General features: G+C 33.9%; 7 protein-coding genes, 4 non-coding genes and 1 pseudogene across 12 annotated transcripts; 5 read left to right on the top strand and 7 right to left on the bottom strand.

Moving 5' to 3' along the window:
* The first annotated feature begins 1,006 nt into the window (after positions 1 to 1,006).
* On the top strand, positions 1,007 to 6,980 carry LOC125876450 (uncharacterized). The gene is made up of 2 exons (XM_049557638.1): positions 1,007 to 1,842; positions 6,535 to 6,980. Exon 1 carries the CDS (start codon positions 1,134 to 1,136, stop codon positions 1,830 to 1,832), a length of 699 nt encoding a protein of 232 aa, XP_049413595.1. The 5' UTR covers positions 1,007 to 1,133; the 3' UTR covers positions 1,833 to 1,842; positions 6,535 to 6,980.
* Positions 6,981 to 7,163: 183 nt separating this feature from the next.
* On the top strand, positions 7,164 to 10,883 carry LOC125877731 (putative pentatricopeptide repeat-containing protein At3g08820). Of its 2 annotated transcripts, XM_049558957.1 has the most exons (3): positions 7,164 to 9,305; positions 9,446 to 9,603; positions 10,001 to 10,883. In XM_049558957.1, exon 1 carries the CDS (start codon positions 7,293 to 7,295, stop codon positions 9,171 to 9,173), a length of 1,881 nt encoding a protein of 626 aa, XP_049414914.1. In that variant the 5' UTR covers positions 7,164 to 7,292; the 3' UTR covers positions 9,174 to 9,305; positions 9,446 to 9,603; positions 10,001 to 10,883. The 2 variants fall into 2 exon arrangements, with proteins under 2 accessions (XP_049414914.1, XP_049414913.1); XM_049558956.1 differs by lacking the exon at positions 9,446 to 9,603.
* Positions 10,884 to 12,935: 2,052 nt separating this feature from the next.
* LOC125876660 (cytochrome P450 71A1-like) lies at positions 12,936 to 14,700 on the top strand (annotated as a pseudogene).
* Positions 14,701 to 17,447: 2,747 nt separating this feature from the next.
* LOC125877037 (uncharacterized) lies at positions 17,448 to 21,577 on the top strand. Its single transcript, XM_049558340.1, has 4 exons — positions 17,448 to 17,699; positions 18,721 to 18,855; positions 20,896 to 20,982; positions 21,087 to 21,577. The coding sequence occupies exons 1-4, from the start codon at positions 17,571 to 17,573 to the stop codon at positions 21,240 to 21,242; spliced, it is 507 nt and encodes a 168-aa protein (XP_049414297.1). The 5' UTR covers positions 17,448 to 17,570; the 3' UTR covers positions 21,243 to 21,577.
* A 480-nt stretch (positions 21,578 to 22,057) lies between these two features.
* On the bottom strand, positions 22,058 to 25,673 carry LOC125875859 (ras-related protein RABA1f). The gene is made up of 2 exons (XM_049556903.1): positions 25,207 to 25,673; positions 22,058 to 22,794 (listed from the first exon to the last, which is right to left on the bottom strand). The coding sequence occupies exons 1-2, from the start codon at positions 25,425 to 25,427 to the stop codon at positions 22,362 to 22,364; spliced, it is 654 nt and encodes a 217-aa protein (XP_049412860.1). The 5' UTR covers positions 25,428 to 25,673; the 3' UTR covers positions 22,058 to 22,361.
* Positions 25,674 to 26,660: 987 nt separating this feature from the next.
* LOC125875838 (uncharacterized) lies at positions 26,661 to 46,853 on the bottom strand. Its single transcript, XM_049556883.1, has 19 exons — positions 46,424 to 46,853; positions 42,338 to 42,412; positions 40,756 to 40,906; positions 40,609 to 40,677; positions 40,277 to 40,446; positions 35,968 to 36,105; positions 35,228 to 35,353; positions 34,235 to 34,333; positions 32,294 to 32,414; positions 32,062 to 32,125; positions 31,594 to 31,648; positions 31,382 to 31,506; positions 30,722 to 30,795; positions 29,195 to 29,244; positions 28,192 to 28,278; positions 27,769 to 27,819; positions 27,608 to 27,691; positions 27,182 to 27,232; positions 26,661 to 26,998 (listed from the first exon to the last, which is right to left on the bottom strand). The coding sequence occupies exons 1-19, from the start codon at positions 46,748 to 46,750 to the stop codon at positions 26,915 to 26,917; spliced, it is 2,001 nt and encodes a 666-aa protein (XP_049412840.1). The 5' UTR covers positions 46,751 to 46,853; the 3' UTR covers positions 26,661 to 26,914.
* Positions 43,849 to 43,942, bottom strand: LOC125878063 (small nucleolar RNA snoR113). Its single transcript, XR_007447686.1, has one exon. It is a non-coding gene; the product is annotated as a small nucleolar RNA snoR113 (small nucleolar RNA).
* Positions 44,315 to 44,409, bottom strand: LOC125878060 (small nucleolar RNA snoR113). Its single transcript, XR_007447683.1, has one exon. It is a non-coding gene; the product is annotated as a small nucleolar RNA snoR113 (small nucleolar RNA).
* Positions 44,735 to 44,829, bottom strand: LOC125878062 (small nucleolar RNA snoR113). Its single transcript, XR_007447685.1, has one exon. It is a non-coding gene; the product is annotated as a small nucleolar RNA snoR113 (small nucleolar RNA).
* On the bottom strand, positions 45,155 to 45,249 carry LOC125878061 (small nucleolar RNA snoR113). Its single transcript, XR_007447684.1, has one exon. It is a non-coding gene; the product is annotated as a small nucleolar RNA snoR113 (small nucleolar RNA).
* Positions 46,854 to 48,005: 1,152 nt separating the features above from the next.
* Positions 48,006 to 50,072, bottom strand: LOC125875850 (ervatamin-B). Its single transcript, XM_049556894.1, has 2 exons — positions 49,638 to 50,072; positions 48,006 to 48,666 (listed from the first exon to the last, which is right to left on the bottom strand). Exons 1-2 carry the CDS (start codon positions 50,059 to 50,061, stop codon positions 48,062 to 48,064), a joined length of 1,029 nt encoding a protein of 342 aa, XP_049412851.1. The 5' UTR covers positions 50,062 to 50,072; the 3' UTR covers positions 48,006 to 48,061.
* A 5,295-nt stretch (positions 50,073 to 55,367) lies between these two features.
* On the top strand, positions 55,368 to 58,778 carry LOC125875854 (basic leucine zipper 61-like). Its single transcript, XM_049556897.1, has 5 exons — positions 55,368 to 56,066; positions 56,546 to 56,636; positions 56,746 to 56,872; positions 57,312 to 57,486; positions 58,323 to 58,778. The coding sequence occupies exons 1-4, from the start codon at positions 55,519 to 55,521 to the stop codon at positions 57,470 to 57,472; spliced, it is 927 nt and encodes a 308-aa protein (XP_049412854.1). The 5' UTR covers positions 55,368 to 55,518; the 3' UTR covers positions 57,473 to 57,486; positions 58,323 to 58,778.
* Positions 58,779 to 60,948: the final 2,170 nt, after the last annotated feature.

Raw genomic sequence — 60,948 nt, 5'->3', positions numbered from 1 at the left:
CGTATGGAGGGTTGAAGAAGACCAATACCACTACTGGAAAAGACCAACTTACCCCTCTAGAGAAGCACACGTGATGGCGAAAAGCAGCTTCCTCTTAAACTCTTCTACATATGATTAATTAATATAAATGTTGAAATTGATAATTAGGTGCTGATTTTTTATTTAAAAAAATGATGACATGCACTTGTTTTGTTTAAGTGATATCTTTAATTTTTCTATGATAAGTAAACATTTAATCGTTAATTTGATTTTTTAATTGATTTTAACTTTTAAATAATTTCACTTTTACTAATTTATCAAATATATAAATAAATAAAAAATATCATACATTAATTTGATCAACTTAGAAACTTATCCAAACACTCTCCTAGCCATCATAGTCATATCAATATAAATGCCTAAAAGAACCTCGGCGAACGCTCTAGATAGAATTAAACATATACCTCAGTTTATTTGTTATTAAATATGAAATTGATACTGATAAAGTTATCTTATAGATTTTTATCCTATTATATATACATGGAATATATTCGCTCTCTCACCTGAACTAATTGAGAGCGACGAATTCACATCACATTTTTTATTCCTTAATATGATACAAATAATAGATAAATAATTTGGAATCTAACTAATACTAAAATCAAATGCAAAAAAAATATAATTGTATCTCAAAATTATTATTGCTTATTCCTCGTATCAAGTTCGTCATGAATCGTAACGAAAAGAACAAAGAAAAGTTGACTAAAACGAGATAAATGACTCCAAGTGTTCATTCGTAACCAAAATATGGTTTCTATTTTTTTATTTTTTATTTTTAAAAAAGAAGAGAAAAACAAAATTGCCACAAACACCTAAAAGTAAAAAAAAGAAAACGAAAAAATGACACGTGCCATAAGATCTAGATACTTCATCATAACCAATCAACATCAGTATTATTGCCACGTCACATATCGTCCTTAATAAGCAAAGTCCCACCGATATAACGTGCACATCCCTACACTTTATTCCTTCCTTCCTTTTTCTCTTCACAGATTCCAAAAAACGAGATCGTAAAAACCATTTCTTCTCTTTTCCCGATCACCGGAAGTTACATTTTCCTCTCCTTTTACGGCGGAACGCCGCGGCGGTGGTGGATGGCAAGAACCAATAAATATACCTCCCTTAACTTTAACGACATCTACGAGAAGAAAACTACTCCTAACTCCGCCACCTCTGGTAAATCAAACTCTTCTTCATCGTCGTCGTTCGATAGTCGTAACAAGACTATTATCTCCAACTCTCGTATCCATGGACATATGCTTGTTCTGAGTCGGCCTACTCCAAAGCCAATATCTATTCCACAAACCCAGCCTATTCCGATCCAGCAACAACCTAAGTTACAGAGCCCGAGCCCACCGGATCAAATCCGAGCTGGAGCTGAATCGGACTCTATTTCGCTTCGTCCACAAGGCCGTACTGGGGCCGGACCCACCACCACCCCCACACTTTCATCATCTCCTGTGAATCCGCCTTCACCTTTGCAATCGCCTTTGCCTAAGTCGAACCGGTTCGTGCCTCCACATCTTAGACCGGGATTTGTAGGCAGGGAGGAGAAACCGGTGCCGGATGTAGCGAAGGGTGGTCAGGGAGTGAGAGGTAGACCGGAGGTTGGGGCTGGGCATCATCATCATCAAGGATATCTTGGGTCGTCACCTAATAGGTACGGAGAGAACGGTAGGCCGAAATCGGGAGGTGGGTATGAACGAATGAGGAGGGGATTTAGCGAGGCTGATTCTGTGAACTTTGTGTACCGGCCTAGTTCTAGCGGGGCTCGGCCCAACTCTAGTGGATGATGACATCATGGTATGATTCCTCATCATTTGATATCTTACCTATTCGTATTTCATGCTGTTGGGAACTTTTTCTAGAAATATGGAGCAACTGATTGAACAATTTATTTCCTTTGTGTTTATCTCGTTTCAATTTGCCTAATTTTTTGTGAAGTAGTCCTTTTGGTGTTCATTTAGATCTGTTAATTACGTTTGAACTTGTTTCATGAGTGTGATTTTGTTTATTATGAGCTTGTTTGGTAGAGTGTATACACCTTACCCCTACCTCGTGGAGGTAGAGATGAGTAGTCATTAAGGTTGTTTTCCTTACCAAACATGAGAAAAAAGTTTCATTTGATATTATTTGGAGGGAAGAGTATATAGGTTTGAGTTGTCATTGTTTACTCATCTTTGGATTTATCTTTGTTATTGCCTTTGATTGGCAAGTAATAGTTCAATGCTTGCAAGGCCACGTACCTTATAGTATGCGAATTCAGGCTTTTGTCCTGATCGTAGATGCTTGTTATAAGATTTTGTGAGTCACTAATAATCAAATAAGTGCAACTTTTACTTTCCTATAATTGGTTACCACACACACACACACACACGAATATGATAAAAAACGGTCACCATGTTTTGAGATTAACAAAGTTCTGTCTCAATGTTCATAAGGGGACATTTACGGTCCCCTTTCTAATTCAGATTTTGTTAAGTCCTATGCTTGCTGTGTCAACTATCAGCGTACTTTTCTAATAGTATTTCGTTTTGTTCTCTACACTGAATATCTCTTGAAAATATGTCCGGGTGATTTGGTGATTTCCCCACTTTTTCTGTGCCATCAGCATTCGACCGTCTATCACGAATATTCTGTAGATGTTTCTTTGTGTTCCCTAAAAGGATAAGTAGTTAGCAAACGAATCATGTTTCCTTAACTCAAACATGCTTTTTCAATTTTGTTTATCTCAAAATGTTTTTTGGTGTTTCATTCCCTCTTTCTGCTGTGAAGAAAGTGTTCTAAAAAAGTTGTGATTCATTTCAAATTTAGCCTACTGGTTTTACCTTGGATAATTCTGAATAACCTTTGAAATCTTTTTTTATATACAAAAGAACTAGCCTAGCTGTAGCTTTGAAGTTCTGTTTATGTCAGTTGGAACTTGGAGGAGGCTTTTTGGTTGAAAAAGTGCGAGAAAGAACTTCACTCAGTTTCTTGAGAAAACTTTTAGGGATTTTGTTTGTGCAAATCTTTTTCAAAAAGTGAAGGTAATATTATTATTATTTGAAATGAGGTGTTCCGTTCAAAATTAATAAAGAAAATCACATATGTTTGAAGAACTTTGTGAAATTGATGAAATATTTAAAAACTATTGTTCACCAAAAAACTCTCTTCCCAATCATGAAACACTCACAAATCTTAAAATTGCAACAAGTCAGTACTCAAATTTTTAGTTTAGAGGCTTCATAGATAGATAGTAGTCAATCAAATAAGGCATGCATTCAGTTTATGTTTTGACTTTTATGTCTCGTCTTTACTACTATTGTCTTGCTACTTGTATTACCTTATCCTTAGATTTCTCTTTTCAAGAACAAGACCATAACTGTACTTTTATTTCAAAGAATCACCTAAAAGTGTCCCTCAAAACGAAATACTATTTATCCGTTAGGGTCGGGCTATATAGATATAAGTAACTCAAATACCAAAAGGTTTTCAAATAAAATTAACTTAAAAATGCAATCGCCAACCTCATTTTCACCTATTTCGGCCCTAGCTTAGAACGTCTAAATGGGATCAACTTATTTACATTCTTAGACCCTAGGATTAAACTATGCAAATAATTGAACACCCCTTTATTGAAACTTTATGCCTCGTCTTTTCTATTATTGTGTTGGGAGGATAGAGTGTACGCAAACCTTACCTCCTACCTTGTGGATGTAGAGAGACTGTTTTCAAAAGATGTTCAACTCAAGTAAGTAATAAAAAGGAAAATGAAAACCTTAAACACTAGACAGAAAAAAGAGAAGTCAGGGAGCTAGCAAATGTATTGATTACATAGTACAACAATATAATGCCGAATTTCATTCATCACTATTGTTAGTCTAACAATAGGGAATTAACAAATATATTAATTACAAAAATACGACAAAATATGGCCTTTACAACAAAAATGACAAGGCCATTCATAAAATTAGGGAATTAGCAATCCTATTAATTACAAAATATGACTTTTACAATAGAACTTGAAACGCCATTCATGACTACAGTAAGTTTAGTTAAATTTAACAACTCTATTAATTACAAAGTACATACTTTAATCAAATTTATCTACTTCTCAGCATCAAACCGGAAGCACTTCAGTCCCCCTCGTTTCGTCGAGACAGGTGGCGCTCCAGATAGCTGTGTAGGGTTCCATGGAGTATGAACTATGGAGGTTATGTTGACAAATGCTATTATATCGCCGTAAATAGCAAAAAGTTAAATGGCAAAAGTATCCATAACAACACTATTGGACAAAGAAAAGAAAAGAAATATTATTTATTAGATGCCATGTCATCTTTGTAAGGGGGCTAATGAATCTATTAACCATTTAATATACACTTTTGGGTGATTCTATGAAATAAATACTTCTAGATCTCGCCCCTTTACAAAGCTGACATCTAATAAACTATTTTTCTTTACTTTTTTTTTGTCCAATAGTATTGTTATGAATACTTCTGCAATTTTACTTTTTGCTATTTACGGTGTTATAATAACATTTGTCAACATAGCCTCCATACTCCATGAAACCCTGACTGCTATCTAGAGCGCTGTCTGTCTTGACGAAATGAGGGGACTGAAGTACTTTCGGTTTGATACCGGAAGTAGTTAAATTTGATTAAAGTATGTTTGAAGATCTGAGGTATTTGTTTTCCATTTGGATAATTCTGAAAAACCTTTGAAATACTTCTTTTTGTATACAAAAGAACTTGCATAGCTGTAGCTTTGAAGTTCTGTTTTTGTTAGTTGGAGGAGGCTTTTTGGTTGGAAAAGTGCGACAAAGAACTTCACCTAGTTTTTTGAGGAAAACTTTTAGGGCTCTTGTTTGTACAAATCTTTTGCAAAAAGTGAACGTATTATTATTATTTTGAAATAAGGTGTTCCCTTCAAATTAATAAAGAAAATCACAGGAGTTGGAAGAACTTTTTGAAGTTGAAGAAATATTTGAAAATTATTGTTCACCAAAAAACTCTTCTTTCAATCATGGAACACGCAAATCTTAAGAACTGCAACAATTCCAAATACATCTTCAACTTCCACCAGCCTTTTCTACAACTATCCAACTGAAATAGACAGAGGGATGGATCAAAATAATGTTGCTTAATTTTGGCTAGTAGAAAGGCAAGGAAATATAGATAGTATATCATGTTCCATCAATGGATTGTGGGACACATCCAATGTAAGATGGACCACAATCTACATTTCTATTTGCAACGAATTTTCTGGGAGTGTGAGGTAGGCCGATATTTCTTTTGGCAACTTGTGTATCCAAGTCTATGATGAGTACCTCTTTACTGAGTTAAATTACTATAGCTTTTCTGAATTCTGCACTCTGTCGTGGGTAAGGGTGCTAGAATTTTCCTCAGATATGTTCTGAGTTCATTCAAGATGTACACTTGAAGTGAAGAAGAGGGATATAAGCTTTTAGAAAGTTTGTTAAGTCTTTCCTAGGCCTTGAAAAAATCTGTCAGACGTCTTTGCCATCCAGCACACAGGAAAGGGGTTTGTACTGCAGTTCACATAGAATTCACTCTATTGTGCATTGGATCAGTCAACCCCACGATGGAGGTCATATGCTTAATTTCCAACCTTCCTTCCAGCCATACCTATACGGAGCATGACTTCATGTGAAGTGCAGCTATTACTCATGTATGTTGCAGGCAGGTCCAATTATAGAATCTGTTTGTTTATCCGGTGCTTGAGACAAAACACTGGTCCATAAATGTGGAAAATAAGATGTTTGTTCATAATAAGAAAGCTAAGATTTTCTTTTTCTTTTGAACTACTTGAAAGGCTTCTGAATGATATTTACATTGATGGTGCCAACCATTGGGGTTGTGCTTCTTCCTGCTATCTTTCACGTTCTTTTTTTTTTTTTGGGTGGGTAGCTGTGTTGCAGTTGGTTCAATTGTATTTTTCGATATCAGTGGTGTTCGTGTCAGTTTGCGCACACCTCGATTGTTCTACTGGTTGTGTTGCAGTCAGTTCATGTGCGTCATCACTAAAGAGTATAATGTTCTATTTTACTGTTTGCATTCTGCAACTTCTTGAAGTGCTGCTTTGACTACAATTTGATGCTGGTCGTTCATGAGCATCAGTATGAGGAAAGTGTAGTGTTTTATTCTGCAATTGCTACGAGTGTCAAGTTTTAATTTTTCAGCATCTTGTAATATGATGTGTCATATGACATGCTTTATCATTCTGTTTGTTAGGAGTGCAAATTAAACATGACTTATGCATTAAACCATTAAGCTAAAGACATTCATCGGGAGCCCAAATCCTTGAGGTTTAGGGACCACAATCTTGCAACTCCAGTTGTCATCCATAGTTGATTTGCATGTTGTAAGTTAGACATTGTTAAACATAAAGTGTGCTGGACATTGTCAAACATAAAGTATAATGATGACCCTCTTCCCTGGCACTGTTAAGAGAAGAGACTGTGTTTCTGATCCACATTTTTATTTTGGTTGACAGATCCTGATGGAGCTTAGCTCCCCCCTTTGCCGATGAGGATGGAGAGGTCTTTTCTGAGGCAATTAGGCTTTTGCAAGATCAGCTGTGGATGGATGTTAATGTTTATTGAAGTCATGGAAGTTGGATTATGACCAGGTTGCTCCTTTTGTCTGCAGTAATCCCAGTAACCAAATCAGGAGTTGCTGGTGTTAAACGAAGACGTTCAAGGATCAAATTGTTTCTTTCATTTGTCACCTTCTAATTTTCTTTGCTTTCGTGTCTACCTTCTCTGCTCTCTCCAGAAGAGAGAAGGCTTAGATGAAATTTAGTGTATTGTATGTTTTACTCTGTTATACTGTGCAACTACCATAAATTGGTGTATTCTGATGATCTGCTACCACCATCACCATATTGTACTTTCAGACTATCTGTACCAACAGTGCATATGAATTTGTTTCTGTTTTCAAGGTTTCTTTCTCTTTCCCCACTTAGTTTTGTTACATGATATATAACTAATTTCTGCTATTTTATAGTAATATACAAGCATAATATATAGAGCACTATTTTAAAAATTTATCAAAATCTTTTAATCTAACTTTACATCAACAGAAATGAAAAGAGATAAAGAATCTCGCTTGAATAATGAAGAACTAGACTCGAACCATTTTGTTGTGCGATTGCAATCGTACTAAATCCATCGCCTTCACCGGAATTTGTGAGAAACCGGTACCGGATTCTGCAAAGGGTGGTCAGTGAATTCGAGCTAGACCGATAATAACATGCAGAGTCTCCTCTATCGTACTGAATCCATCAAATCCAACTCCATAGCTCATTATTGCCTCAGTTTCACCCACTCATTCTCTTCAACTTCTCATCTCCATTCTTCATCTCTCTCCAACCTCTTAAAAGGTCGCATTTCCCGTAATCACCTTCAACAAATCCATGCTCGGGTTTTCCGTATTGGTGCTCACCAAGACAACCTCATAGCTACTCGCCTTATTGGTCAGTATCCATCAAATATTTCCCTTCGTATACTTCATCACTTAAAAAGACCCAACCTTTTCCCCTTTAACGCTATTATAAGAATATTTAGTGAGGAAGGAATTTTTACTGATGCTTTCTTGGTATTTAACAAGTTGAGGGATCAGTCCCTTTTGCCTAATGAATTGACCTTTTCTTTTCTTCTTAAAGCTTGTTCTCGTTCTGGGAATTCATATTATGTTCAACAGGTTCATACCCTTGTTTTGAAATTGGGATTTGGTGAGGACCCATCTCTCTGTAATGGGTTGTTAAGTGTTTATGCTAGGGGTTTGAAAGAGTTACATTCTGCGCGTAAAGTGTTTGATGAAATGCCTGACAAGGGTGTTGTTTGTTGGACTTCTTTGATTTCTGGATATGCTAAGTTTGGTTTGTCTGAAGAAGCTTTGGGTTTGTTTTTATGTATGGTAAAGAAGAGCTTGATCCCTGAAAATGATACTATGATTAATGTTTTATCTGCATGTTCAAAACTTGATATGTTAAATATTGAGAAATGGATTGGGAATTTTTGGTATTCAATTCAGCAGTATGATTTGGGATGTTCTGGATGTGACTCAGTTAATACTGTTCTTGTTTACTTATATGGGAAGTGGGGAAAGGTTGATAAGAGTAGGGAAATATTTGAACAGATTTCTGGTGATGGGAAGAGAAGTTTGCTTCCTTGGAATGCTATGATAGGCGCGTACATACAGAACGGCTGTGCTCTGGATGGTTTATGTCTTTTCCGGTTAATGATGGAGTTTAATTGTTGTTGCCCCAATCATGTGACAATGGTTAGCGTGCTCTCAGCTTGTACTCAAGTTGGTGATTTGTACCTTGGTATGTGGGTTCATGAGTACATGAAAGGTAGTAGGCAAAAAAGCTTTTTACTTTCAAATGCAAATCTTGCCACTGCTTTGATAGATATGTACTCTAAATGCGGGAGTTTAGAGAGAGCAGGGGATGTTTTTGACCAATTGGTTGTAAAAGATGTTGTTTCATTCAATGCGATGATCATGGGTCTCGCAGTAAATGGCAAAGGTAAGGAGGCGTTAAAACTTTTCTCACAAATGCTAGACCTCAATTTGCGTCCAAATGCTGGGACGTTCCTTGGTTTGCTATGTGCCTGCAGTCACACTGGGCTGGCAGCAGAAGGCCGTCAAATATTTAAGGAAATGAGCCAATGTTTTAGAATTGCTCCTAGATTGGAACATTATGCTAGCTATATTGACCTCCTTGCTCGAGTAGGTTATGTTGAGGAAGCACTTCAAGTTGCTACCTCAATGCCTTTTAAACCCAATAATTTTGTATGGGGAGCTTTACTTGGTGGCTGTGTGCTGCATAACAGATTGGAATTGGCCCGAGTTATTTCCTCCATTCTTGTTGAGGTGGACCCTAACAATTCTGCTGGCTATGTGATGTTGTCCAATACATATGCCATTGATCATCACTGGGGTGCTATTTCACGGCTGAGGTTGTCTATGAAGGAAAAAGGAGTAGTAAAGCAGCCAGGATGTAGCTGGATCAACGTTGATGGAGTAGTGCATGAATTTCTGGCTGGGTCCTCGTCGCATCCTCAGAATGAACGCCTGCATAGTGAATTGCAGGTCTTACTGAAGGAGATGAAGCTAGCAAGTATTTAGACAACTCACAAGCATATTCTGGTTAGGAGTTGCTTTGAGTAGCATCCTCTTTCTACCATAAAGATTTTTTCCAGAATTAAGAATGGGCTCCGTGGGATAGAGCTGCATCGAAGATCTCTGTTGTTTTGAAAGGTATGCAGACTCTCTAGAGAGCACTAGGCTAATGGATACTGTTTCTTGGTTTTACTTTAAAGCTATCTATTTACAGCCTTAGCTGCCACAAATACTTTCTTGGAAATAACTCTTCAATTACATTGTTGCATCTTTTTTAGAAGCAACTAGTCCCAAGGAATGTCTTTGAGCCTTTGTCTACAGTCAATGCATGAATCATGCTGCTGCTGTGATCCTTAGTTTGTTGCCTTGATACAACGATGGAGTTATTTCTGGACTTTCATTGGCCGTTATTCAATTTTTAGGCTACTAATATCAGGTATATGTTTCAGTTTAATTTCCAACTTTGACTTGTTATCAACGTCAAGTGAACCTTTATTTGTATGAGAAGCATTTTAAAACTGTGCCTCTCTGGATGAATTTCGTGAAGCATTTTTATTAGACCTATCTGGTACAAAAATGATGATGTGAGTTGATATTCATCAGACTCATTCTATAATATATAAGTTTCAAGTTTGGTCTGTAATGTAGGGATGTTAGTGGTACAAAAATGAGAACTACTACTTCTAATATTTATATTTGGCTTACTAAGCTTTATGATGATCGGGGTTCAAACTTCTGTCTTTTTCATCAATTAAATGCACCTACTGTGCAAACTCTTCTCCTTTCTTGTATCAAGTCAATTTGATCTCCTAGCTAATTTTTTTGATTTCTAGTTTGGCAGTCTCAATAATTGGCGAGGTAGGATGTTTGACTTGTTTGAATGATAACCAGAACTATGTGAGGAATGGCCTAAATAGGATTGTTAGTGCAGAAACTATTTGCCTTCAGCTGACTGTCAAATACTACAAGAAGACAATCCTCTCTTGCCATGCAGATGTTCTGGACTCACTTGGCAGAGATACTCGGAAAAATTCTCTTCCTCTTAAAATTTGTTCTTTTTAATTGGTGGGACAGCTTCTCTGAAAGCTAGCTTGACTTAAAAATAACATCCTAACAAGGGCAAAGAGATTGGCAAGCTAGTATTATCTTTGCGAAAACACTATTGATACTCTAAACCTACACTCTGAGTTGGTTCAATGTTTGTGGCACATGCCTTTCATTATTCAAAATATCTAGTGCATGGAGCTTGGTTCTGTCATAGTCCAAGATCGTTTGCCTGACTGGCATGGAGTCAAGATTGGTAAAACCAAATGGATTATTTATAATGCATCCTTCCGTTTATTTATAAACCAAATGGATTATTTATAAGTCAAGATTGGACTTCAGAATTATTTTTGTTGGTAAACAAGAGTGAATAGAAGATATGTTTCAGTTATTAAATTCTCAGCACTATCATTATTAAAATTGCTAATATCTCTAGTGGCAGTTTAAATGCTAGCACCCGCTTGTGGGCTTTCCTTTGGAGAAATGGGCAAACTAGTGTTTGGGAAGTGAGAATGATACTACCAGACCCAGTGTTTAAGCTAGGGATATTTTCATATTCACACCGAGCCTAGCTAAGGAGTTGAAGGACTGGACTTCCAGTCGCCACCTCAAAGGCGAAGAGGGTGCTCGGAATGAAGGGATTAACAACATGATAACATGGAAGCACAAGGCTCTACCCGGAGCTGAAAAGAGGTTGGGGGAAGAGGCAATCACGACCGGAATGGAGCCAAGCCCAGTCGTTGGAGGTCACATATGGCCCATACCAGGGACCGTACTCAGTAGAAAAGGAAAGCTGAAACACTGCCAGGCCCAGTCATGCATCCACTATGCCACATACATACAGTGTATGCTATAACGGACAGTCTATCCGGAGTCAACTCGGTGTTGTGCATCCTGTCAGTATTGCAGACGGACCAAGTATGCCACGTGTTGTCTGAATGCGAACTACCGGCAGAATGCTTTGTTTGCTCCATTTTGCATTACTTTTAGATGCCAGTTTGTAATAGACCTTTTCGGTCTCCTAACACTAAATAGTTGGGAGTACCCCATTTTAACGTTTTTTGGAGATTACTTTGATATGAGGTTATTGAGAATACTCTTGAGAGAGTTGAGGCCATAGTTGCTTTTAGATTTTGATGGGATTGCTTTCTTGAGGAATCATTCTTCTTATAGATTTGGTGCTTGTTTTTTGGATTCATAATAGAAGGTGTTAGCTTTAATGTAGTCATTATTTCCTTTACTTATGTCTATCTTCTAACCCTAATCTTTTGTTTTCTTTCATCTTCCGCATATCCTTGCACATATTACACTTGCCCTGAAAGCTTTCTGCAAAGAAGGAGGTGAGGCCAGCGTCAACCCCAGGTATTCCTAACTTTTATCATCAACATTGCCAGCACCCTTACTGATCTTCAATTTGAATCTTTGAGGTATCTCTAAAAAACCATTACCTCTCACCATCTTACTGATCTCCACAAACATGTCTTTGTATCCACATATATGCATGATTGTTTGCTACATTATCCAAATACCACTAGCTTTTGGAATTCATCTTCTTCTTGTCTGGTTATTTGAGAAAGTTTTGAAGTTAGTTTATGTGTACATGTATAACAATTGACATTGAGCAGAAGTTTATACATGACATTCGTGTAGAGGTGTAACTCAACTTTATAATTTGCTTATTCTAGCTTGGTTTAATAATTTCTAAAACATCTTTATAATATAACAAATATGAATTGGTGTTTGGGTGAGGGGTATTTTACTTAGTTGGATCTTGGGTCGGGTTAACTGCGGGGAACGAGTTTTAGTTTATTGAATGAGAATCTTCATTGGAGAGAATTTTGTAAAATATCTGAGGTGGTTGCATCTTCATTTGCAAATACACCACAAAAATGGGCCCAGTGGCCCTTTGTCAAGAATATGATCTTTAATTGGCTAGTGATAACATTATTAATTTTACCAAATTACTCTAATATGATTGTTGTAGCATCTTAGTGTCTTTATACTATGAAAAAGAAATGAAAAAAATATATGATTCTCTCTCAACTTGTCCAACATGTTATATCTTCACTTAGATTGAGCAACAACAATAATAACATATTCAGTAAAATTTTATAAGTGAAATGTGAAAAGAAAAAAAAAAGTGTATGTAAGCTTTATTCTTACCTTGAAGAAATTGTTTCCGGAGAAATACAGATCGCATGTTTACTTATTAGAATTTTAGGAGGGACTAAATCAAGAATGCACCGTTAAATTTAATATCTACTTTCTTGTTAGACGAAACACCTAAGTTCCAAAAATAAATACTTACTTATATCATGTGTTTTACGTGGAATTCCGACTCATCCATGGGTGGGGGACCATAACTCTTTTTGAATTCAAAAATGAAAAAATCATTTATTTAGTCTTAAAAAAAAACAATTTGAATATGGCTTATACTTTTCCATACATTTGAGTTGGATAAACAAACGAGTAAAACGTTACATGTATTTCTAAATTAATGTACAATAGTATAAACTCTTTAATCGAAAAATTAAATTTGAAAAAGGAAACTTTTAACCCAAAATCCATTTATATACAAGGCAATAGTCTTTACAATTCTTAGTAGCTCTTCCTATTATTCTCATTTTGCTTTTTCACAAAACCAAAATGAGCAGAAATACCATTTTGCCACCAGGTCCTTCAGGTTTACCAATCATTGGAAATTTGCATCAATATGATAATTCAACCCCTCATCTCTATTTTTGGAAACTTTCCAAAAAATATGGAGAAATTTTCTCATTGAAACTTGGTTCTACTCCAATGTTTGTAATTTCTTCAGCAAAATTAGCAAAAGAAATAATGAAGAAACAAGATTTAGCATTTTGTAGTAGATCTTCTCTTCTTGGTCAGCAAAAATTGTCTTACAATGGTCATGATATTGGCTTTGCACCTTATGATGACTATTGAAGGGAAATGAGAAAAGTTTTTGTTATTCATTTATTTAGTCTCAAGAAAGTGCGATCGTTTAGTCCAATTCGTGTGGATGAAGTTTCAAGAATGATTAAGAAAATAACTCAAAAAGCTACCACTTCACAAATCACCAATTTGAGCAATATATTGATTTCATTAACGAGTACAATTATTTGTAGAGTTGCTTTTGGTATTAGGTATGATGAAGAAGCACATGAAAAGAGAGGTTTGATGAAGTTTTAGCTGAGGCTGAAGCACTGTTGGGTAGCTTCTTTGTCTCGGATTTTTTTCCTTCTTTAAATTGGATTGATAAACTCACTGGATTGAAAGATAGACTCGATAAGAATTTCAAAGATTTGGATGAGTTTTATAAAGAACTCATTGAGCAACATCTCAATCCCAATAGGCCAAAATCTATGGAAGGGGACATTATTGATCTTTTGCTCCATTTGAAGAAAGAGAAATCAACACCAATTGACCTTACTTTGGAGGATATAAAAGCACTTGACATGGTAATCTCTTATATCTTAAACCTACCTACAAACAAATGAGACTTAAAGAAGATTCATCCTAATTAATTAAACTAATTTTATATTTGTTTTCAACTTTTCATAACCCTCCTCCATTATCCAGCTTAGACAACACTTTGAGTAAGTTCATGCTACTTGCTAGTACACATCCTCTAAGTCCAATGTTTGCTAAGAGTTTTGAATTTTATAAGTCGATAGAAAATATGAGAGTACTGAATAACTTAGTAGTCATTTAACTATAACAAATTTCTTACTATTAAACTCACTTTTCATATCTCTGACTACTTAAGTTGGATATGTCTTGAGTCATGCTAATTAAAAAGTTAAATTTAATGTGACTTTTTCATGATTAATTAATTGATGATTGTCAACTATTTTTTTGTAGAATGTATTAGTAGCTGGATCAGACACTAGTGCATCTACAATAGTATGGGCAATGACAGCTTTGATGAAGAATCCAAAAGCCATGAAGAAAGTTCAATCAGAAATTAGAACATTAGTTGGAAAAAAAGGCTTTGTGAATGAAGATGACATCCAAAATATGCCTTTATCTCAAAGCAGTAATAAAGGAGACATTAAGATTGTATCCACCAACTCCTCTTCTATTGCCAAGAAAATCAATTGAAAAGTCCACACTAGAAGGGTATGAAATTCAACCCGGAGCCATAATTCATGTTAATATTTGGGCTATAGGAAGAGATTCTAAAATATGGGAAAATTCAGAAGAATTTATTCCTAAGAGATTTCTAAATAACAATATTGATTTTAAGGGACAAGACTTTGAGTTAATTCCATTTGGAGCAGGAAGAAGAGGGTGTCCGGGGATTACACTTGGGGTTGCAATTGCGGAACTTGCATTGTCAAATCTTCTTTATGCATTTGATTGGGAACTGTGGGATGAAAAAAGAGGATATTGATACAAATGGTAAGCCTGGAATTGTAATGCATAAGAAGATTGATCTTCGCCTTATCCCTGCTAATCATATATAGATACAATATACTTACACTTTGTTTAGATGGTTGTTACGTATTGCTTCATAATGTACGTATTGTATTGTATAGTATTGTATCGTATCATATTGTATTGTTTTAATGAATATAATGTTTGGATAGAATATATCGTTCTCGTTACATAATGCCACACACCTATAATTTGAGTGATAAACCTACAAGAAAAGTAGGATATAGAGTAGAATTTTTATGAAAAGGTAAGATAAAAGATGAAATATGATTTTTTAAACAATAATAAAGATAAAATGAGAAGAAAATATTAAGGTAACGATGCGAACACATCAAACTTGACCGTTACATAAAATGAATCTTTTCGTCATTACCGATATGTATCTGCGAAATGATATGTACTCACCATAGCTTAAGTTCTCAAAAGTCTTATACCCTCACTTTAGATTCAACATAAAAGATTGAATTATTCACTAAAAAAAAATATTTTTGCTTTTCCTCAAACAAGCACAAGTCATATCATAATTTCATATGATTGATATTCTTTAATATTGTTACTTTTAATACAATATTATTAGGTTACATTTGATTTGAATTGAAAGGTAATTCTTTTTAAAATTTAAGTTTAAATATTAAAGTTCTAAAAAGATACAATTTTCGAAGTTGGATTAAAATATAAAATCTGTTTAAACATAGATTTCTAAATTTTAGGCAATGTGACATGTGCTAAAAAAATTTAAATTACTTAATTATATTTCTATTTTAACATGCTTTTTTAAAAAAAGTTTAATTCTTTTTATAAGTAGGCGTTGGCCATGCGATACCATATCACGATATGGTATCGTGAGATGGAATCAGTGTTTGGATATGCGATTTTACGCTGATTCCATATCATGATTTGAGATATTTTAATACAAAAATTGATCCACAAATTTATAGTTTGTTAAAACAACCCCACATTTATATCTGCTAACCATTTTTTCATATATGTAAATAAAATTTATAATCACATCATTACTTTTTAAAATTTATTATTTTCACCGACATAAAATTTATTATTCTCACCAACATATAGTCACTTTAACTCACACCAACCGATTGTTGAGTAATAAATTTGTTCTGTTTATTTACTGCAACACTTAATTTATTACTTCTATTGTTTGGTGCGATTGATGAAACATATATAGAAGGAGAGGTTTCTAAAGCGGTGCAACAAGCATATCGTAATCGCAAAGAAAGAACATCACAAAATGTCTTATGTGCTTGTGATTTTGATATGTGATTTACCTTTGTTGTTGCTGCTTGGGAAGGTACTGCACATGATAGTAAAGTACTTGAGAATGCACTTGTTGAACCAACGTCACAATTTCCATTTCCGCCACATGGTAACTTTAAATTACATCCTTAGAATAAATATTATTTATTTACACAAAGCTATCTCATTTACGTCACATATGCTTTTAGTAATTCTTTATAAAATGTTTGTTGGTAGATAAATATTATGTTGTTGATGCTGGTTTCCGAAACACATAAAGGATTTTTAGCTACATACAAAGGGTTACGCTATCATTTGCAAGATTACCGAGGAAGTGAAAGAGAGCCTCAAAATGCCAAAGAACTGTTTAATTATAGGCATTCATCTTTGCGCAATGTGAGTTAACGGACTTTTGGAGTTTGGAAAACTAGATTTAGAATACTGAAACAAGACATGAACCATTATGATATTGATACACAAGTGAAAATTGTCATAGCTTGTGGAGTGTTATATAATTATTTGCGAGAATACCAAAGTACTGATGAAATATGTACGGTCTATGAGCATGAAAATATAGTTGCGGATGATATTGACCAACAAATGGCTCAAAGTAACAATGTTGGTTCGTCTTCTCAGTCACATGATCGAGATATGCAAGTTCAACATTAAGGAAATTGTCCGTACTATGTGGGAGGTTTATATTAAAGACTAGTACACTACAATTTATGTTCAATTTTTTTCATTGAATTAAAGTTTGATGAAATAGTTACTTAAGTGAGAAACAAATAGCTTTGTAATAATTTATTATGCGATTTTATAATTTTTTATTTATTTGGTAAGATTGAATAAACAATTGGGGCTATTTTAAAAGTTTTACAACTTATAAGATTTTTATGAGTATGAGAAAATATATAACACAAAAATTTCATATAGCATGTCCAAACAAAACTTCAATTTCATCTCATGATTCCATATTATGATATCATGTCATAATTCCATATAAAATAGGGATAAGGGTTTGAAAAATACCCCAACTTTGGTCGGATTTGTTGTTTAGATACTAAACTTTCGTGAGGACATATTGCCTCCCTAGACTATTTAATACCGTATTTTTTACCCCATGAACTATTTAATAGTGCATTTTAAAGGTATATATGTGTTCACGTGGACACATTACTATTTATAATTTTGCATTATTTTTTATGTCCACGTGGGCAAATATATATGTATAAAATACGGTATTAAATAATTTAGGGAGGTAATAAGTCCTCATGAAAGTTTAGTATCGCAACAACAAATTCGATCAAAATTGGAGTATTTTTCAGACTCTTATCTCTATAAAATATATAAACCTTATTCCATTCGTTACAATTTATATGGCATGATTAAAATTTCGAACGTAATCACATTTTTTTAATCATAATTTCTTTATATACTTTTTCAATTGTTAATGAGTATTTTAGGTAGTATAAAAATTTAAAAATTTGAATTTCTAAATTTAGAAGTTTCTAAAACATATTTTATCTCAATCACACACTTTATTTCTTTTCAGAGAGACTCTCATGATTGAGAGCTTCAGAGTGATCAAAACCCTTTTGTGTTTTCTTCAATACTTTTTTTTAACTCTCTAAAAATTTCTCTGTTTGTTTTGGGAAGTGAGATCTGATGATATTACCTGTGTTTAAGCTTGGCACACTTGCCCTCAAATCTTTCTGTAAACCTATCGGTAATCGAATCAAGAAAGAGGCTGGATACCACCCCAGGTTCCGAAATTTCATCATCAACATTGCCCAGGTTCAGTTTTGCCCTAAAAATCATTTTTGATTTGTGGGTTTTTGTTTGCGTATCTGTTGTATGAGTTTTAGCTAGTGGTAATTTGTGATGATATGAAAAAAGATGGGGGTTTTGTGGTATATAAAGAGATGGAATTTTTTTTTTGTGAAATTAAATGTGAAATGTTAAACAACCTTTATGAATTTAGTGAGATCCTCTAAGTTTGTGCTTGGCTGAGCTCAGTACCTGAATTTGAAGTTTTTTTTTTGGGGGTGGGTGGGTCAGGGGAAATGGGGAGGAGATTATAAAATGGGTAATCGAACCCTCACCACCAACAAGGTGATAGTTTAAGTAGTTAATCAACTGAGCTACAAAGATTATAGGTAGATGAATAGTTGATATCTTATCAAAAAAAAAAGAAGATGAATAGTTGATTATCCTGATGGAATTACCTAATGGTGTGGGATATTTAAAAAAAATATTTTGATGGTAAAAAGTCGCAAAGATCAAAGGATTCTAAGTGTATTTAGTTGATTATGGAAACTAAGATGCAAATAAATACGTTTTTTAAATCATGTTTGACTAGGGAAGACTATTGAAGTAGTGAATGAGAAGTTGTGATTCTATGGGAAATTGACCACGTTGAAGTAAGTTATGGCTTACAAATTTGAAGATGACGAAATAAGTGCAAAGACTAATTCATTCTTGTAGGTTAAACTTATAGTTGTGCTGGGGCAGAGCTGTATGCTGGAAGGAATAAAAAAACAATTATTGCGACTGCTTTATTTGAGCTACTTTTGTTTGCTGTGTGCTTCAATGCATTTATATTGACGCGGCTTATTGACATCCATATACTAGTTACCACACTCAATATTGGTCATGTCCATGGCACTTTAGTGTGTTTCAGTGTTGCATTATCTTTCTGAATGTGTGATCTCAGTTGATGATTCTTTCTCTTGGGCATTGAAACTGAAGATCATCAGAATTGGAAATTAATAGACAATGAACATATTTGATTTCTTTCTTCTTCTTTTTTCCGCAGGCAAACCATAGATTGTCAACTAAACTGCAAAGACGTATATATGGTCATGCAACTGATGTGGCAATTCGCCCATTAAATGAAGATAAAGCCGTTCAAGCTGCTGCTGATCTTCTAGGTGAACTCTTTGTGTTCTCGGTAATGTTGTCTCTAGGTCCTTTATTTGTTCTGTTACACAAATATTTCATATCAAATTTATTTTCATTTGGGATAATTATTATGTATCATCATGGTGATGTTTTGCGAAATGCTGATTTGTTTATTAATGAGAACACCCTTTTTATGTCCTATTCCACTTGTGATAGAGCTCACGATTCTATTCATATGTTCATAGCAAACCATAGCAGGAAGGTCAGTAATCCTGAACTTAGTCTGGTATTCTAGATGCAATGAGAAGGCATGGCATGTTATGCTTCAGAATAGGGGCTTGTTCTTGTTCAACCCACTAGTTTCTAGAAGTGCTATCTGAATACTGAAGGCTGTCTGAAATTAGTTTTGCTCCAACTACATACCAATGTAATCCCTGAAATGGGCTTCTGGGAAGAGTTGGATGTGCGCAGACCTTACCTCCACTTTTGTCGGGTAGATCGGCTGCTTCTGATAGATCCCCCGCTCAAGTTTCACAAAATAATATAAATCACTTAATTCGTAAGTACTTCAAATAATCTTAATTTGTGGTACTGCCTAATTGTCTTCTTTATGTATGTGCACTAAAATGTGAAAGACGTTGACTTAATGTGTCTAATATTGTTATGTTATTGGTAATGTAAGTGTTTTAATTAGGTTGAGTACATGGACTCCCTTCAAACTTACCCAGAAAATTGAGATACCTCTTCGAAGGGTTCAACCTATTGAACACCTGATCTCGGTTCAAAATGTGCCTATCGTTACAGTGGCCTTTAAAGTTTATTCTCAAATTAATATATCTATAGTTGTGGCAATATGGGCATGATCTGGTAATATGCCAATTTGATCACTATTTGTAGATAAAACAGGTTTTCCTCTTCTGAGTCCAAATAATTTGATTAGGGGTCAGTACACTAAAAAAATATTGCTTACATGGCAGTGTATGGTAGTAACCAAAATTTTGAGCGTGTTCAGGTTAGCTTGTAAGCACCTTGATTATTTTGCCAGGTACCAACTCTTTCACCCCTACATGTAAAGAGTAGCTCTGATCACTGATGTTTTGGCTGATAGGAAGAAATCGCCTATATTTTTGCTTCTACTGGGATTTGAACCTTGTTCTCTTATGGTCTTAATTCCAGCTTCACTATCCTCTAGGCCACACCAGGGGTACTCATCTAATCCACCATTTTGCTGCACAAATTAATAGGATGACCTCACTTGTTTCTTAACAGATATCAAGTTGTTCATATTTCGATTTTAATTTAATAGTTGTGCCAAATGAAAACTAAACAAAAAAATTGGGATGAAGGAAGTGATATCTAATGATTAGAAACCTTTACAATGTTCAAGTTTGAAAGCATTTGACGTGGTATTGGATGATTTTATGTTTCTGTTATCAAACTTGTCTAGTTGGGTTATCAAATGGCCCCCAAGTATGAATACAAAAATCTACACATTCTATTTTTATCAGTAAAAAATAGTATTGTAGATTGCCAGCATTAAGAAGATGCTGAGTAGTATGTGCAACTAGCAACAATTATATATTTTGTAACGTGCTAAAAAGATCAAGCACAGCTCTGCATCACTAATTGAAGCCATGTTGCACTTAAAAGTAAGGAGATACATCTTTATTTAACTACAAATACAGATTTACTATTGCTCTAAAAGAAATCCTAGATGGCAATTGATGCATTCAATTCCAACTGCTCAAGATGACTTGTTGAGTTGAGTGAAGTTAGCATCATGAAGGGCTGTTGTGGCATCATCTTTGTTATTCCTTCTCCTTTTTGTTCGCTACACATTTGCTATTTGAAGACTAATTGCCTTAGCCTAACCGGATACAGGATTGAAAAGTGCAGTGCTGATTTAATTAATCTACAGCAGAATATTGTAGATGCTCCTCTTAACCTGATCTATTCTTTCAGTGCATCACACACCAATTATCTAGTCATGTATAGTGTGGAGATTTGCATGAATTACTTTGTTCAGTCTTCTCTTTTTTTCCACCAAGGCAGAACACCATCAATATGCTTTTGTTATCTGTTTATTCAGGTGGCTGGAGTGGCCGTTATCTTTGAGGTGCAAAGAAGTTCCAGATCTGAAGCTAGAAAGGAGGAAGTTCGGAGGAAGGAACTAGAGGTGCATATCGACATTCATAATAATGATTTTCTTGTGCTGAAATCATAGAGCGCCATGTTCTGTTTCCATGCAAAACTCAATCATAATTTGTTTTGCTTTCATAGGCATTGAAGCAGCGAGACGATGAGCTGAGTAGAGAGCTTGAGTTCCTTAAGAACAGAATTGATGAACTGGAGCGACATTCCAAAACACGAGGAATAAGTAGTATTTTTAGCATCAGTCATGCAGAAAGTACTAAGGATAAAGTAAAAGCTGGTTGATCCTCTGCTAGTGTGTGCTAACATACACAATGTAAGACCCCTCTACAGTTGAGCAACTTAACGAATCAATGTCTGTTTTTCTCTACTTATTTCTACTATTTTGACTTCTGGAGGTAAACAAACTTAAAGCAACTCCGACAAAAGGATGATGTTCGGAACATGTAAGGTTAACAGGTCAAAGCCTTTAGAATATTACTAACCAAAATGGATTATCCATTGTTTGCAGCCTTTGGTCTATGAATAGAAGGCAACATTTCATATTGTAACAGAATTGCATATTTTGGTGAATTTTTGCACCTAGCCATTGAGGCAATATTGATGACAATTTTACTTGTGTGGCTTTCAGTAACAAGAGTTATTATTAAGAGTTCAGGTGTCTCCAATTTGTTAAATGTGCTTCATTGTGCGTTCTCCTCGGGAATCTCCTCTTAATATAAGAGGACTATGAATGAATGCCTATGTTGCTCGGACTCTCTAAAATGTTGGTAAGCGCATCAGATCCTAAAAAACTGCATGGCATTCGAAGGATTTGACACACACCTGGTGGTATTTTTGAATGATCCGAGCAGCATAGGTGAATCTGATTCAAGTGTTCTCTATTATGATTGCTACTAAAGTTTACTCTCTAGCCTGACCTCCATCGAAGTACCTGTGGCCTCTTATTATGTTAGCTCTTGGATCCATGTTGCACCTAAGACTATGTTCGTCTATGAAACCAAATATATATAACTATAGATAAATGTGAAATGATAGATGGAAAATAACATCTTTAAAAAGAACATATGATTGATTTTGATAAATCTAGTGGGACAGCATCTGTTCAAACATGTCTCAGTTCAACCTTTGCAATCAAAATTCACTCTATCCAAGAGATTCATAAGAAGCTATACTACAATCATACACTAAGCTAAGATAAATATAGAAACAAGGATAAAGAATGCTGAGGAACTCAAGGGAGAGCTCAAATTCAAACTTGAGCATCTGTAAACTAGAGCGCTCACGGCTAACGATTCATGTGGTCAATTCATTGTACAGATAGGAGAATTACCACTGCCACATGAAAATTTGAACTCAAAAGTTGGAATAGAACTTCTTCCAACATCCAGATTAGTCCTTGTTTTAAGAAGAACAGCACCCAACTTTCTTTACTGCTGAAACGTCATCCTTGCTTCCGACATTAATGGTCTGTCCCTTGGGCAATGCTGCTGGGTCATCTCCTGCTTCAAGAGCTTTCTTGCTCACGACACGGTATATTTGTGTGAGAACTTCTGTGAAGGCGTTTTCCACATTCATGGATTCCAGAGCAGATGTTTCCATGAAAAAAGTACTCTCCTTCTCAGCAAATGCCTTAGCATCCTCAGTGGATACAGCCCGCAAGTGACGCAAATCGGCCTTATTTCCCACAAGCATTATGACAATGTTTGAGTCAGTATGATCTCTGAGCTCCTTCAACCATCTCTCCACATTCTCGAAAGTCACATGACGAGTGACATCATAAACCAGCAATGCACCAACAGCTCCTCGATAGTAAGCACTCGTGATTGCTCGATATCTTCAAGAAAAGAGCACATCAGTAAAGATTATGATACATGAACTCATAACATTTCCATACAGGAAACTAAAATATTAAAATTGTCCCACGTAAAGAAGATTACTACACAATATATGGGTCTACTGGACACAAAGAAGTTCAGATACAAGCCAACAAAGTGCAACTTATATTTTTTAAATGAATTTACTTTACATCTCATATCAACTTAGAGGTCGTTTGGTGGGACAAGGATAATAATCCCGGGATATCCCATGGGATTTTTTTATCCTATGTTTGATAGTGTGTATTATTTAGTCCAACCATTTTGTGGGATAAGTTATGCCATATGGAAGATGAGAAAAATTAATTAACGACCCCTAAAAAGTTTAAAATGTAGAATTCATGGGCAAAAAGAGAGTAGAAAAAAAACAGACGGCTGGGGAAGCAGTATCTGCCTAATATTCTTTGGGTTACTCGTGTATTAGCTACATCATACTCATAAAAAGTTTACTGCCCAAACAAAATTGTAAGTTCACGTCACTGGCTTTAAAAAAAAAGAACCATCCAGTCGCATTTATCTGAAATATTCAAAGTCTAAGACTTGCAATTCAGACAAACATGCCTCAAGTTCCCCGAATTACAATTGTTTTGATCATCATTATTAATGAAAAAAATAAAAACACCAACAAATATATAGAAAGACAAAACTTCATTAATTACTAAAATATAAATACGTACAAAATTATCCTATACTTTGAGAATCCTAGATAAGAAAAAAAAAGATCATATACTATGAAGATCATTCATAAAAAAATTATTTAATAAAACTCCAGCTTCTTGGTGTTGGAGGATTCTCCATTTAGGCCCTTCTAAAGGTGGAGGAGGGGAGGGTGAACTAGGAGAAGTGTATTTATCCGGTGGCTCATTCCTGCAGACCCACCACGTGCTTGTGTCTAAGTAGGCTAGGCCACGACATGGAATCACCTCGCCTATTATTTTTATTTTGTGATCAGCTATATCAGGAATAAATTTATTACAATGGTGGAAATGAAAGGGGGATCTTAGATCTGATGAAAATAGGAAAGAAATGGAGTTTTTAATATTTATGGAAAAGGCTACCCTCCCCAGACCCCCAATTTGTGGGAATACACGGAGTATGTTGTTGTTGTTACTGCTCTATAAGCATAAGACACCTTTGTAATTTCCTTGAAAGTGTCACGCTGTCCATGACCCTTCAAGTCTGTAAAAGCCGACTATCTCAGCTCAAATTAGTGCAAAGAAAGCACATTTTTCATATTCTTGGGATTTTAAAATATTCATTGAAGATGTGTTACAATGGATGACCCTTTCACATATTTTGGCATAAACTGAAGACTCATCGTTCATAGGGCACCTTCCGTGCAAACACACTTCACGAACGTCTGTTTTTGGATGTCAAAGATGCTCCACAGCCAATGTGCTCTCACCATTTTGGTCTTGAAAATTCTGACAGACCCATTTATTGGATTTGTCACTCAACACACACCATTTCAATTAAAAATTCCTATATCAGAAATCTGATGATACCACACCCTGAGAAGATCAAATGTATTCCTAGGGGGTCGTTTGGTTGGGAACAGGTTATCCCAGAATTAATTATCCTGGGATAACTTATCCGATCACTATGGTATAAATAGTGGGATAAGTTATCCCAAACATGACAACCAAATATTATCCCATGACTATTTATTCATATCCCTCACACCAAATGACCCCTTAGTACTTGTCCTCATCTACAGGGCTTTGACCTACCAGCTGGTGGTTGAGGTGCTCTATCACCAGTGCAAGATGGTTACAGATCATAATTAGTTCGGGTCCCTTTTAAACTAGTAAAGATATGAATTGGACAAGTTGTTGAGCTTGCCTAAAATCAGGAGCACTTAAAGATCAAGACTAAAAGTTTTGAACTTTATTATTCTCATCTCATCAGACCATTCTTTATCAGTTTACCCCTCCACTAATTACGATTCAGCTCACAAAAAGCATCTCAGCCTAGTACTGAATGTAGCTACCAAAGGCAAAATCAACCACGCTAATAACCACGGCAGCCACAAGTATGGAATAGCCAGTATGTTCATATGCATTTGCCTTTGACTCATCTTTGTATATATGTAGCAAAAAAAATTCAAAAAAAAAAACACACAAATTTGTACCAAGTTAGCACGAATTATCACAGAGAAACTAACTAAACTACTGGATCTACATCCGTCAATACTTTAAATGGCTTCCAATCCCTCCTATACTAACGATCTTACACTTAGCTCTCTGATCTAACTTAGCAGAAAATGATAATCATCCACAAGTACAAAGCAGCACAGTAGATCTCAAATTTCAATTTTCCAAGTAGTGATAAACATATATATCGTAATGAGCAGGGAAAAGAGTAGGATATACCGTTCCTGACCAGCAGTATCCCAAATCTGAGCTTTAACAACCTTATCCTCAACATGAATGCTTCGAGTAGCGAACTCAACACCGATGGTGGACTTAGACTCAAGGCTGAACTCATTACGACTGAATCTGGAGAGAAGATTAGATTTTCCAACACCGGAATCACCAATCAACACCACCTTGAACAAGTAATCATAATCGTCGTCGGCTCTGTATGCCCCCATTTTTTCAGAAAGGATTTTTTTTTGGAGGCACGGAGTACGATAGAAGAAAAACAGAGATCTGAAAGAGGCACCGCTTGCTTTTTAATTTTTAAAAAGAGAGAGAGAGAGAGAGAGAGGGAGATTTATTCAAAAATATTTTATTTTTTTCTTAAACCCCTCCTTAAGTCTCTTGACTTTCTGCTTTTCTACAAGTTCAAAATAGGCACAATTTGAGTTTTCATTGGGTGTAAAAAAATATTTACTATTTTCTAGGAATAAAATATTATTATTAGAATATTTAATGTAAGCACAGTTATAACTATATATGTAATAATTTTAAATTATTATAGAAACTTGTAAACTTGGTAGATTTAGATATAACTAAATAAAAAAAGTGGTTACACTAATAGAATGTGGATCAATATTTATTTTGACACGGATATATTCTGATTGTCTGACATCGACGGCAACTGCCCACTAATTTATTTAAATTATATAAGTAATAAACTGAAACAGTACCTTAAGTTGGGTATTATTGCATTTTATTATTATATGGAGTAATACATAGGTGTGTTTGGTAGGGAAAAAATGCATCCCACTTTTTTTTATATCTGGATAGTTAAAATTTAGAAAGTTTTTTTTTCTTTAAACGATAAGTTCCTAAAAAATGAGGAACAGAATATTCTTACTAAAAATAGAAAAAATAAATTTTACAAATGACATTTTACGATGACAGTATTTTCATCCTCAATACGCCTCATCTTAATTCCAGCCCTCTTTCCCCAAATCCCCCAACCCACTACTCTACCCTCCACCCCACTGAAGGCGGAATCGAAGTACCGTATAATAAATGTTGAATCCCTTTAGATTTGGTGAAGAAATCAAAGGTTTTTTTGCATTCAAGTGGTAAATGGGTAGGTGAAAACAAAGTTTTTTAATTCAACTAGGAGCACCGAGTACCACGTTAATTTAAATTTTTCTATTAGTGTGAAACAGAAATACTCAAAATGTGTGCTAGGAACATAATAACGACAAATAAAAAAGCAACATAACTAATCAATGGTCACGGATACTTGTCTTTGGCAGCTTGCTATGAGTTGTAAAACATTAGTACTAGAAAGGGGACGTGCACACAAGTAAAAATCTAGAAATAGATTAAACCAAAATATGAATGTATAGTACTAAGTAATACAATTAACAATAACATACTCAGTATAATTAGTTCACGTCGATGAGAAAGGGGAGAGAGGGGTCAAAGTTGGACAAAATTTTATTGTATTCAAGCATTTTATTTTCGGTAACTCTGCTTTTAATAAGCTGTTACACTGAAATACATTCCCGATTGAGTGCTTGAAAAAGAATATTTATGTGATACAATTTTTTTCCCTATCTATATAATTGTAAAGATGTGTATAAAGGAGGAACATTAAAGTAGAGGTGAAGATAATTAAATTTCATGTATACAAAATGTGAGGCTAAATCTTTGACCAGTATAGAGGAAAAATACTTCAATCCTTGGGCCTCTTGCTCATTGATTTTCTCTTGTTCACTTCCAAGTATCTCTTTCTTAGCCTAATGGCTTTTGGTGTAACCTGCACATTTTTAATAGCATAGGTTTATTTCCTTGGTTTAACGAAAAATAATACCAAATTAGTTTTATTTTCCATTCTGATCACCAATTTACACTAATGTAGAGAAACAACCAATTATTCGAAAGAAGTATTATAGAAAGTGTTATCTGTAATGCAAAGTCATTATCCAAATAATAAAGATACCTCAATAAGCTCATCGGAAGCAACATATCCTATGGCTTCTTCGAGAGACATCTGAAACAAAACCATCGAATGTCAGACTATCAATAACTGGAAGGAGCAGAGCTTACAACAACAACAACATACCCAGTGAAATCCCACTAGGTGGGGTCTGGGGAGGATAGAGTGTACGCAGACCTTGCCACTACCTCGTGGAGGTAGAGAGGCTGTTTCCGAAGGAAGGAGCAGAGCTTAAACACTACAAAATCCTTTAGCTAAGAGATTTTTGAAGATGGACAATCTAGTGATGTTCTAAATTTCTCAAACTTCTTTGAATGCTTCACATTAGGAAATATGATAAAGTACAAGGTTTTTTTTTTCCTGAGAAAGGTAAAAGTAACAGCACAAAGTTTTGCAATTGGATGAAGTACAAGCTAAGTAGAAACTCACAAGGCGAGGTGGAGTTAACTTGACATTCTCATCCTTGCTTGCACACCTTATATTGTTGAGTTCTTTTGCCTTAACCGGGTTGACCTGTTTCATGCAATCACCCAAGAGTCACAAATGCACATGACAAACACACTGTAAGAAATGAAATAACAGCTCCTTACGTCAAGATCTGTATCTCGAGAATGTTCTCCAATAATCATGCCATCATATGTCTGCATATTATCCAAGACAAAGTAAGATAACAATATTTTTATATTCTTCAAAAGAGCATGTGATAGACAACGCTATCAAGATCCCCGATAGTATACACATTTTGTTTTCTATCTTACTTCAATACTTAGAATTTTATAAGCCCTCAGATTGCGAGGACTCTGGTCCTGTAATATATTATACATTCCACAAATAAAATATCTCCTAATCACCCCTTTTAAGTGATCACAACTGGAATGGCATCAGCATCAAAGCTATCAGTACCAGGTCATGCATATTTGAGATCACAAAAATGTTTGGTAGTTGACAAAGGTTGATACTCTTTTTACTACTTCTAAGGAAAGAAATTAGGACAAAAAGTTCAGTTGAACCACCTCCATCGCAGGTGCCACAAAGAGAACTCCACGAGCTTCTAAACCCATCAATGCATGAGCAGTGATTAACCCACGGCCCATTGATACCTGATCAACCAATAGAATGAGGTACAGTTATCCACAGATTGAAACAAGAGATATATATATCCTTTGTCGAAAAACAGAAGATATTATATCAAATACAAGTGCGATATGAGGATTTTCCAGACATATGTTCAAATCTGAGCAAAACTGCATCAAAAGGCTAATGGGAAGCGGTATTTGATGTACTCATAACAAATATACTAGACAATTGGGAAGAGAACATAAAATTCAAGGGAATTTTGGGATCAATTAAAGATGTTTTGAGAGAAAAATGATAGATTTATTCAGACCTAGATCCCGTTTGGATTGGCTTAAAAAAAAGCAGCTTTTAAGTCAAAAAAATAAAAAGTCAAACTTAAATGACTTTTAAGTCGAAATAAAAACCAGGGGAGACCTACTTTTGGTTTTTAACTTTTTTTAAGTTATTTTTAACCTTGTCAAGCACTTACAAAAGTTAAAAATGACTTGAAAGTAGGTTTGACCAACTTTTAATCCAATCCAAACAGGCTCCTAGTATCTTAAACATGGTAGGAATGTAAAAAGATCTCAAGAACACCATTCTGGAGAGTACTGGAATACAAGCTCCGGTACACCAGCTAGGCAGCTACACATTGTAAGGCATGAAAATGAGAAATGGTACTATTAACCATGAAAGTCACAAGTTGTAACAGGCCAACAGACAGAAAGTACTGAATTGTTGGGGACACATGTTTATGCAGCGGTGACAATATTTAAAGTAGAAATTGGCTGAACATACTTTAAGATGAGTAGAATAGGAGATGAAAGACATCCCTGGCAGAACTGAGGGACGCACGCTATTTGTACTTCACAATTATGAAACAATAGCATCTTGAAGATGGCAAGAGGAATAAAGAAAGAAATCTCAAACGTGTCTTTACAGGGTAGTAAGGATGCTTACTAGAACTCCTTTCCTGACATTTCCAAGAGGACCACGATATTTTTCATAAGCTGCACCAAGGAGAAAGAAGCTAAGAATAATGAAAAGTTAAAACCATATAGCAGCCATTCAAACATGCATTAGATATAATTAAAATAGACAGAAAAAAGGTTAAAGAATAACTCCAAAAGAACTAGAGCTTTGGCATTTGCTGAATGAAAATTTGTTCTCTATATATGTATTCGTGAATTGATTGTGTTTATTCACAGATAACCCTTGCATCAATACTTAAAAGTTAAAATGGGAAATAACTTATTTTGAAGTGCCTATTCAGAAATCAGTATGACAAGTCAAGCTTTTCTTTACTCTTGACTGTCGATTAAAATCAGGGGTAGTAACACTGTTGTTTTTTTTTTGAGAATTGGTAATTTTGTATTCCTTCAGTATTAGGACATGCTGGCTACCTTCAAAATTCATCACAAAAATTACAAATTTCCTATCAACTCTATAATTTGATCTACATCCACTATACATAATTGTTCACACCAAAAAAATAAAGATACTAAACAATTCCATTTTACTTTGTGAATGGAATTGGATCTATCTCAAAACATTTTCCATTCCTTCCTCTCCACACAGACCACCATATACATGATGATATCAACTTCCCCCTCTCAGTTATTAGTAAACTCTAATTTTGGTCCTTGTGATATATGACTAAAAGCATATTTAAAATTCAAAGAATAGATGTCCTTCCATATAGGGAATATGGTACATTTAAACTATTTTTAGAACTATATTACCCTCATAATACATGGATATTAAATTATGTAAGAATTAACAATTTGAATGTGGTGACTCCACAAGGAGAGGGTTTCAAAATGCATATTTCAATTATTGAAGGTTAAATGTGGTTATCACAAGGACCAAAATCAGAATATGTTGATATTTGAGGGACTAAGAGTTATATTAACTGTTACATAATTTAATATCCATTTATTTATGAGGGTAATATAGTTCTAAAATAGTGTAAATGTAACATATTCCCTATATAGAAGGGACCCGAAGGACACATTAATTGAATGTTAAATATGCTTAGTCATATATCACAAGGACCAAAATCAGAATGTCAACATTTGAGGGACTAAGAATGCAAATTCCCTGCTCCCTGTCAAAGATAAAACTGGCTCATGAAGAACCTCAGCCGACCAAAAGCACAGAGGATAAATTTAAGAAAGAAAAAGGGGGATGGTTTACCCAAGGTGGATTCAAAGAAAGAACAGGGATATAAAGAGGGGTACATTTGTAACACCCATATAATTTCTGGAACCATCTAATACCAGACAAGAATGTGTTGTTACAAAGTTCAACTGAGCTGACACGCTCACATCCACATATTGCTAGCACATACTTACCTTTTTCTTTTGCAGTTTTGCTATCATTATATAAATAGGCATGGAGATCCTACTGTGACGTGCACAGCACGAAATTGGAGAAATTGTCAGATAAACTTGTCAGAAAAGTAGTAAGATAAGTTGAAAAGCATACTCAGAAAAGCCCGATGCATAAATCCAGAGCCACGGGTGTCACTGCTGAACACACTTCTATAGCCCACTAGCCCTCTGCAATAGGTCAGGGGAAATTAAAATTAGGACAAACTAAACAATGAAATTAATCATCAAAGATTGAGAACATGCTGAATACAAACGAGGTGTGAAATGTGAATACATAAAGGTAGCATGAATCTGAAATCTACAGATCTGTTAGTTGCCTCTAATACGATCTTTGAAGAAAATGCATTGATTAATCATTTCAACAAATTGGCAATTAGCTTTGTCATTCTGTTAACCAAAGAATAATCTAGTCATATTTTAATCCCATACTTCTGGGTCGATAGGTATACCTTGAAAAACAAAGACAAGATAAAAGGAGGATAGAGAACAAATAATATGCCCAGATAATACTCATAAATGTAGCTATTTAGAACTTTACCTTACTCAAAAAATGCTCAGATAACTAACCTTCCGGTATATATTAAAAGATAAATCAGTATCATAATGTATCCAGGAAATGCAAGGAGGGATGAACAGAATACTATCCCGAAAGGCAGAGATAAAGAGTGAGAGGGAGGTAAAACCAATCTTCTAATTACGTATCATCATGCTCTATACAGTAATAAAACCTGCAAAGAACAACTGAAAAAAATACCTTGAAGGACATGTCAGACACATTCTAGTCCTTCCCATGCTGCCAGGAACAGGGCCCATGTCAGTAACTTCACCCCGCCTGTGAGAAAGTGCTTCCATGACCAAACCTACGTGCTCGTCATCAACCTGGAAACAGAAGATGGTCCCAAGAGGTTTGGTATAAATTCTGAATAAGTAAAAGACAATACTGTAGGTTTATGCAGACTTGTGCACCTCAATAGTCACTTCTTCAATTGGCTCAAGCTTAGTACCTTTCTCTACTTTGTACCTAAACATACAGACATTGCAAATGCAATATTAGCAGTTTATCACCAAGGTTACTGGTGAATAATAGATACCAATGGCACAGATATCATTAGGCCATTCAAGACACCAAAAAAATACTGTTTTAAATGATGCTATACATGTCTTGTCAACCATAGATATGTAAATATGTGCATATACTGGATTATGTGACTAGACGTGTATGTCTAGTTCTGGTAAGCTTTCATCAAAAGACCATTCCATGATAGGAAATAATTATCTGGTCCTTTTTGCTATATGCTTTGTATCTCCTGAATTATTATATAATCATAACAACATTTACCAATTCACAAGTTAACAGTACAGAGTAAGAGTATGCAGGCATATCAAGATGTGATTCCTAGCAAACCAGTCTAGAATAAGGACAAAGAAGCTCACATGACTTTAGGTGGGGAGACAGAGAGCTCAAATCCTTCACGTCTCATGTTCTCAATTAAGATACCTATTATGAACAAGAAAAAACAGAAAGAAAGAGTTAGGTGGTATGTAAAACTCTAGAGAGAGAATTCAGTGGACTGCTTGATCCGGTTTAATTTTGTTCCTTGTGCACATATGAGACGAGCACAAATACTGACAACATTGTTAGAGGTTGTTACACCACACAACTCACCTAATTGAAGTTCACCTCTACCCTGCACTTCAAATGATTCTGACGTACTGGGGAGAACATTTATGGCAAGATTGGTTTCTGATTCAGCTAGCAGCCGGTCACCAATTTTCCCTCCAGTCAACTATAAAAAGTACAGAACATTTTAGACAGTCATCAGAAGAAAGAACCAGTAGTTTCACCAATCACATTTGCCCAGGCAGTTAAAAATAAGGACTCATGCTTTCTGAAATTTTTCGGAAGTCCGAATGGACTCATCTCTCTTCTTCTTTCAGGCCAAAACTAATCTCTGCTCAAAAATTCAATAAATGTGTTGATCCAATGGACACTGGTTCCAGAATGCTATATTTCAAAAATGGTAGCAGTCTTCTAAGTGAGTGCTTGTTGATTAGAAGAAACAATCTATGAGTTTACTACATCTCCCACATATTTTGATAACCTATATAAGTTTAATACTTCTCACACGTATCAAATAAAAAGCCAGTAGAGGCATTTGAAAGGACAAAATGAGGATTTACAGAGCCGACCCCAACTAATTTGGAACTGAGGCTTAGCTGTTGTTGGACATCTGAAAGCCCATCAATTACTCTGCATACAGACCACCCTATCCTATACATCTTCATTCTCCATTCCCAATTATATGCTTGATGTTTTCCAGAAAATGTTTTTAAAACTGTAGTACAATTAACCCTTCAATAACAATAACTGCAGTCAATTTCAGTTTCTGCTACAGGAAGTAAGGAAGAAATAATAGGCAGTCTTTGTTATAGTGAAGCATACAATTACGGTAAGTTATAAGAGAAATCAATGTACTAGTGCTGGCAAATGGGTGGGTCGGATCAGATATGAGCAGGTTGAAACAGTTTAGACAAAATGGATAAATTATGCAACCATCCATAACTACGACAGATAAAAATCGGATTTATATGAATATCTACATTAACCATTGCTTGGTGTAGGCTGTAGAAGACCTGAAACGGCAGCAAAACTTCAAAAACAAAGAACCGATATACATATGATAGATATCTCCACCACCACCCACCCACCCACCCCCCCTTTTTTCTCCTCCTATCTTGAAGTATCGCATTTTGGAACTGGAACCAGCTGCCCAATTTTGCGGCTGAGAATTAGCCTTGGCTTATGAAATATAAAATAAAAACTCAGTGACTCACTGTATCAATTTTTCTATGCTCTATATGACACAAGTGTTGCTCATGTTTTGTTGATGAAGGTGGTCAGCTATAATGTTTAAGCTAAAGAACAGTTCAGGAGGACTGACGATGAAGTAAAAGTTTCCCACCTTTCACGCAGCTAGATTCTTCACATTCAAAGTGAGTTGCACTATCGATATCCATATTTTATGGTTGGTTACATGGATATGATCCAGTTTAAACAAATCAATTATCCAACCCGTATTTAACAGGGCATGTTGGAGGGATACCTGCATCTTTTATCCATTTTCCAGCACTACTTTTGTACTGCCAAATTACAGACTACAGAGGCTGTCAATTATCATAGTATCCCCAAAAAATCAACATCCTAGCTTCAGTTATTCTCCCTTTGACTGATACATCTGCCAACAAATCCATCTTAAGTTTGTCTCAAACTACCATTTGATCTCTTTCTTTAAAGATAGAGACCTCACCTCCATGTCCTTGCTCAAAAGTCAAAACTATAGATTATCAACCTCAATCAAAAGAATGATCAAATAAAAAATAAGGAAAAAATATTCTAATTAAGATCAAAATTTACAAAGAACATTAGATGCTTTGACACAAAAATAATGCATGAGTTGGGTGTCTCTTTCGGAGACATTCTCACAGAATTACAGGGGAAAAAGACCATCAACTATGACCCTCCACAGAATATGCAGCTGGAAAGCAGAAGCAACTAGACACAAAGATCTCACAAATAGGAAATGAGCGGGGAAAATTATATACTTACATGAATACCATCAGAACCAGCTAAGGGAGAATCATTGACACCGAAAGTCATGGAGATGGTAGGGGGGTCAAGCACAACTGTGGGCAACGCTGTCGTAACCTATCAAATTTCAGAGAAGTTGCAGAAAAGGTTAAGAAATTTAGCTCACAAAGAATTCAGTGTCAGTGACATGTTACAAGATCAAGAACCACATACCACGTGGACATCAAATAGGAAACACAAACAGGAAAATATTATTAAACAAGTACTAAAATGTATCATCTAATGAAATTAATAAAGACTAGTCAAATTTAGGAAAAGGAAGTAAAACAGTGGTAACAATAACGACTTAGATATCAACTATTCCTTGGTCTTAACTCTGAATCAATTGACCAAAATGTACATTAAATTAAACAGTCGGTAGTAGCTAATTAGACTTCCACAATCAAGTGAATCTCTGTACATTGATTTTAGTTTTAAGCATGTACGACTTAAGGAATAAAAGATGACACCTAGCCCATTTAATAATTATTACTTAAACCATCATATTGCACTTAAACGACTTCATATTGCAATTAATTTACCTACAGCAAAAAAAATAAGAACGGCCTCAATAGTATAACGTTAGACAGTATAAGTTGGTCTGAAGGCATGAAAAGGTTGGTTTCCACATTCAAAATACAATGCTCTCGATGTTTATCTAGGAGAAGTTGTGACTACAATTTCTTCAGAGGTCATAGGATTTTTTATTTTTTTTTTGAAACTGGTAACTTTCAGAGGTCATAGGATTTCATGTTAGGAACTCTTGTGTATGCTACTGAAGTGCTTTTTCCTATTGTGCACAGCATTTTCCCTTCTTTGATGTGAAACTTATCTTATATGAAATAATGCCAGCAGAATTTCCACCCACACAGTGACGAGATTCCCAGATCAAAAAGAGCAATAGAACAAATAACACGACTTAGAAACAAATAGAATTGAGTTGGATCGTTAAATGAAGAAGAAGTCGCATACCTCTGCATTCGCAACTGTGTGTCCAATTGTCGGACTTGACAAACCTGCCATGGACACTATGTCACCTGCACCAGCACTATCAACTGGATCTGCTCTCATACCCTTCTTTTTCATCAGCTTTACAACCTATAAAAGTTTTGACCAGTAAACAAGAAAGGAACAGAAATGAAAATTAGATGACAATTTCAAAGAATGGCACTAGCCCAGGGGTTAGAATTCCAATAATAAGTAAATAAATAACTAAATAATAGATCCTGAATATAGTCCTAAACATTCAAGCTTGAAATAAGTCGTTTTGAGTGCTAAAATACCTTCATCCGAATCTACATGAGCTATCAATAACCATAGCTTTCCTCTAAAAAAATTACTTACTGACACATAATAAAGTTGCCTGTGACAGCCATGGAAGTTACAATCAACACCTCATAAAATAGATTATTTAAGTTATTAATCTCCTATGTTAATCAAAGTACCACAGAAACATATCACATGATAAAAATTCTGTTACACCTAATTCTCTGATGCATGGTTCTGACTATTTGACACCATAAAGTTACCCATGTTGTGGAGTTCAATTTAGTTTGATTACCTCAAATTTTGCCAAAATTGGAAAATTGATTTGATGACTATACACACAACAATTTACTAGATTTTCAAATATCCCTCTAGCATCTTAAAACATACTTAAGTTACAAAAATGGTACAGAGAAGATTTTCCCTTAGTTTTGGAGACAACAGACCTTTCCTTCTTCAATTTTTACAGTTCCATTGTCTGTGTTCTTCAGCCCTTGTACTTTATCACCAACACGAACAACTCCACAAGTTACACGACCCGTCAAAACACGACCAAGATAAGGATCTTTCTCCATCATGGAAACCTGAAAGCAACTATTAAGCATAGCATCTTCTCAAGGCACATAAAACACAGAAGTATAAAGATTCTGAAAGGATCAAGAATAGAAAATCATCAAACGAATGTGAACCCCAAAAAAATAAAGAAAGTTATCCAATATGAACAACAAATCAAAGCGGTCCTTCAATGGTGCAGTACATCTAATTAGGGCCCCAGACGTAAAAAGTTGATCCAATGAGTCAAACAAAGATGGAGGAGCTTATTTCTCAAGTTGCAGACTACCTTTCAAAGAGGACAGAAGATAACCTAGCCACTAGGCAAGGTCTAAAATCACCTCCTCTGTTGTATTTGATAACAAGTGGTCAGAGGAATCTTTTGATTAGATTCTTCGAAAGGAACGTATGGATCAGATAAGTAGTCAGAGGAATCTTTCAGCTCTTTTGTACAAATCCTAAATCTTGAGCACCTTACCACCCCCACTCTTCGTCCATTTGAATTGACTTCACACATATTGGTAAATTCTTTCTTTCCTGACTTTATTGTAACACCCCGAAAATTTCTAAGTTAAGGCCTGAACCATTCTTCATTTGTGTATAAGATCTATCGAGTGATTCTTAAATTGTTCTTAGGTGTCAATTATTTAGTGCTGGAATGGATTTGGATATGAATTAAAGTCACTAGAATCCCCTAGCATAAAGTTGAGTTGAAAGCTTCCTTATCGATTGAGTTTTGATATAAGATTCTACTTTGATCAACTTCAAATGATCATATCTTTTAGAATATGAAGAGTTAGGTGTCCCATAACCTATCAAATTAAAGGTATTTGAGTCTTCTTTCTAACGCCATCAAGTTTGCATCATTTGAAATAGAGAGTTATGACCATTTTTTACTGATTTGATGCATGCAGTGACGTTTTTGACCGACGGGAAAACACTAAAAAGGGTCCTTTTTGTCCCTAAGAAAACCCTAAACGAATTTATTGACTAATAAAAGGCCCAAAACAATCCGATTTTCATCTCTTAATCCCACATTCTCTTCTCTCTCAAACCCTAAAGAAAATCAAAGCATAAGACTTCCAAGCAAGATTCTTTCAAATCTTTTTCAAGATTATTCTTCAAGCTAACTCCTTCTCCAAGAATTTCATTATTTCCAAGTCAAATTCCTTTATACAATTATGAATCATTAATGAAAATCTTAATTCTTGGTCATAGGATTTTCAAGAAACTAATTCAAGAATCTCAAGAAAGGTTTTCTTAATCATTCTCCTTCAAGCTAGGATTTCAAGTCTTCCAATCAAGTTCTTCTTCAAACTTCTTCAAGAACTTTGTTCTTCCGGGTATGTAAAAGTTATTCATAGTGTTAGACTAGTTCGTCCTTACGCCCTACATCTAAATTCAGTCAGCAAAAGTTATGTTTAGGGTTTTACCCTAAAAGTCACATGAACCATATTGCTGACTAAACATAACTTTTGCTGGCTGAATTTAGATTTAAGGCATGAGGATGAACAAGTCCAACACTATGAATAGTCTTGAAAACCCTATAGCCAACAATTAAACGAAGTTCTTGAAGAAGTTTGAAAAAGAACTTGATTGGAAGACTTGAAATCCTGCCTTCAGGAGAACGATCAAGAAAACTTTTGTTGAGATACTTGTATTAGTTTCTTGAAAACTCTACGGCCAACAATTAAGATTTCCATTAATGATTCATAATCGTATGAAGGAATTTGAGTTGAAACTTGGAAATAATGAAATTCTTGAAGAGGACTTACCTTGAAAAAGATTTGAAAGAATCTTGTTTGGAAGTTTTATGCTTTGATTTTGGTTTTGCCTTGGGGTTTGAGAGAGAAGAAATTGGGGGATTAAGAGATGAAAATCTGATTGTTTTGGGCCTTTTATTAGTCAAGAAATCTGTTTAGGATTTTCTTAGGGGTACAAAGACAAAAAAGGACCCTTTTTAGTGTTTTCCCGTCGGCCAAATTGATTATAATTCTCTACTCCAAACTCTGAATGATGCAAACTTGGTGGTGTTGGAAAGAAGACTCAAATACCTTTAATTTGATAAGATTACGGGTCACCTAACTCTTCATATTCTAAAAGATATGATCATTTGAAGTTGACTTAAGTAGAATCTTATATCAAAACTCAATCGATAAGGAAGCCTTCAACTCAACTTTATGCTAGAGAATTACAGTGACCTTAATTCATATCCAAATCCATTCACACGTTAAATAATTGACCTTAACCCTTAAAAATAATTTAAGAATCACTCGATACGGCCTTATACACAAATGAAGAATGGTTCGGGCCTTAGCTTAGAAATTTTTGAGGTGTTACAATATCTCCCCTTGGAATCATTCGTCCTCGAATGATGGCTGAACTAAGCATGGGAGGGAAAGGAATTACTCTTACTATCCTAAGGGAAATCTCATCCAAAGAATTCTACTCCTTATCACCGTATTCAACAAAACTTCGAGTCCTAATCAAGAAGCACCTAATGCATCATGCATTCATCCACATGTTATCAACACCACATTTAAGCCTAGAACTATAACCACATTCAAGCCTAGAACTATAACCACTCCATGGACTCCTACTAGCCAATCCATCTAAGAATTCCTCGTTCTCTCATCACCTCTACCAACTAAAATTTCACGTGTTACTACCAAGAAACCGCCTAATTACTCTCATCTAACTATTATTTATCGTAAAACCTCATTCCCTTCTTCCTCCACATTTATAACCTTTGATGGAATAAGCACACCATCACTACCACAATAAGAAACATCAACCCTCTCTTATCTATCATCACACAACTACTATCAACATCACTATCAAAACTAAAAAAGATCACTGAAGAGCTTTAGGGAGAAAGATCATAAGCACAACTCATTCAAGAATTCTGATATAAGAGTATGAATGACGTAACATTATGTTGTTGAGCCAAGTAACATTGGCTTGTAACCAAGTGGGGCATTAAAGTGGTTGAATATTAGATAAATTCCCCAATAATATGTAGAGTATGATGGACCTCTCGAGAGGCCCCGATGCTATGGAACTAACTAGTGGTCCAAATGGTATCAGAGCCACTCATGTGTCAGCCTTGTCAATGTGGGCCAAAGTTCAACTGATTTTACGCAAATCCCAGTATAGCGGGGAAAACCTATGTTGCTCGGACTCTTCAAAAATTCCAACGGGTGCGTGTCGGATTCGCCAAAAGTAGTGTATTTTTGAAGAATCCGAGACAGGTGCGGCATCAAAAGTGAAGAGTCCGCACAACTAAGAGGCAAACCTCAGTGCTGAGTTTAAGCAAATTCCATTCGGTGGGGCAAACCTCAGCAAGGAGGTTGAGTCCATAGAGGGGTGTATGTGATGCCCCAGCTTAAGATAAGAAATCCCACATCGGTAAAATACAGGAGATATGTTGGGTATATGAGTAAACAGGCCTTACCAACTAGTGATGTGTTTTAAAGTCGTGCGGGCCTAGGCCCAAAGCGAACAATATCACTACCAGACTGGGCGTCAGATTTATACAGCACTTTTTCCTCAGCTAGGCTTCTTTGATTGATTGTTTAAGCAAACTGTCTCCACTCATAAAGGTATGTTTATCAACTCATCTTACAACATTATATCCATTATAAATTTATCTAGATTAGTTCTGGTCTTTGCACAGCACCACCACTTCTTAACCTGCCTCCTACGATTTCTTTCTCTTAATCAATGAGACATTAGATTCTTTTTCAATTATAAAAGATAATTGCCACTAAATCGTGTATTCACTTCTATCTTTCCATATTTTTCCCTTAATCACCAAATGAATATTAACACACATCATTTACTTCCCTTGTCCAACAAAAATAAGACTCGCATAACAAGCATTCATCTGCAACTTCTCCATTTGTAATACCTCTAGCCAATTATAAAGGAATTTAAGTACAATATTTCTTTGGGAAAACAAAGCAGGAACGAATTTCTTACCCATGGGCCATGGAAGTGATACTTGGAAAAAAGGAGGTATCTCAACAAAGTGCAGCAAAATGTACAACAGCTACATGTACACAAGCTTAAATATATGAGAATTATTACCATCTTTTGCACTTGCTACGCTTTAAATTTTGCGAAGTTGCATAAATGGCTATTCACCTAAATCATTTATCTCATTATGATATATAAACTAAGAAATGCAAATGCAATACTAACCAACATCTGAAAAGGGGCATCTAGGCTAGCACTCGGTGGAGGAACATGCCCAACAATAGCATTGAGCAATTGTGACATATCCTTCACATCAGGAGGACTTTTTGTATATGTGGAAGATGCCCATCCTTCTTTAGCTGAAGCGTAAAGAACAGGAAAATCTAACTGTTCCTCTGGAATAGAATAAAACAAGTTCGATCAGAAAGATTGAGTTAAATTTAAAATGCATAGAAACTATTAAATATATGGAGTTATGTATGGAGGGAGGGAGAGATCCAAGCAACTGACTAGAAGAAAGGAACTTAGAATTTTTTATGAAAGTAATTTTCTAGAACCTGAAGCACCAAGGTTTGCGAAAAGATCAAATACAAGGCTCTCAACTTCATTACATCTCTCTTCAGTCACTGCATATGTATAATTGAACAGTTAATATGAAACCATTAAAAGAACTTGTGATTAGAATAACCTCAGAAATGTAATACCTGCAGGTTTGTCTACTTTATTGAGAAGAAGAATGGGGCGTAAACCATATTTAAGGGCCTTGGCAAGAACAAATTTTGTTTGTGCAAGTGGACCTTCACCAGCATCAACAACAAGCACTGCTCCCTCAACCATGCCAACAACCCTCTCAACCTGTAAGCAAATGAAAAGTGAAAAGCTTACAATTTTCTTCATGTCAACCTAACAACACAAGGCAACACTTGGAATAAAAAATCAATAAAATACCGCATGACAAAGTTAGATTGATGGCACTTGACAACAAGCTCCACTTCTCCCTTTTTTAAGATGAAGATAACATATAAACAATAAACAAAAGCTATTGCAATTCACCAGGGTAAAATTGAATTCACTCCCATCCAAAGGAAACATCAGATTAATGCAAAAGGGCTGACAATAGAAACAGTAGAGGATTGTCTAAGAAAATTTTGTTTAGGAGATTTTTTCAAAATTTTTTAATGAAGTGCTGGGAAGGTACTTCTGATTGAAAAGCTCTTCTTCCACACACATAAGACTCATAAATCTTCAAACAAAGAAAAAATAAAACTATCAACTTACACAAAGTTCTTATTCAATATTTTTTGCAAAAAAACCTTTCCCAAGTATTGTGCAGACGGTTCCTCATGAGAACCTTTACCACAGAGAATCTCTTTTACAGCAGTCTTACTTTCAAGGATGTAACTAAGGAGAAGACTGGAATAGCAGTGTTATGAATCTTTAGGGAAGGATCGATTCACAGGACGATATATAAATTCAGCTCGTTAAAGGGAGGCTGAAACCTTTTCATTTAAAGAGAGAACTTCAATCTCTTCAACTCTTCAAAGGGAGACTTTTTGGCACTACTCTTCAAAGGGAGAGTGAAACCTTAGAGTTCAATGGAAGAGACAATTCTAATCTCTCTCTTGCTTTTTGCTGAAATATGATTTACTGATTTATTCATCAAAAGCCCCTTTAAATAGGAGTCTTATTACATCAATAGGAAGTCTAATTCTTATGAAAGTAGGAGACCTAAATCCTATTCCAAACTAATAACTATAGCTTAACTTAATCCTTATAAAACTATGAAACATAAACCCCATTCTAGAATAATAAATAAAGTTACTTAAATTATAAATAGATAATAAATAAATCTACTTGAAAAATATAATTAAATACTTAAATTAATTGACTTCCTCGCATTCACAACAAACAGCTTCCCCTAGAGCTAATAGTAGCTCGATCAATCATCTTTTCCTCTTCACTAAGCCTAAATGACTTCCCAAAATCTTGAAATAATTATGATTCTTATTAACACAATACCAAAGGATCCATTTCTTGATTTTAGAGACAATCTGACACCTGGAAATAACTTCTTGCTTTTAGAGAAATCAATTACAATGGTCATCACTTTCAAACACTGAAACACTCAAAACTCAAGGTAATAGTCTAATTACCAATTCTTGAGGTAACTTCTATGTGATTTATATATCTGTGATTGACTGATTGTACACTAAGGAAAGAAACGCAAAATGAAAAAGATTATAAAAACACTTTACCACCAAAAATCTTCATAAAATAAATACTTACTTCACCACCAAAATCTGCGTGTCCAGGAGTGTCCACCATGTTTAGCTCTTTGTCCTTCCACGAGATGGATGTAACCTTAAAAGTGTTAAATGCATATCAGAGCTCACTCAGATTTGGTCCAAATAACTTAATTAATGGAGGTTTACTTGAATAGCTATCAGCAGTGCTACCTAAGCAACCATGTTTGAACTTAAATTGTGACCCATTTTATATTCACAAAAATAAATTTAAACAAAAAGACCAAGGCCCAAAAAAAAAAAAAACAATATCCTCGTCTTCAATTCGGCCTGTTAGTTTAAACTTCACTCATCCCAAATTTATGACCTCAAATTATTCAAAAAGTCAAAATAACAACTTCACCATGATGTTAAACCACGACTATATCTTTTTATTGTTTTAAAACCCATATACTATCTGTTGATAAGAACAATCAATTAAGATCTGACTTAAGCTGAAATATAATCAACTACCCTTGTACTAAGACATTTATTTTAGCATAGACAAAGTGGATAAAAATAAAATACATCTTTTTATAAAAAAAAAAATAGATTAACAGAAATTATCAACCAAGGCATCACAAATTATCCCAAAATCTAGTAGTTCTATTTGACATGTTAATTTATGCATATATGCTTTCAAGTATGAGATCGTCATTCAAAAATACTTCTCATCCATAAAGAACTTGGACAATCCCTCCCCAAGGAAAAAAACCACAAAAATAAATCTTTGAAGAAACTTCTCAGAGCATAGGGGAAAGAACAAAAGTGAAAGAATCGGACGCTTAATTTCAGCTTCTAACTCTATGTTCACTATGATTCTATGACTGCCTTTGTTTCTTTTTATATGATGATATTACCTTTGTAGGGGGTGTTTGGAATTGCTTTTTTTAAGTGGCTTATAAGCTAAAAGCCATAAGTTGAGAACACCCAGCTTTTGGTTTTTGGCTCTTTTTTTGTACTTTATGAGCCTAAAACAGTGCTTAAAAGCAGTTCTTGTGTTTCCCAAACATTTCCAAAACTAAAAAAAGAGTTTAAAAGCCAAAAGCTACTCAAAATAAGTCAATCCGAACACCCACATAGTTTCCCACAAAAGGCATTTACAGTTTTCGATTTAGGGAAACTACATTTTCTCTCTATCTGATTTTACCCTCTTCAAATACCATCATCATGCATTTGAAGTGTTCTACGACTTGTAAGTCCAAGATGGTGTAACCATAAGACAAAGAGGAGCAAAAATTTGCTATAAAATTGTCAAAATATAACACAACCAAAAAATCTTAAGAATATCATTTCACATTACCTCAAATTTTGATGTCAGTAAATGTGAAAATACTTTTTTTCTGATGTGTTAAAGTTTTAGGCATTCATAAAACCTCTCAGTTTAAGAACAATCAACAATCAACAAACCCTGAAGATAAGGGTGAAGGAAACCAACTATCGACTAAGGCTGAAAATAAGGGTGAAAAAACCCAACTATCAACTAAAACTATCAAAAATAAGTATCATCCATATCTGGCTCAATAAATATACCTTGTTGTAACTTTCAACACTCTACTACCAACCACATGGTAACAGCCTTAAGTCCGGCCTTTCTTTCATATTGCCAGTGGAAGCTGTAGCTTGCTTTCACACAGTAACAAGCTCTAGGTTTTTAAAATCACCATTACCATAAGTATTTTAAAACCAACATACATCTTCAGAATCACAGAGAGGTTCCTAATACCAGAACGTTAAGCTAAAGAACCTTAAAGCACCATTACCATATACGTATATTTTAAAACCAACATACATTTTCATAATCACAGAGAGGTTCCTAATACCAGAATGCTAAGCTAAAGAATCATACTAGTCACTAGTGGCAATCACAAAACCTCTTAATATTAGAAGAAAAATTCAAATCCATATACAGATTAAGTACCAGGCAAAAAATTCAGAGAAGAAAAGCAACTCATCAGCTAAAGATCAACATCATCCATATCTGGCTCAGCAAATATACCTAGCTGTAACTTTCATCACTCTACTACCAACAACATGGTAGCAGCTGTAAGTCCGGCCTTTTTTTCATCATTGCCAGTGGAAGCAGTGATTCATACGACTCAAAGTGACAACCTTTACAATACTGATATCCTATATCATCACATGTATTTAGAAACCAACATGCATCACAGAGCAGTCCTGAATATCACTAACATTGAGTAGTTCATCAAACTCACATAGCATCTTCAAAATCAAAGAGCAGTTCATGGTAATCTTGAGAATCATGCCGGTGGTCCTCACGAAACCTCTTAGTCTTAGAAGGAAAGAAATCAAATTAATACACAGATTAAGTACCAGGCAAAAGATTGGGAAGAAAACCAGCTCATTGTCTAAAACTTTCTAAGATCAACATCATCCATATCTGGCTCAGCAAATATACCTAGCTGTAACTTTCATCACTCTACTACAAACAACATAGTAGCAGCTGTAAGTCCGGCCTTTTTTTCATCATTGCCAATGGAAGCAGTAATTTGTACTTCACATAGCATCAACCCTTAAAATTCTGATATTCTACATCATCACATGTATTTAAAACCAACAAGCATCTTCGAAATCACAGAGCAATCCTGAATACCACTAACAGTGAGTAGTGAGTCAAACTCACATCACATCTTCAAAATCAAAGAACAGTTCAAGGTATGCTAAAGAATCACACTGGTGGTCCTCGCAAAACCTCTTAGTCTTAGAAGGAAAAAAATCAAATTATACACAGAGCAAGTACCAGGCAAAAGATTTGGAGAACTCATTGGCTAAAACTTTCTAAGATCAACATCATCCATATCTGGCTCAGCAAATATACCTAGCTGTAACTTTCATCACTCTACTACCAACCACATGGTAGCAGCAGTAAGTCCGGCCTTTTTTTCATCATTGCCAATGGATGCAGTAGTTCGGACGACACATAGTAACAACCCTTACAATTGTGGTATCCTACATCATCACATGTAATTAAACATCAACATGCAACTTCAAGATCACAGAGCAATTCTGAATACCACGAGTAGAAAGCCAAAGAATCTGGCGCAATAGTGAGTACTGTAGTGAGTCAAACTCACAAGTCACGCATCTTCAGAATCACAAAGCAGTTCATGGTCTAATGATTGTAACAATTCCATCTGAAGTCTAGCAACTAGGGTTTTTATCTCAAGATAATAAGGTGCAGGAGACAATTGGCTGACTTGAATAAAACATGAGAATTTGCTATCAATGAAGGCAAGATAGTAAACACTTAAGGATGAGGAAACAGGGAGCTTCATAGTAACAGAAAGTGACCTTTTTCTGTAGACTTACTACATGCTTGTGCATTTTTTATTCCGAAAACTCTATCCACCTATAATTCAATTGGTATAAAAGCTATGGACCAAGTGAAGCCGACTTAATATATACAGTTGAATCCAGCTCCAATTATAACATGTATGTTACAAAAAAGAACCTCGTTTCCAAACTATCAAAGCTAATGAAATAGAGCCTTGTACCTATGCACTGTCACCTACCCCCCCTCCAAAAAAAGAATGAACTTTCTCTGGAAACATTGCAAGCCCAACAACAGATACATCAAACAAGATAGAATTCCTTTCATATATATATATATATATATGAAACCAACAAATAACATTTTCTATTTTAATATTAGATAACACAATTTGTTTTTAACCCATGAAAAATGACTACATAGCACATTGCTATTAGTATGAGAAACCTAATGAGGCTTACAGCAACTATAATTAGCCCTAACAAACACAAAGAGTGAATTATTCAAGGGTGGATGATCATATTATTACAATTTCTTACCCTTTGGTCCATCAAAGTTTTAAATGCAGTAACTACACCTCTTACTAAATATACATATTAACAAAGTCAATATATGTATATATATACACACACATCTGTATATAGTTATGCATCCACTACTTATACTCTGGATCCGTCTCTGTTAATCAGAAACTTATGACAAAGGCAGCTACAAATGAACTTCGCTATAGAAAAGCTTCAACAATATCCGCATAACCAGTGGCAAATGCAAATTGATAGAGGTAAGGGAATTAAATACCTTAGAAGCAATAGTGATGCCGCGCTCTCGTTCGAGGTCGATAGAATCTAAGGCACGCTCGTGAGGTATATCAGCGCCGCACTGACGAAGCAGCCTATCCATGAGAGTAGTCTTTCCATGATCGACGTGAGCTATAACTGCGACATTCCTGAGCCGGTCGGGATCCAGAGCGCCGCCGGGTGCAGTGGCGGCGGAGCCAACGGGAGTGGTAGCTGTGGCGGTGGAAAAAGCTCGAGCATAGGATAAAGGTTTGATATGAGAATAATGAGAGGAGGAGAAGGATCTCCTAGTTGTAGACCAGAGAGATCGAAGCAATGGACCGACCATTTCGAACTCGAAAGAGAGAAATGGCTGCTCTGCTTCTCTGCTTCTCTGCAAAATTTTACTCCTCCTGTTTATTGAGGTTTAGGGTTTAAGGAAAAAGTCCAAATTATAAAATAAGATTTTTTTAATTTTATTTTTTTGGTCTTAGAAAATATCCTTTCTCTATCAAAATAAAAACGAAAAATGGTCTTAAATATTCTTGAATTATAAATTATTATTAGATATTTTGGTAAAAATATATATAAGATATTTAAAATTACTTATAAAAATAATATATTATGTATGTATAATAATAAAATATATGTATTGTTCCAGTTCGGTTAGTTTTTCGATTTTTTTTAACAAAAACCAAATCCAAATAAAATCAATTTATTTAATTGATTTGATTAACTTTTCGGTTTGGATTGATTTTTATCCAAGCCGTGAACAACCCTAACTAAGGTAAAGAAAAAATGATAGATTCTCAGCTTTTGTTATTATAAATATATGTAACGAATAATAAAATTAGGTGTATCGCAAGATTCAATAAGTTTTTTCAATTGTAATTTAGGGATAAACACAACTTCTTCTTTTTTATTCCCCTTTCTTAGGAGCTTTTACATTTTTGATCCCTTGGTGACTCGAATTCATAATCTTAAGATTGAAAGTGAAGAGTGTTTATCATCCGACAACTCTCTCGTAATGGGTGGAAACCACATAATTGAAGGGAGAGAACCTAGTTCAAGAACATAAAAGGAGAAATTAGTATGAATCGAGGCACATGTAATACTCACATGTGCGCCTATTGCATAACTAGAGGAGTCTAACTCCTTAGCGGAAAATTACATTGTTTATATATGGCTAAAATTATTTTTTATGTATATATAATAGATATTGAGCCCCTTTCAACTTTTTCGTGTGTTTATGTTTTCATATGTTAACCCTCCATTATAAAATATTAACGACTAGGGTATCAAAGTTTTCAATCTCCAACGAGTAATTTATAGTATTTATAAATATTGACTAGTTTTATAATACCTCTTGTCTATTTGTGCCCAACTATTGCGTGGAAAAGGGGATTAATCAACCTATTTTGCCTTGTGACCTCACATTTGTGTAAGTTTTATCTTTTTTTTCTTAATCAAAGAAAGTTTGAATACTTTCTTTTGAAATCGATCGTTAATACAAAGAAGAGCTGGATTACTTGTTGGTCATAGTATATGCATAAGCAATTCTGATTCTTAATTAGAAATTTTGAAGATTTTACACCATTCTAATTAATCACAATTATTCAAATCTTTTATTATATCTTATTTGTACATACATATAGATATTTCAATTTTCCTCCTCCATAAGAGGGTAACTAGCTTGCATAGCAATACCACACATTCCTCCATTGTCACTTGACCCCCTTTTAATTTTCATATAACCACTTTCACCCCACATAGTACCCCATGAATTTTTAACAATCCAATAATTCTCACCATTATTTTCTTCCACATCATAGCCAATTAATGTCACAGCATGATTTAAACTACTTCCACAATAGCCAGAAAAGATCCCTCCAGAGTATAATTGAAAATTATAGCCACTTGCATCAATAGCCACTGAAATTGGTTGTTTGTTAATTGCAACTTGAAGTGATTCCTCATTTGGTGGTACTTTTTCATAGTTACTTACTGTAACTTCATGTTGTTTTGCTTTTTTTGTGTTACATTTTTGTTCTTTTCCTATGTATGGATAATTTTTTGAAGTTGTAATTCCACCATTTTCCATGATGTAATCAAATGCACTTTCCATAAATCCTCCTTTACATCCTTGATTGTCTGAGTAAACATCACAATCCATTAGTTGTTGTTCTGATAGTGACACAAGTTTTCCTCTTTTGATCTTGTTGATGCCCTCTATTGCTGCTACTGCTGAGAATGCCCAACAACTTCCTGCATTGTAATAGAGCCCGGCCCGTTTGGATTAGTTGATCGAAAATAGTTGATAAATTTTAAGTATTGAATCTAATTTTATAAAAAAAAAAAAGTAAAAATTAAACTCCATCTGTCTAATTTTAGTTGTTATGGTTGTTTTTTTTTTTAAATCAAGGGATAAGAACTTTGATTAACATTTTATAATGTATTTTTTCATCATATTAATATGAAAAAAATTGCAATTTATAGTACTTTTCGTATAGTTTTTGAATATTTAAATATCGAATTAATGTAATCTAATTTAACTTTAAAAATTAATCAAATTGACTTTCGAAAAGTGCAACATGACAACTAAAAATGGATGGAGGAAGTATATGTTGGTATTGAATGATGTAACCATCACTAAATGTTTAGTGTAGTTATTTTCACAGATATTTTGATTGAATCGATCTGAAAGGAAAAAAAATAGTAATTGTTTCATATGAAAAAATTAGAAAATTTCTCACTATTTCAATGAGAATTTATTTTCCACCTTGCATTTTCTCAGTAATCTAATTCAATGAAAAATGAGAAAAAATAATTTTATGTAGCAATAAATTTTCCACTAATTTAAAATGGGAAAATCTTTTGTTTCTAGTAGTGTATAAATCCTGATAAAGGGACTAAATAAAATTTGAACTGACCATATAGAGCAATTTTAGAATTACCTTTGTCTTTAGTCTCTTTAAACAAGGGGATTCAAAAGGTAATGAAAAAAATAATAAATAATCGATTTTGCCCTATTTAATTTGCACTATACGATTTTCCAACAAAGGGAATTCAATTGAAATACTTATAAGTACTTCTGACATTCACCAAAGCCATAATTAAAAAGTACCAATTATAAACAAGAGGAGAGGATGTTATTTATATAAAGAAAATACCCCTCAACATATAAATTTATCCAAACACGCTCTCATAATATGATTTTTATGTTGGTTGTTACGTACCACAACTTTTTTGATTCTTGATTGGTGTAACAACTCCATCCTTCCTCCAATCAACACCAACCGGTAATTTGGATATATCATACGACGTAACATTATTAATGTCTTCTTGTTCCTGCATCGGTTTCTCGTAACCTAAATAAATAGAATTAAATTCTCGATTTGTCATGTCTGCAAAAGCATTGTCAGTAAGGCTGTAAGAAAGGTTTAGTGAATTGAAGAAATCAATGAATTGAACATTTGATTGATAAATTCCAAATCTCATATTCCATTCAGCTTCATTTTGGTATTTTCTTCTGTATTTTTGGACCCAATTTTGGTACCTATTGAGAATTATTGGATCATCTTGACTTGCATTTGTGAGATAGCATAGGGTTAAAAAAATTAATAGCATAAAGTTCAAAAGAGTAATATAAGATGGCTTCATAATAGCTATAGATTTAGTATAATTGGTTGTTTAATTATTATGAGGTTAATTTGTACATTAAATAACATTATGTTGATGAGATGATTGTTAATCGTATACGTAATTATTTGATAAGTTGTGTTTTTGTTCATGTAATTTGCATGGTTTGGTTGATTGTTTAATTTGTTTGTTTTAATCTTTTACGTTTACGTTTTGTGTTTATAATATGGTGGATTTGAATAGTTGGCAAATACCTCAAGGTGTGTTTGGTATGATTTACGAAAAAAAATATTTTTTGAAAAATAATTTCTAAATAAATATGAAATGAAGAAATGATGTCTTTAATTTTAATTGAGATGTCAAAGTGAATAGTATACACCAAATTGCAAACAAAAAAGAGATAAAGTAATTAGGGTTAATTAGCTTGATCATACTCGTTGAACATATCACAGTACACTAATTAAGGTTTATTAGATCGTAAGGACACCAAGAAATTAATTTTTTTTACGGTGATTCTTTTACATTCATTTATTTATTTTTCAATTTTCTGTTTAGCAGAGATCAAGATCTAATTACAGTTAACAATATTAATATTATTATTATTATTATTATTATTATTATTATTATTATTTATGTGTTATAGTAATGACACAAATGGGCCAAATAATATTCCAGCATATGCTAGAAAATCTTGAGTTCAGGTGAGATTAAAGATCCGATCCAATTGGATATTCGATTAAGCTGGACCATTAATTTATGTTGCTAGACTCTTTATAAATGGCGATGTGTATGTGTCAGATTTTTCAAAAATATTATATTTGTAGAGAATTCGATATATGTGTAATATTTGGAGAGTCCGAGCAACATAATCATTAATCACATTGACTCACTAATCCCTAATTAAATACCCCTATATTTTTATTTACTTTTATTCTTTTCACATCATAACATAAGAGCAAAAAATATCAAATTGGACAGTACTAATAATCAAGAGTTTATAGTGATTTGAACTCGTAACATTATGATTGATAACTATGCTGGAAATTGCTCTAATATTGTATTGATTTTGCTAACTTATTAACAGATATAGAGCTTGAACATTGGGTAGTTTAACGTCCAAGCTGATTAATTAGATGATTCCACATATTATTTTAAAATTAATCATCTATTTTAAAATGAAATGAAATCGAATATAATGAACCTGAAACACTAGAATTATATAATCAAAAAATAAGTTTGTGAAGAAGCAAATCATGATTCGAATTAAAGGATCTTGACTATTAAACTATCTTAACATATGCAATTTAAGAAGGAAATGCTTTAATCATTTATTAGCAGTTGCTTAAAGTTTGAAGTGTTGGCGACCAAATTGTTATTAAAAATACAATGTCGGTTTAAGTACAAAACTTAAACTAACTTTCTTGTTAATCATAATGATTGGTGAACTCCTCACATTATTAAATGACAAAAAGTCCAAATTGGAGATGGAAAAATTGCATACACCTTTCATCCAAGTTTGCATGACTGACTTTCATTTTTAATCAAGTCCTAAAAAAATGACACATAATTTAATTTCAAAATAATTATTTTACTCTTAGTAAAATGACATATAGCCGCACAACTATCTATAACTTATTTTAGACCACATAATTCAAAAGTATGTCTTTCTTTCTTAAAAATCTTGTTTCATGTCAAACTACATTACATAAATAATCCAATACACGCATTGAAGCTCGACTATTTCGAATTCACGCTATGTAAGGCCTCATTTAGTGGGAAACACTTCCTATCAAGAATTTTTCCATATATTCAAATCCGTGATCTCTGATTCAGAGTGTACTTATAACTTCATACACTATACCATATCGTTTGACGGTGATTACATATATATTTTATTAAGGGGATAGTGGGGAGAAAAAGGTGAGATGGCCTACATGTGAAGTTAGTTTGGAGACAAAGTAAAAGAAAGAAAAGGGTTGTGCACAAACCATTCACGTGCCTTTCCCTTTTCTCCCACAGCTCATCTTCCACATTCTCACTTCCCTCTACTCCCATGCACCTATATCACCTATCCCTATATCTATCCATTTTCCTCCTCATACTCATTTTGTCAAGTGTCACCACTCACCACATTGATTGATACAATGAGATGTTCTTTTCTTGTATCATTTTTTGATAGTGTTTACTCATGTGCTCTAATTTTTATTTTTTTTGTGATTCGAGTTATTGTTTTAATTCTAGGAGTGTCATATGTGTGGATCGAGCTGAATTGAGTTAGAATAAATTGAATTAATAAATAGATGAATCAGAGTTATTTGAGAGGGTGACGTGCATGCATATTTGTATTTGGTGCCACTATTTAAGTTATGTCCTAATTAAATTTATAAATTCTTGCATGTTTATTTTTTTCATAATAATAACTTTAGACATGCATTGTCTAGTATTAGTTTGGCAAAATCTAACCTTAAATATATAACTAAAATTCATACATTTTTATTTGAAGTATACGATTGAAGTTCAACCTTGTTTGACTTCAGTCATTTTTGTCTGATTTTAGTCAGTTTTGCGTCAAGTTCATAGGCATATGGCTAAAGTTCAATCGAACGTGTTTGAAATTTAGTCATACGAACTAAATAATTGGGTCACAACTCAACTCGTTTAATTCTTATTAAGTTTTCATTTATTTAAAACAAAAAAACTAACATTATTTTCTCTTTTTGTTATAGTTATATTAACATATCAAAAAAGAAGTATACTATTTTGAACAGATTTCTTGAGATAATTATTTGAGCTATATATTTAGCTCAAATAAATTTAACATTTATATGGGCTCAACTGAGTAGCTAGTGGATTGTTCACTCAAACTTAATAGGCCGGACGAGTAATATTTTATGAGCTAATTTTATTAGCTCGATCTACACAATATTCTTGATTTATTCAACTTTTTGTCTCATGTAATGTTATTCACGCTCAAATATATATTCAATATTGAGTGTATTAGACTTGAACAATCATTACGTCATAAGCTAATTTGTTAGGTTGAATTAGACTTGAACATATGATATGTTAAGGGTCCCTTTATTGTTTAGAAAATAAGCTCTTTTTTTTTTTTCTATTTGTATGATCTTAAAACAATTATCATCGTATTATTAATATGGTAATGTTTTATTAAAGAATTGAATTTCACTCAAGACCAACAAGATCGAGCATGGCCTCTTAGAAATATATACAATTGTGAGTATGCTTGTGTTTTCAGTTTTATTTTACATGTTTTATAAGCAATAAGTCCTCTTACAAATACCAACATGGATTGTGGTGCACTGGTGAGCGTGTTCTATCCTTAATTAGAAGTTTCAGGTTCGAGCCCTATGTATGGAGAAAATCTTGTTGGGAGCGCTACCCTCAAATGGGCCCTGCAGAGTGCTATATGGATTTAGTTGAAGCTCTACTATGGACTCCGAACATCGGTGGAAAACCAAAAAAAAGAAGAGTCATAAATAGAAAATTATATCATGTCTTTTCACGGTTTGCCATTCCTTTTAAAGAAAAATTCGCCTGCAATATAATACCGGTATCTAATAGACAAAAATGATTTTTGAATTTTGTATGAAGGCAATTTAATCTGTGCTGTAAAATAATACTTTCTCTGTTTTATATTAATTGGTCATTTTTCATTTTATATGGTATTATGAAAATTATGAATAAAATGGTCACAATTTTATCAGTTTATTCTTTATCAATATTAATGAACATCAAGATAATTTATGAAAAATATGCTTAATAGCATAAGACATATGAATAGATATTATTGGAATACATATACAGTAATTAGTGAACTTTTGAAGGAAAAAAAATCTTTGGAATTTCTAAATTTGTGTAGGCTTCCCAATTGTAGGGGTAAAATGGTTTTTTTTCAAAAATAATTTTATATTGATTTAGTAAGTGAACAAATAACTAATAAAGGATACTCAAATTATGACTTGTCTAATTGAATATCCAAATATTTAATAAAATATTTTTATTTCGGTTCAAATTTTAGAAATTTCTTTGTGCAATGTAAAATATGTCATCTCTTTTAATTATACACAAATAAAACATGCTTAAGATTTTACAGCTTATTAAAGCGAATGCGTATAATTAAAGAAGTTGACATAATTTGAATGATTAACTTATCTAAGTAATGAACACTTGAGAATACGTGCAAAAGTTTTTTCAAAATTGAATTGTAATATTTATCATGTATTAAAATGTTTAATTGGAACAAATCATAATTTGATTGTCCTTTTTTTTTACCTCTCCCTCGAAGCTTTCACCTTCTTTAATTTTTTGCTCCCTTAGAAATCCAAATCCACAATCTCAAAATTGAAGATACATGATGTACCATTCAAAAAATTTCCTTTTGCTTATAATTTGAGTATCTAAATAAAATTTACGAGATTGATAATATACTTATGTCAAATTTATTTAAGACAAGTTGAAAGTGATAACACGTTCTACAGAAAGTATAGTACAGAGGTACTGTACAATCTGAGGGACATATTTTCACATGGTGAAGTGTTGATTGATTATTTTTGGATTAATTGGTGTAAGTTTGTGCCCAATCATGCCCATGCAACTCTCTCATTGACCATCTAATTCAATCAGACGGTGTTCAATAGCACGTGTATGACAATTTATTTGTACATACTAACACTACAGTCGAATGTTTTTTCCTCCGAAGGAATGTGTCAAGTCAATAAAGATCAAATAATACGAAATGAGGGATAACAATACTTAGTTGTGATATTACTGAAGAAAGGATTGTTCAAGTTTATATAAGAAAATTGTCCATCTCATTAACAAACGATGTGAGACTTTTTCATTTTTCAACACTTATACTAACCTCATAACGGATCGGAATATCCTTAATTTCATCTGTCTAATCCTTAAACATACAAAATTATTATAGATCTTATGGGTCCTATGCAACAATAGCTTGTATTCAAGTTATTAAAAAAGAGAGGACAATGTTAAAAGACTATACTGATTTAGTGCAACAATAACAACAAACTCGATGTAATTCACAAGTGAGGTTTCCTATTCCAACTTTGAGAAAATAGAAAAACTATTTCCGATAAATTTTTTATAAGGCATGGTCACAAGGGCACGTGGTTTCTGATTCCTCTACATTAAACTACTGCTACTTTCCAGTAATACCATTGAGACTCAACCTCTCTAACCAGCTGTAGATAGCTGTCCCAATCTTCCCATGTGACCACCCCACCCCCAAACTTATAGAAAAAAAAAACCATAGGTTAAAAATAAAAAATAAAATAACAATATGTATATCATAATATTGATAATCATCACCACCATGTCCTTGTGCTAGTTTTTATGTTCTTTTTTCTAAACATTCCATGTTCCCTTCACTATATAAATCACACATCCAATTCTCATTTCTAGTTTGGACTACTTTGCCTTTCAATTTTTCAATCCAAAATGGCACAATTACCTCCTAGAGTACCAAACATGACTCAAAATTGGCCTGATTTTTCACCACATCAAAAAATCGAAACCACTACTGTCAATCACCATCATCAGAACCCGTCATGGGTAGATGAATTCCTCGACTTCTCATCATCAAAACGAGGGTCTCATCGGAGATCCATTAGCGATTCCATTGCGTTTCTCGAAGCTCCAATGGTTGAAGAATGCCGAATTAGGCTATCGAGTTCGGGTACTCGGACAACAACGGGCACGGAATTTGATCGATTCGACGATGAACAACTTATGTCTATGTTTAATAATGACGACATTGCAAATAATAATGAACACAACTCCAATCCTTCGTCCCCTTCGGATCATAACAGTATTAATAATCACGAAGAAAAGAAAATTATTCATGGAGAGGAGCAGCATCCGCAACAGCTTAAGATTGAACCTGAAGAAGTTGAAAGTTCATGCAAGTCTGATAATGAACAAACTACTGCTGATGATCTTGTTGATAATTCTAGCGAAAAAATCGTCGATCCGAAGAGAATTAAAAGGTAAATTATTCCTTCTGTTTCACACGAGATTTCTGTTCTTTCCTGAACTCATCTTATAACACACCTGCATTATCTTTTAACAGATGTGTTGTTAAGAAGAAGAGTTGATTTTTTATATAGTCACTCAACTAATAGTTATTACATAAAAAAGTCACATTTCTGCTGACATAATAATTATTAGTTGACTGACTTAAGAAACCTATACAATTATGATAGTACAAATTACAACTTTCAATATTTCGTCTCGTTGCTTTTACATAACTTCCTTCTTAACCATAGTTCATTAATATAACACCGGCATTATTTGATTCCAAATTCAGAGTAATTTAGTGCGCGAACATAATTTTCTGAGGTTAATATAGTAATAATAGTAAAGTTATACTACAATGTCTAAGAAAATTGTGGAATTTATATAATATTGATTGATAATTATTTGGTAATAATGATATTTTTGTTTTGAATTATTGGTTTCAATATAGGATCTTGGCAAATAGACAATCAGCACAAAGGTCAAGGGTGAGGAAATTACAGTACATATCAGAGCTAGAACGTAGCGTTACTACACTTCAAGTAAGCAAAATAATTTTATTTTCTATAGTAATTAATGGCATTAAAAGTTGTTTAATTTTTTACTAATTTTGAGTATTTATATTAATTAATTTTTCTTGGTTTTATGAAGGCTGAAGTTTCAGTATTGTCACCAAGAGTTGCATTTTTGGACCACCAACGTTTGGTTCTAAATGTTGATAATAGTGTCCTCAAGCAAAGAATTGCAGCTCTTGCCCAAGATAAAATATTTAAAGATGGTAAAATTTACTTCTTTTTCACTCAACTATATACTATAATATATTCATTTTTCTATATATGTAGCTTCTTTTGTACTCTCATTAATTATTTTAATACCTCCCTAGCTACATCAATTAGTCCCAATTCTACATATCTATTTTAAAAAGTAGTAGTAGTAATTTTCACTTTGTATACACAGTATAGTTTTTCGATGAAAGATACTCAACTGATAATCACTATTCTTGATTGTTGAATATAATGTTACGTTTTCCACTACTAGAAAATATGAAATTAATTAGCTAAAATTTATTGGTAATCTCCCGCTAATTGATTTTTCGTATAATCCATTGTTTATCCATAGATAAATGGAATTAACATATGGTTTTTGTTGTTAGTTCAACTACGAAATTTTGTTCGTCGCTAATTTTTTATTTTTTTTTTGTGTGTGGGGGAATATAGCTCATCAAGAAGCATTGAAGAGAGAAATAGAGAGGTTGAGGGAAATATATTACCAACAGAACTTAAAGAAGATGGAAAATGATGATGATGATGATGAACACCCAATAAAGACACAACAAGATGTTAATGGCTCTGAGAAGAAAGAACAGCTTGTCAACTGATTTTTCAGCTATAGGTACACTTTTGTTGTTATTTCAGTAAGATTTATGTGTTATCATTCGTGGTGGAGTCAGAAAATTTGATAAAAAGTATACAAAATTAAATATACACTCATATAATAGCTAATATTTAACCTCCACAACAATAATAATAACATACCCAATGAAATTTGGATCGGAGGGAGTAAGATATACTCAGACCTTATATTTATAGAAAGGTTGTTTCAACATTTAATATATATATATATACACCACATAATTTTCTGGCGAGAATCTGCATCAACCCACTCTTCGCCTAAGATGACTTTTATCCATGGTTACCATCAACGATCTGTGATGGATGAGTTTCTCTTCACTCTTAATTAGTTAATGACCTCGAGTTTGAGCTCTCTAGAAATAGATAAAACTTATAATAGAAAGCTTTTTTTACTTTAATGAATTCTTTATAGGTGATATGAATCTAAATTAGTTAGATGAGTGTGTTAATAAAAAAAGATACTTAGCATATTGTTGAGAATACCAATAAATAGTAGGGGTGGGAGGGTGGGAAGAGGGGACCAAAATTGGTACCAACAAATAGTAATGTCATAATTAATAGTATAATAATAATAAAGATACCAATGATGGTCAATCCTAATCTATGAAATAATGGTAGAAGACTCTTCCCTACAAGGAAACAATAATTTCCATGAAAAGGAAGTATTAGAAGAGTAATGATAAAAATTATATATGTCACAAGTTTGAATTGAAAAACCAGCTATTAATATTTGTGTTACGATAGATTGTTTGTATTACACCTTTTGGAGATCCGATCCTTCCGGCGAACCCTAATAGCCCCATTATTTGTATGCAGGATGAAAAAAGAATGTAGCTTGAGAAGCACTAAGCAGATTCATGTGGTGTTTGGACCTACCAAGAAAGTTTCTTATTATGGAGGGGACAAGATAAGGTCACTTGAATTCTTGCATTGATATCTCAATTTCTAGGGACCATATAAACAACTTAAATTGTTTTTCTGCTTAGGGATGAGTGTCTTATTATTTTTATTTTTATTTTTCAATCATTAATTTCTCTATTTTTTTTAATTAGAAAATATTTCTATGAACTACTTTCAAAAATTTTATTGTTGGAAGGGGCATGTGGAGTTCTTTGTATTGGGGATTATGACTTGTCAGTTAGCTGTTTGATGTCAGGGTTAGTCAGTGCTTTTCTTGTGAGTGGTTGTTATTTTTAATTATTTTTTTATCTTGTTACTATGTATTATCTTGGTAAATGTAAATATTTCTTTCATTTTATTGTATTTGAAATCACAATTCCGGATTAGTTGGAATCGGTTGTATGAATCTTTTCTATTCATTCTAATGTTACATAGAAATTTTCTATCTAATACTTATTGTTATGTTGAGATTTTTCTTGGAAGGTTACACTGAATATAATGTTGTTATTGTGTACTTATTGCTACATTAATATGTAAATGATTGGTAGGCGAGACGAGAAAGGTTATTGGTAAATATATGGAACCCTAGGGGGTGTTTTTCGGAGTGGAACTTTAGAAAACACATTTGGCCATATAAGAAATCAACTTCAAGTTGAATTTCGAAATTAAAACACCAAAAGATTTTTTTCACTCTAAATTATTCACAAAAATTTGAATACAACTTCAATTTGTATTCATAATCAAACACAACTCAAATTTTCAAATATCATTTATCACTTTGAAAACAAAAAAATACTTTTTTTTCAAATACTCACAGTTTTCATGGTCAAATGCCCCTTAATCTCAACTGATTAGTATCGTGTATTCGCCTTACATGTATTTTTTGCTTTTATTATGTTCCATTCTTAGTATGCAATTTAATACTCTCCCAGTCTCATTTTAATTATCGTTTTAGCTTTTTCTATGCTCATAAAAGAAAATTAATAATATAAGATATAGTTTAAAAGAGGAAAGGCTCAAAATAATCCCTCATCTTTGGGTTAAGGCACAAAGTCATCCTTAAATTTTCACATGGAGCACTAATAGTCCCTCATGTTTGCAATATTGGTGTACTTTTNNTTAAAAGAGGAAAGGCTCAAAATAGTCCCTCATCTTTAGGTTAAGGCTCAAAGTCATCCTTGAATTTTCACATGGAGCACTAATAGTCCCTCATGTTTGCAATATTGGTGTACTTTTGGTCCTCCTCCAAAATTTTGCCTATTTCTTAACATTGATTTTATCCATAACTTATGTATGATATGTTCAATCGTCGTTTTATATATTTAGTAGAAATAATAACTCCATATGAGAGAATGTGAGAAAAAAAACATCTTGTTTTGTTAAGTAGAAATTATATTGTAGGTAAAGTCGAGAGGTTCATCACGATAATTTCACGTGCAATAGTACAATTTTTTTTCTTTTCTTCCAACATCATATGTTAAGATGTTCTTAGTTTAGTTGCAGTAATATTTTTACTGAACATAACAATGTGTTCTTCTTATCACCTTCTCTTACATAGAGTTATTATTTCTACTAATATAAAAAGACGATTGTACATTCCTTAGATAAAATTGTGGACAAAATTAATGTTAAAAAATAGGTAAAATTTTTGAGGAGGACCAAAAGTGCACCAATATTGCAAACATGAGGAACCATTAGTGTTTCATGTGAAAACTCAAGGATGACTTTGAGCATTAATCCAAAGATGAGAGACTATTTTGAGCCTTTTCTCTAGTTTAAAACGATAGTTAAAATGAAACAAAAGGAGTATGATATTAACGTGACATTTTTTATTAGCCTTCATGAATATTAAATTCTAAATTCATAATTAAAAATTTACAGTGAGTTAAATACTATATAGTGAATTTCATTGTTTGTGGTCAGTCATCTTTGACTGTCAGTCAATAGTAACTGGGGCCAATAATATAAAATATAGAAACAAAATAAAAGTTAAAAAGTATTGCAAAAAAAGATAAATTCTTTAAAGCCAAAAATGTACAAATAAAGTTTTCATAAAGTTAAGCACATGCACATAAAATTATGCATATAATTCAGCTGAAATTTATAGTTAGAGATAAAAAATTGGAAGTACTCCATTTATTACAACAATGTTAATAATTCAACTTTCAGATTTGTCATTCTATGAAAAGCACATGCTATGTTTTGAATTTTCATCACAATAATTGAAAAATCAATGGGTTGAAATTACTTCATTCTTAATTGAGTCTTGAGCTGGAGAATTAAATAAAAAACCTTTCGATAATAAATATTTTATCCATCTTAGTGGTCTATCCAATGCGACTCTAGACATGCCGGACCAGTAATATTTGGATACGAGATGATGACAACAACAACATACCTAATATAATCTCAGAAGTAACGTTCTAAAGAGATTAGAGTGTGAACAGATGAGTCCAAGATTCAAACAAACATTTTTTAGGCACCACATACCAAAATGGACCCTCCCTAAAAACACATACCAAAATGGACCCTCCCTAAAAAC

The sequence above is a fragment of the Solanum stenotomum genome, chromosome 9 (genome assembly GCF_019186545.1).
Source record: "Solanum stenotomum isolate F172 chromosome 9, ASM1918654v1, whole genome shotgun sequence".
NCBI lineage: Eukaryota > Viridiplantae > Streptophyta > Magnoliopsida > Solanales > Solanaceae > Solanum > Solanum stenotomum.
Note: the sequence above shows the minus strand (reverse complement) of the source record. Positions and strands in the feature narration are given on the sequence as shown.

Excerpts from the sequence above, each read along its gene's own strand:
- LOC125877037 (XM_049558340.1), top strand. The coding sequence starts at position 17,571 with ATGATATTACCTGTGTTTAAGCTTGGCACACTTGCCCTCAAATCTTTC. Across the intron at positions 17,700-18,720 it reads TCATCATCAACATTGCCCAG|GCAAACCATAGATTGTCAAC; the intron begins GTTCAGTTTTGC and ends TTTTTTCCGCAG. Across the intron at positions 20,983-21,086 it reads TTCGGAGGAAGGAACTAGAG|GCATTGAAGCAGCGAGACGA; the intron begins GTGCATATCGAC and ends TTGCTTTCATAG.
- LOC125875854 (XM_049556897.1), top strand. The coding sequence starts at position 55,519 with ATGGCACAATTACCTCCTAGAGTACCAAACATGACTCAAAATTGGCCT. Across the intron at positions 56,067-56,545 it reads GATCCGAAGAGAATTAAAAG|GATCTTGGCAAATAGACAAT; the intron begins GTAAATTATTCC and ends GTTTCAATATAG. Across the intron at positions 56,873-57,311 it reads AGATAAAATATTTAAAGATG|CTCATCAAGAAGCATTGAAG; the intron begins GTAAAATTTACT and ends GGGGGAATATAG.
- LOC125875859 (XM_049556903.1), bottom strand. The coding sequence starts at position 25,427 with ATGGGGGCATACAGAGCCGACGACGATTATGATTACTTGTTCAAGGTG. Across the intron at positions 22,795-25,206 it reads GATACTGCTGGTCAGGAACG|ATATCGAGCAATCACGAGTG; the intron begins GTATATCCTACT and ends CTTTTCTTGAAG.
- LOC125875838 (XM_049556883.1), bottom strand. The coding sequence starts at position 46,750 with ATGGTCGGTCCATTGCTTCGATCTCTCTGGTCTACAACTAGGAGATCC. Across the intron at positions 40,907-42,337 it reads ACGCAGATTTTGGTGGTGAA|GTTGAGAGGGTTGTTGGCAT; the intron begins GTAAGTATTTAT and ends ATTTGCTTACAG. Across the intron at positions 27,233-27,607 it reads AGTTAACTCCACCTCGCCTT|ATGTCTCTCGAAGAAGCCAT; the intron begins GTGAGTTTCTAC and ends GTTTTGTTTCAG.
- LOC125877731 (XM_049558956.1), top strand. The coding sequence starts at position 7,293 with ATGCAGAGTCTCCTCTATCGTACTGAATCCATCAAATCCAACTCCATA.
- LOC125876450 (XM_049557638.1), top strand. The coding sequence starts at position 1,134 with ATGGCAAGAACCAATAAATATACCTCCCTTAACTTTAACGACATCTAC.
- LOC125875850 (XM_049556894.1), bottom strand. The coding sequence starts at position 50,061 with ATGAAGCCATCTTATATTACTCTTTTGAACTTTATGCTATTAATTTTT. Across the intron at positions 48,667-49,637 it reads CAAGAATCAAAAAAGTTGTG|GAAGTTGTTGGGCATTCTCA; the intron begins GTACGTAACAAC and ends ATTACAATGCAG.